Source organism: Equus quagga, chromosome 4 (assembly GCF_021613505.1).
Source record: "Equus quagga isolate Etosha38 chromosome 4, UCLA_HA_Equagga_1.0, whole genome shotgun sequence".
Taxonomy (NCBI): Eukaryota; Metazoa; Chordata; class Mammalia; order Perissodactyla; family Equidae; genus Equus; species Equus quagga.
In genome coordinates this window covers 28,446,606-28,518,694 of record NC_060270.1, presented here as the reverse complement: position 1 = coordinate 28,518,694, position 72,089 = coordinate 28,446,606, and the positions used below count along the sequence as shown (strand labels likewise).

The 72,089-nt window shown below is 45.2% G+C and overlaps 1 long non-coding RNA gene across 1 annotated transcript; it reads left to right on the top strand.

Annotated features, from left to right (window-relative positions):
- Positions 1 to 45,564: 45,564 nt before the first annotated feature.
- LOC124237786 (uncharacterized) lies at positions 45,565 to 67,964 on the top strand. The gene is made up of 3 exons (XR_006888127.1): positions 45,565 to 45,649; positions 47,298 to 47,421; positions 67,558 to 67,964. It is a non-coding gene; the product is annotated as an uncharacterized LOC124237786 (long non-coding RNA).
- Positions 67,965 to 72,089: the final 4,125 nt, after the last annotated feature.

Here is a 72,089-nt window from a genome sequence, read left to right as displayed (position 1 = left end):
GGCAGTGGAATGGGAAAAGTTGGGGACGAGATTAGAGCAATGGTTCTCTAGGGGCAATTGTGCCCTCAGGGGATGTTTGGCAATGTCTAGAGACACTTTGGGTTGTCACGATCAGGGAGCAGATGCTACTGGGATCTAGTGAATAGAGACCAAGGATGCTGCTAAACATCCTACAATATACAATACAGCATAGACGACAAAATGTTATCTGGTCTGAAATGTTAGTAGGACTGAGGTTGAGGGCCCCTGGATTAGAGGGAAAGAAAAGACTCCGTGATGGAGACAGAGATCTCTGCCAATGCCTTCAGTCTCGGTGTGCTGGGAGTCAGGAGATTGAGGTTCCACCCAGAGGATAATGTTTAAGATGATGGTGACAACAATAATGATGATTCCATTTGTCCACACTGTAGTTGATAATGGAGTCTCACACGCATTTCCTCCCATGACCTTTAGGCACTTCAGACCTCATTCTGGAGGAGGAGACTGCAACCCAGAGAACATAAGTGACTTCTTCAATATCTGCTTTAAGCTGTAGTGTTTGTTTCTTCTTTCTGTTTTTCCTCCTCTTCCTCCTGGAATGCCAGTGTCTGACTGCTCCCTTCCCCCAACTGCCTAAGTTGGGAGAATTCCCTAATGTATAAATATGGAAGCTAAAGAGAGCAGACACTTACTTTCCCAGTCCTCCTTGAGGATAGAGTGTGGACCAATCAGCCTCACCCATCTCAGACTTTGAATCAGGAGTCAGTGACCAATTAAGCAGGAACATGGGCAAATCCTTTCTTGAAGTGGCAGTGGTGGTGGTTGTGGTGATGGTGGTGGTGGTGGTGGTTGTGGTGATGGTGGTGGTGGTGGTGGTGGTGGTGGTGGTGGTGGTGGTGGTGGTGATGGTGATGGTGGTGGTGGTGGTGGTGGTTGTGGTGATGGTGGTGGTGGTGGTGGTGGTTTTGGTGGTGGTGGTGGTGGTGGTGGTGGTGGCAGTGGCATCCAGTGTCCAAGGCCAGTGATATTATGGGTGTCTGCTGAGCTGTCTGGGTTTGGCAGTGGAGAAGGCAGCAGCCTTCTCTCCAGGCTGGTTTTGTGCCTGTGGTTCTGGCGATGGTTCTGGCTGCATAATAACCTTTTGTTTCTCTGTTTCCCAGTCGTTCTGGCTGGGCACGCTGTGAGTTATGTGATATCCTTTCACAGCGTTCCCTCTCAGCTTCAATCAGCCAGAATCAGTTTCTGTTGCCTACAAGGAAGAATCCTGACTGATACACTCTGTGTATGACCTTGAGGAGGTCCAGAGGGCTTAGCTCTCCGTAAAGCTTGAACATGAATCTAACGGGACCTGTGCAGGCGCCAAATCAGAATCTCCACTACTGCTCAGAATGGCTCATCTCCTCCAACAACAGGGCTTTGCCACTCATTCACGCCCGGCATGCCCAGCACCTTCTTCTCTTAGGATGGGTGCTCTCATCAGGGGCTCCTCTTCCCAGGGCCTCTTAGCATCCCCTATCCTTAGCCTCTCCTTGGGCCACTGCTCCCCGGTTTGCCCGATGGACCCAGGTATGTATAAACTCCACCTTGAATTCTTTTCCCAGAATCCATGTTAGCCCCACACTACCTGTCGTTTCTAAAATTCTCCTTCTTGAGCCGAGACCCACTGTGATGTACGAATTTGCCGTTGAGGTCAGTGCAGTGTCCAGGCAGCCCATCCTAGACCACTGTTCACTAGGGGCCAGCAGCCTGTGGATAGAGAGGAGACCAGAGAGGGGGCTCGCTTGCTGCTGGGAGGGCTGGGGCTCCCTCTCACCCTCCCCTAGGAGAGTTAGCAAGGAAGGAATCTGCTGGCTCTGAGGAGCAGTGCACCATCCCTGGAGACTTCCAGCCACTTATCAGCGAGTCTGTGAGGCACGCGGCCAAGTTGTCCCCTAGAGCAGGTGGAATCATGTTTCTTGTGGGTACTGAGGCCTGGCACGCAGCCACGGGCTGTGAAGGTAGCGTGACACCAAATCCCTCCCTTGTGATACCGAGGCGGTGAAGACAGAACGGGAAAGACAAGCTCCTGCGGCTGCTGGGAGGGGCCCAAGGACACTGTCTAGATGGAGGAGAATCTCTTCATTCCTGTCAGACAGGAAGCCGTGAGCTCCAAGCCTCAGAAGGGCAAAGCAAACCCAGCAGGGGCTTTGTTCACTTCCTACGTGGTCACTTCAGCCTGGGCAGAGGGATAGGGTGGGGGGAGCAGCAGGGCCTTCAAATTCCTCCCTGGGGTGGAAAGGCAATGGGAGTCCTGGGCCTGGGTGGGGAGCCAAGGGTGTCTTAGCAGCTGCTCTCAGTGTCTCCTCCTTGAGAGCCCCCATTCCAGGGCCTCCTTCCCTTTGAAAGTTTCCCCTGAAGCTAGTTCTCTTCACTCCCTTAGGGAATGGGTTCCGCCATGTCACGTCGAGATCATTAGAAATCACTTTCCTATCCTTCCCAGAAACATCCAAGAAGGGAGCATACAACACCGGGTGTGAAATGACTTTGGTGTCTTTGGGATGTAGAATTTAAAAATGTTTATATAGTCAAATCTATGTGTCTCTTATTTTATTGTGACTGCCTTGAGGTCATGCTAAGAGAGGCTTTCCCTGTCTCTATATTACGTTAACAGTGTCAAATTTTCTTCTAGTAATTTCTTATATTTCTCTCTTGAAACTATTTGGAATTAATATTGGTCCAAAGCGTGAGGTGGGGATGGAACACGACTGTTTTCCTAAACAGTCTTTTGCCTCAGGCCTGCTGTGTGAATTTATCCTTTCTTCACTGATTCAAAATGTCACCTTTGTTCTTTTATGAACATTCTTATGTATTCTTGACTTTATAATTTACTTTCTTATTTTGCTCCATTAATCTGTTTTTTGGTTTTAGGATCATTTGGTTTGGGAAGATCCGTGAAGTCAAAGCGAGCAGAACCGATCTAGTTAATTGGGAGTCTTTGCAAGGCTTTACAAAGAAAAATCACCAGCTGTTGACAATGTGACTGGGGCACTGCTCAGGAGCCCTTCTCTGTCCCGTAACAGTTGGCTAGCAAGCTCGAAGAGCAATGACAAAAACATTGGGCAGAGAGTCAGAGGAGGCCATGGTTGGAAGGACATTGAGAAATCATCTTCTGGTCCAACCTCTCTACTTCCCAGTCATGGGAACTGGGGCCCAGAGAGGTTAAGCAAAGTCCTAAGTGTAGGGGACGGCAGGTCTTGGACGGGACTGCAGAGGGCTTGTCTATAAGCTGTTTGTCCTGGACATCTCTCTCTGGCCTTTCCTGCCTTCCTTGCCCACTGTCATCACTCTGATTCCTTCCTTTTTGTCTCTCACCTGGCCAAGGACTTTTGCATTAGCGTGGCTCCCTCCAGTCTCCATTTCCTCTGTCTGATTGACAGAGCTTCATTAGGTCGGGATCATGGCACGCCTCTGTTGAAAATCCTGGGTCAGTGCCTCCTCACTGAAGTTAAACAGCCTGATGTTTAAGGTTCCCCCACTCTGGCAGCCTTCTAAATCTGGGTTTTCTCTCACATAACGTATAAGCTCCAACCAGACAGGACTACTTGTCGCACCCTGTGTATATCCCCAGAACCCTAGACTGGCCTTTCTCTTCCCAGATCTCCCCCAAACCGCATCCGCTCTTCAAAGCCTGGTCCAAAGGTTAACAAAGTTGTCCAAATTCCAGGAAGTTTAAGTAAGTTGTCCAAATTCATCTTCTTCCGTGGTGCCCAACCCTGAAGACGTCTCTCCTTCCCCTGGGCGCCACGTTTCCTTGGAGGCACCGCTTCTCGGGTATGAAACCCTCTCTGCCTCACTGTCTGGCTATTTCCCAAAATGTGTGCTCCATGGGGACCAAGAAGGGGGCTTCACCTCTGTGTCTTCCTTGGTGGCTTGTGTAGGAGGTGCTAAATGATACACAATAGAATACATAGTAAGTGCTAAGTCATACAGGACAAGGGGATAAACGAAAGATGTCCCCTCCCTGCCTTTCCCAGATCCTTTTATTAGCTCCGTGAGTGAGGATGGACTGCATTCCTAGGTTACTGAATGACTCAATAAGCTCACTAAGGCACTGGAGATGGTTTTAGGGGGAATTATGAAAAGGAGCTGACATACAGAAATGGCAAATGCAGTCCTTTTTCAAAAAGACTGTGAAGATATACTCTGAAATCTATTGATATGAAAGTCTGAAGTCCATTTTGGACAATATTGGAGACTGTGTTATTAAAGGGATGGGTTATGGGCATTTAGCATAGGTTTATGAGGAATACATGATAATGCTAACATTTATTGAATGCTTGCAATGCTCTCATATTATCTCATTTCTCACAACAACTCTATGAAGCAGAGTTTGCACTATTGTTATACCCATTTTATAGATGAGAAAACTGAGATTCATAAGATTAAGTAATTTGCCCATAGTTGCACGACTAACAAGTAGGATTTGAATCCAGGACCTTCTCTTTCCAAAGCTGGTGCTCCTTCTGTTACATCACGCTACCTCCACACGGGCCTAACAAGAGGCTTGGTGCACGGAAAGTATTTCATTTTAGTCCTCCTCATTCTGTGTCAATAATGTGATAGGCCAAAATTAATTTGCCCATGGATGGTATCAACAGACGTGTTCTGCCTGGAGCAAGGAAGGAGGCAGTGTTCTTCCTGGACCACTGGGTTCAGAGGAGCCAGGCAGGCCAAGTTTGATTCCAATCCACTATCTTCTGCTGCCTCCCAGGCCGGCTGCCCTGGGCATCTTGCTTCTCCTATAAGACGTGGATAATGATAGGTACCTCATACTGGTGGTTATAGTGATTAAATGAGGTAATGTAGAGAAAGCAATCAGCACAGAGTCTGGCACTTAGGAACTGCTCACGAAATGCTGGTTTCCTTGCCTCTGGGCTCCAAACCTAGGAGGGACTTGCCCAAGTGGAACATGTTCAAACGAGGGCCTCAGGCTGAGAGAGGGCAACGCCTCAAAACACAGTACCTGAGGAGCATCACCTGGAGATGTTCAGCCTGGAAAGCGTTTAGAGCCCATCGTGCTGGAGCTGCGAAACACGCTCCTCCACGGCCCTGGAGTCTACAGCTCTTTCCAGAGCCACCCGGGACCCAAAGGTTTTCTGGAATCCCCTTTTCTCTTGAGCACTTGCATGGCTTTTTCTGGGCCATGCTTAGACAAAATCACAAAGATCTGGAAGCAAGTCATTTGTGATTACTGATTTAATAATATTAATAAAACTCTATTAACAAAAATTAATAAAATAAAATAATAAAAATATAATAAAATAAATTAATAAAAATTGGCTTTCAACCTGGAAGGTTCTCTCCTAATGTTTAAAAAGCATGCACTTCATGTACGTTGCTGCTTCTTGAGGGTTTTCCCTGAAGCATAGACATCTGGGGCTGGCTCGCCAGTGGTTGGCCCGGCAGGACGGAGAGGCCCTCTACCCCTTCTCCACTTGGACCCTTTACTCTATTCGCAGCCACAGAGAGCCCCACTGCCCCTCTAAGTCCCCTGGCAAGCACCCAAGTCACCAGAGGCCTGGGAGGAAAATGCAGGAGGATCACCCCCCAATCCACTCTCCATCTTGGTAAACCTACTCGAAGCATGTGACACCTTGCAGTACAAGTGGCGTATGTAAAACATCATGTGTGTCCTCCTTCTCCTGACACTACCACTTCCTGCTAATCCCCAGCCTGCAGAATGGAGTCCAATCCATTTCCTAGAGACACAGCCACTGCCCATTCAGTAAGCAGAGAATTCCAGCCCAAGAACTACATTTGGGGAGCCCCAGGGGCTGCCTAACTCAGCAGACACCAATCTCCATAATGTCGCAGGAGTCCTCCCCACCCTGTCCTTAATACGCACTCATGCGTACCCATTCCATTAACCTGCGGTTGGTGTTTCACAGATAGGGCTTCTCCCACTACACGGCTTAATGCTCTTACTGCCAAACTTTATTATCGCAGTAACTCAAGCTCACATTAAAAGCGAGATCTGCGTCCACTTTATCCTTATCATGAATTAGTAATCTTTCCCTCTGGAGATGCTTTCCCAGAAAATGCTCACTGAAGGTCTCTGCGTTGAATTCACTGTGTTCACACTAGGCTCCCACCTCTGTGAGTGTTGGGGCTTCTGTTTAGAGTGGATGAAATCATCCGCCTTCCTCCTTCCTTCCCTCTCTCCCCAGGTCAGGTTGGGTCCCTGGAGGGGGACGTAGTGTGTCCCACATAAGCACCTCCTGGAAATTAAGAGCTACAATAGGGGCAGGAGCATGGGACTTTGTAAAGAGTCAACTCCACCACTGACAGATGTGTGACCAGGGTAAGTCACAACCTCTCTGATCCTCAATTCTTCGTCTGTAAAATGGGGAGTCCTACCTACCCCATCAGGTAGCTATGGTCATCAAAAGAGGAGAAAAAGCCTTGAAAGTGCTTCAAACACTGTGAACTCTCATATAATGTTATTGATTTCTGTTGTGACCTCTGGATTATAAAGCAGGCTGTCTGGGAAGGCTGCCCAGGTGTTGGGAGCTACCAGGTTTCTACTTAAAACACTGAAAAAAAGTCCTATCCCTCAGCAACTCTGAGTCCTGGTACAGAAAAAATTCTATTAGCAAAATAAGAGTAAGGAAAATAACAATATTAATAACCATAATGATAATGATAAAGCTGATATTTATCGAGGGCTTCCTACGAGCAGGCATGGAGCATGTCCTATATGTTTAACTCGTTTATTCCCCTATTGTGCTCGGCTGGAGGGAGCTGGGACAGCCCTGGGAGAGTGATTGTTAAATATCGGGGAATTTTCTGAGCCACTGTTAAACCATTCATAAGTGAAAATTCACCATGGTGGGAGCATTTACACCAGAGAAATTGGCAAATGCTACAAATCAGGGCTATTGTTCCTTTCTTTATGTGTTGAGCCAGTTGACCAGGAATTATATATTCTCCATTTTTTACAGCTGGGAAACTGACATCCAGAGAGATTCGATGAAGATAATAATAATCCTTTGATGTTGAAATGTTCAACATGCATTGCCGTTTCTTCTCCTCCTTCTAATCTCCCATTTACTTTCCGTTTTCCTCCATAAATATTTCACTAACAATAACAACAGCAAAAATCCATTTCTCACATTTCCTGGGGGTCAGACGCTTGTGCTAGGAGCCTTGGATACCTGGTTTCAACAGTTAAATAGGAAGGAAAACATGTAAACATGGTTCTCAATCTGGCTGCACATCTGAATCACTTAGAGAACTTTTTAAAGATGCCGACATCCCTTACCCCTTACCAGCCCTTGATGGATCTGATTTAATTATCAGCATCTCTAAGGCCCAGAGAAGGGAGTGACTCATTCAGATTATCACTGAGTGAGGACTAGAATCCAGGGTTTTAAGATTTGCCTTCAGATTTCTTTCTACAACCCCCGCCAATCAGTCAGTCAATCAATGTTTGATGTGTTAGTGCCCTGCACACATTGAGTGCTCAAATCCACACATGCAAGAAGCAAATTTCATGCATTAATCTTGCAAAATTATTCATTCCTCAGGAAAAAAAAATCATTCCTCCCAAGGAGAACTCACTCAAGTCATGGAAAGGTCATGCACTGGCAGGAATGGTCAGGCCACATGGTTTGCTCAGTTTACAAGGCTTTCAAAATTACCTGTCAAAAAATTACCTGAGAAGCACTGGAAAGTTCTGTAAAAGCTGAAGCCCAGAGAGGCAATGACACACAGCAAATTAGTGCCAGAACCAAGGAGTGATTCCGGTGAAGGGCTCCTCCCACCGCACCCTGTGCCCCTCCTCCCACACAGCCCCGTGCTCCCAGGACGTCCCTCCTGAGCCCCAAGTACATCCAGCTTCCTCCCTTGGATGCGTTTTGCCCTTTTCTCTCTCCCTTCCCTCTTTCACTTCTCAGATAGAAAATGATTACAGAGCACAGATCCTGTCACCTAATTTGTGTTCAGCAAATACTTTGTCTGGATGGATAAATGAACCAATGACTGCATTCCTCACGGTTCTGGGCTCTGGGACTACAGGAACTCGTGAGACATGGTCTCACCCTCAAGATGCTCAGAGTCTAGTTGGAGGCCTGTGGGGTGGAGGATAAAGCGTGGGGTTGCACCGAGACAAATACACACCGGAAAACTGGCTCTGCATGGAATGTGGGCAAAGGGCTTGAGTAGTCTGAGCCCCAGCTTCCTCCTCTGTAAAAGGGAGATATTAACGCCCACATCATGTTGTGGTGAGATTTAAATCGTATGTATAGTCGTCTAGGAAGTTTCTCAGCACATAGTAGGGATGCAATATTATTATTCATGCCTTATTCATTCATTCAAGAGTTAGAAAGCACAAGAGCCAAGAAGATAGTGGTCTAAAGCTGAAACTTTGTGTCGAGGGGTTGCTTGCCTCAAGGAGAAATCTAAATCATTCCTTGGAACATCCTTTGTGGTGCTTTCTTCCTGCTCCACCACGTCTGCTCCCAGCCCAGGCGTGTCAGGGCCAGGCAGCCATAGGCACACTCACGGCTCTGCTGTTAGAAATGGCTTGGAGATGATCAGATGTTCCTAAACACACATAGACTCCTGGCCCAGACTTAGCTGGTAAATCTCTCCCCACGGCATTGCCTTGCCTGTCTCCTTGCTCAAAGTAGATTCTCAGCAAATGTTTGTTCAACCAAATTATCTTTCAAGTAAATGCACACACACCCCCTCATCACACTCATTTCCCTTCCAGGAATATACTCGAATAAAAATGCCCAATCTAATGCATAATAATTGCTGGTTTTCTTTTGGTAATTTTCAGCTGCTAGAGTGACTAAGTAAGATCTGCCAGTGGATTACCCCCCACCAACATATGCACAAGCACTATTCTTTATTACGATATTCTGGGTTTTTGTTGTTTTTTGCTCCCACAACTATAACACTAACCACAATTTGTAAATATGTATGTACATGTTTATACTGTGTTTTCTGCTAGTAGATCTTAAGCTTCCCAAGGGCAGTGGTCTCGTCGGTTTTATTCACCACGGAATCTGCAGAGCCGAGCACAGAGCCTGACACTCGGGAGCAGGCAGGAATGTGTGTTGAATCCTTTGTGGGTGATCCGTCTAGGCGGGCTCAGAGGGGACCACAGAGCATTTCCGGAGCATCGCTCTGAGCTGGTGGACGCCTGCTCTTCAGAGGCCCTCGTCTGCACAGGAGGGCCGGGGCGGCCGAACACACCAGGTCTGCGGGACTGGCCTCCAATGTGGCTGCTCACCCCGGGGTTGCGTGAGACGCTCTATTAGGGCACAAGAGGAAAATGGACTTCTATCTGCATTTATTTTCACCTGGATAAAAAGCAAGAAAGTCCAGGTTTTCTGACGTAGCCAGTTTACCCAGTAGACTTATCTCGATAGGGTACAAGCAGGAAACAGCTTCATTTTTCTCCCACCTCTGCCTTCAGACACACCTTTTTAGATCTCCTTTTCCCTTCCTTGATGACACCTCAGACAGATGCCTCAGCTTCTTGGTCACTTCCAGTTATACGAGTGGTCTCTTGTTCAGGTGTTAAAAAGCTCTGGCCCGTCTAAATCAAAACTTCAAACTCACATCCAATTAGATTCTCTTTCTCTCCCCTGTCTCAGGCCCAGCTCGTGGCTTGAGGCCCTGCAGTAAGAAGGGGAGAGAGGGCTGTCCTCTCCCTCTTGCTCCACACTCTTGCCTCTTACTGCCAGCCCCTCCAGGTTGGGGGCAGTGGAGGAGACATCAGAGGAGGAGGGGCAAGGTCTTTAATCTGGCTGTTGGTGCCTTCTGTTGAGGTAGCCATCCACCAAATCCTGCCATGTTTGTGTGCTATTTGGAGATGTCCCCCCGTCTCTTTCTCCCCCCGTGGAGACCCACACACGGCACTCACTGTCTCTGTTATTAGCACTGTGCCCTCTGAATGACCTCTTACAAAACCCCCATTCTTAGTTCCTGTAAGCTCCAGCTTTTTATCATTGGAATCTCATCAGCTCCAGAGGCCACCCTCTCGGGAATGTCCATCCAGGTGCCTCAGCCCCGAGAGTCCTCTGGCCCATCCCCTTGGCCCATGGGGACTCACGCCCTCGTCCAGCCAGTCTGTGTCAGTGCAGGCTGCTCCCACTTCGGCCTCTTTCCCGGTCCTGCGTGACAGGTGGCTCCAGCAGCCACCCATCGTCACACTTCCCTGGGTATGTGGTAGGCTCCAGTCCTTATGCACATCTTGGGATTCTCTTTGGTTTCGCGCAAGAAACTTTTCTCACAAGGTCCCCCACCCGCAGGAGCTCAGCAAGGCTCAGAACAGAGAGACACTTCTATACCTCCCTCTCTTACAGGCCCTTCTCATCTTTTTGAGTAGATCTCCTGAAGTCCCCTCACTTGGCTGAGAGTAAGGTAAGTGCCTCCTGTTCCCTCTCATGGGAGCAAAAGACCTCTCTCCTTTTATGAATTCCCTGACTTCAATAGCTTCTTTGAAATGTCTAGGCCTGATTTATCTAGGCCGGGGGTCTGACGAGCTCTGGACAAGTCTTGCTGTCTTAAGTGCCACCTGAACATGTTCAGCAGCTTTCTTTAGAATGTGTGGGTCCTTATTCCACATTCTCTTTGTGTATGTAATTGGTAAACAAATAAACAAATAAGTAAAACATGTTGGGAAGGGATATTCAAATTTTTTACTGATAGATGCTCATTTAAAGGAACTCAGGGGGCCGGCCCAGTGGCATAGTGGTTAAGTTCATGCACTCTGCTTTGGCAGCCTGAGGTTCACTGGTTTGGACCCTGGGCTAGGATACAGCACCACTCGTCAAGCCATGCTCTGGTGGCATCCCACACAGAACTATAAGGATGAAGAACTAGGATATACAACTATATACCGGGGTTTTGGGGAGGAAAAAAAAAGAGGAAGATTGACAACAGATGTTAGCTCAGGGCCAATCTTCCTCACCAAAAAGTAGACCTTAAAAAACTAAAACTTGGAAACTACTGGTCTTGAGAGCAATTGCAGAAAGACATTTTGTGACATGAAGAACCAGAATTGGCAAAAATATTTTTGAAAACATAAAATTTTATTTCATGACTTAACCAATGATTTAATGCCACAGACGCGTAACCAATATATGGCACAAGACTCTTTACAATTTTCTTTTTTTTTAAAGATTTTTATTTTTTTCCTTTTTCTCCCTAAAGCCCCCCATACATAGTTGTATATTCTTCGTTGTGGGTCCTTCTAGTTGCGGCATGTGGGACGCTGCCTCAGCATGATCTGATGAGCAGTGCCATGTCCACGCCCAGGATTCGAACCAACGAAACACTGGGTCGCCTGCAGCGGAGCGCGCGAACCTAACCACTTGGCCACGGGGCCAGCCCCAGACTCTTTACAATTTGAAATGCAAATGCAACTCCCTGAAATGAAAAGAGCAGAATGGACTGGCTTTGACATCTTACAAAAAGATCTCAATAAATGCTCACACTCAAAAGAGATATGATTTTGAAATATCCCCGAAGGCCAATCTAAAAGATGTTCAGACCTTGTTGCTGATTCCAGGTAACTAGACCAAGCAGACAGGACAGCACCAGCTTATACATACTTGACTTAGCTTAAAAATAAACGTAGGACTAAATAGATGTTCCCTGGTGGGAAGAAAAGTAGAAAACATCAATAATCAAGCCAAATTGAGAACCCTTACTCAGCGGGGACCTGCTGTGCAATTGTCACCCAGGGAGAGTGGCCTCAAAGGTGACAGACCAAGGCAAATGTCTTGATAAGTTGGAGTACAAGAACAGGCATGACATGAAAATGTTTAAAAACAACACTGACTTTTGTTCTGAAAATACCTGCCTACCTTATAAAATATTGGGAATTGAGTGTTGCATCTAAGTGAAAGGATTTTGAAAGGTAGCACATTTGTCTTTTTACCCCTGCCACTAGCAGAGGACCTGGCACAATATGGTACTTCATATATGTGGGTGGACTGAGTACAAGAACAATATCTCAAGGAGGTGCATGCCCCCGCTTGAACAGTGTCTTTCACACAGGTTGTAGGAGATCAGACCATTTCATTATATCTCCCCAGAAAAACACTTCACTTGATCTTGAAAACCACAAATGGTGACATTTGTAGGCTTCTTAAAACGCCAATAAACCGTTGACATTTCCATAAACAGAACCCAAACCCCAGGGAACTTATTTCCACTCCAGTCACTCCTGCTTCAGCAGGAGCATCAGCTCTGCTTGCTAAAGGGAAGTGTCAAAAAGACGTTTTTAATAAGCAAGGTCACATAACTAACCAGGTTGACGTGTGAAAGGTCTGATGTTCATTTTGTCTCTCTTTTGCATTGAGTTAAAACTTCACTGCCGAAGTTGGCTTCTTTCACAGCTGTTTCTCTACAATGCAATTTCACAAAGACAGGATGTTGTTTGAAAAAAGTGTCTTTTGGTTCTCTGCTGGACAGGCCAGCAGCTGGCTGGGTGTCACAAACAAACCAGAAAAGTATGTTCAGTGATGCCAGCTCACTAGGGAAGCTGGTTCTACGGCTTCAAAGGACAGAGCAGTGATGAATTGGGAAAGAAAGGTAGTAAATAATGCAGAGAGGCTGTCGATTTCATAGAGAGCCCAGGAAAGCAAAGGCTGGAGCTAGTAGGGATCCTAGAGCGGAGAGAGCCTGAGGATGGCTAGGGAACAGAGGAATGCAAAACCAGCTCGCATGGTCAGCCTGGTCTGCGTCAGGTCTCACAGAGGCTTGGAAACCGAACTGAGCACAGACAACAGATCTGTTTCCCAGATCAGAATAACCCCATTTGACAGAGCTGTGCTAACACCGTGAATATGGAAGCAGTCGTGGTGATAGTAACAGCAGACATTTATGGAGCGCTTACTCCCAGGCACTGTACTAGTGCTTTCCAGGCACTTCTCATTTGATGTCTGTAAGGCTCTGAGATGAGAAGTTTCATTCCTCTCAAATGCAGGTGTGGAGACTGAGACTCAGTCTTAGGAAGTAACTTACCCCAAGTCCATAGACTGGATATGAAAGCTGGGATGTGAATCTGGTTTGTCCAGCCCCAAAGCATATTCTCTAAACCATGACATTTGATCAATTCCCAAATTAAAAACAGCCTCCCTGCAGTGCAGTAGGGGAAAGGATGGCCTTTTCAATTAAATGGTTCCGGGTCAACTGGGTACTGGGTGTTCGAATAGGAAAAAAAGTATTTCAACACCTGCCTCTCATTAAACACATAAATCAATGCCAGTTGGGTTGCAGAGCAATAAAAGTTTTAGGACAAAATATAGGAGAACATCTTCATGACCTTGGAGTAGGTAACAATCCCTTACACAGGGCAAAAAAGTCACTAACCACAAATAATCAACTTGATAAATTGGATTAAAGTAAAATTAAGAACTTCTGTTCATCAAAAGACAGTATTGAGAAAGTAAAAAGATAACCCACAGCGTGGAAGAAGATATTTGTAATATACATAGGACCAATATCCAGAATACATAAAGAACTGTAAATCAATAAGGAAAAGACAGAAAATACAGCAGAAAAATGGGCAGAAGACTTGAACAGACACTTCGCAAAAGATAATATCCAAATGGCCGGTAAACATATGAAAAATGACTTAGGTTATTAGTCATCAGGCAAATGCAAATGAAAGCCAATATGAAATCTGCCTGCGTACCATCAGAATGACCAAATTTAAAAAGAATGAGAAATACCAAGTATCGGCAAGGATGTGGAGCAACTGGAACTCTCATAAGTTGTCAGTAGTTAAACTGATCCAATAACTTCGGAAAACTGCTTGGCCATATCTAGTAAAGTCGAATATATGCATATCCCGTGTATAATTTCACTCCTAGTGTAGCTTCAACAGAAATGTGTCTATAGGTTCACCAAAAGACACGTACAAGAATATTCACAGTAACGCTGTTCATAACAGTTGAAAACAAAAACAACCCAAATGCCTATAGCAATAGAATGGGAAAATAAGTTATAATATATTCACAAAATAACCATGAAAATACACGAACTGCAACCACATGCAACAATAGATGGATCGATCCTATAAATGTGATGTTGAGTGAAAGAAGCCAGACACAAATGAGTATATTCTGCATGTTTCTTTTACTTTGAGTAAGAAAACAGACAAAATTCTTCCATGCTGTTAGAAGTCAGGTTAGCGGTTACCTAGAGAAGGGTGGAGTAACTGGAATGGGGTGCTAGGCAAGTGGGACTTCTCAGGTCCAAACTCTCAAGTGTGGTGACATTCTGTTTAGTGATCTATGTGCTGGTTGCAAAAGTGTATTTAGTTGGTGAAAATTTATCAAGCAATGTACTTATTGTATCAGTTACTATTGCTGTAACAAACCACACCCAAACCCGGCTGCAGTCAGCAAGCGTGTATTTCCTGTGGACTGGTTTGTGGCTAGTTGGAGTTCTAGGCTGGGCTAGGCTGGCCTTGGCTCTAAGCCGCAGGATGCGTGCCGGGTTGCTCCACGTGTCTCTCATCCTCCTTTAACTGGCAGCTATCCAAGTCATGTTCTTTTAAGGCAAAAGGCAGGATCCCAAGGGGGTGAAAGGAAACACACACATCTCCTAAGGTCTTGGCTAGGAACCAGTGCCCTTTGCTGCCCACATTCCATTGGCCAAAGCAAGTCACATGGCCAAGCCCAACACCAGTGGGGAAATATACTTCTTTCAAGGAGGTCAGGGTGAGGCGGGAATATTTGGTGAGCAATAACCTAATCCAGGATATTTATGATAGGTGCAGTTTTCTGGTGTGCTTTTCATATTAAAAAAAAAAAAAATTAAGGAAACAGCAAACAAAGGTGTAGGAACAGCTGTGTTTCCCTGTCCTCACCTCCTACCCTTCCTGGCCCTTAATGGAGAAGGGATAATGCTTATGAAACTTTTCTACACAGGCACAGGGAAGAAAGGAAGGAAGAGCATACGCTTCCTAGCACACAATGCGCGTCCTGTCTGCTGGGCCAGAGAGAGATGTCTCCCTGGTCTGCCACCCCCGCCAGAGAAGCGACAGCGACAACTCAGCCCTTCTGGGAGGTGCAGCTCAGGGATGGCTCTCAAGGGCCACCCGTTTTTCCAGCCTCTGCTCCTTACCTTCAGCGGCTCCCTATTTTAGTCAAATTGCTTAAAAAGGTTGAACTTTTTTCAACGAGAAGGAAGGAACTGAATATTTAAAAGGCTCAAGATTTCTGCAAGACTGATTAAACCCTCTTCCCTATTAACCAACGGTTCTGAATCGATCTCTCTTATTCATAGCAGAGGCAGCAGGTTCCAAAAGCAGGCAGTGAATTACTATAAGGCAACACCCCCAGTTCCCTGGTCTGGTTCCCATTGCATTGAGAGCATGGGGGGAGTTTGAGGACAGGTGTTTCCCCTGACCCACCTGCAGGCCTGACCATCAACTCCCCCCTCCATCCTCCTAGCCACCCCCACCCTCCAGCACTAAAAACTAGAGCTTTTCAGTTTGCCTCCAAGAGAAGAAAAAGAGTGCAGGATTCCATTCCTTCTCTACGGGTAGATAACATCCTAATGGCCACAGTGACAATTCACCCCCATCACGGCTTCTTGCATATAAACTCCATCTCCACTGGCTGCTGTGTGGACGTTGGGTGCAGGCAGCATGCCGGTTAAGAATGGAAGTGAGGAGAGCAGTCAGGAGCTGATGCAAGAGTCCTGAGAGACACAGTGGTGGCAGCAGAGATGGGGAGAAGTAGACAGAGTCGAGCATCTCGTTGGGTAGAATCCCCAGGATGTGCTGATGGACCAGGGACAGGTGAGCATGGATGTGTGTGTGCTGGGGCGGGGGAGACGGGGGGTCTTCCTGAGCCAGTGAGTGGAAGTAGGTGCTGTTTTCTGATATGGAGGAGGACTGATGAAGAGAACAGTTTGGAAGATCAACATTTCTGATGGATTGTGTAAGTTTTGAGATATTGCTGAGACAGTCAAAAGAGGATGCAATGACTACAGCAGACTGGACTCAGAAGAGGTCTCATCTGGAGACCAACACACGGGAGCCAGCAACTTACAGGTAAGTGTGAGCTAACATACTGTCATAGACCGTGCGGGCTGCTATAACAAAAATACCATAGACCCAGTGGCTTAAGCAACACTTATTTCTCACAGTTCTGGATGCTGGCAAGTCCAAGATCAAGGCATCCATGGATTCAGTGTCGGTGAAGGCCCACTTCCTGATTCATAAGCAGTCAACTTCTCGCTGTGTCCTCATGCGGTAGAAGGGGCGAGGTTGCTCTCTCAGGTCTGTTTTATCAGGGCACTAATCCCATTCATGAGGGCTCCACCCTCATGACCTAATCTCTTCCCAAAGGCCCCACCTCCTGATACCATCACATTGGGAGTTAGGATTTCAACATATGAATTTGGGGAGAAGGAAACATTAGGCCATAACATCTATGCTGACAGCACTGTAGGAGAGAGGTGGCTTAGGGAGAGGGGGAGGGGAGGGTTGAGAGGGCTCAGCAATGGCGGAAGGTCACCAATGTGTAGAGTAGGGAAGGCAAAGATGGTCTAGCAAAGAGCCCTACCAAGGATGGCCAATAAGGTGAAAGGAAGGACAGGAGAGGAGGCTCACAGACAAGGGCTGTTTCAAGAGTTCAGGCTGACCGTCTGGGTCCAATGTTGCTGAGATGAGGATGAAAGCAAGATAAGTAAAAAGCAAGACGTGGAACCGTCTCTATAGTATTTGATGTTTGTGTTTTAGAAAGGGGTGTGTGTGTAGGGGGGAGAACATTCTAGCTGATTTGCAGGTTTACCTGTAGAATGGCTCTGGAAGGCTCTGTCAGAGCTGATAACCATGGTTACCCCCAGGGCGAGAACCTGGTGGTGGGAGATGGATGGGCTGGGCTGGGAAGGAAGCTTTTCACTGTGTGTCCACGTATCCTTTCGTCACCTTCACATTCTTGTGACCTGTAGGTTATATGACTCTTCAAAATTACGATTGAAAAGAAAGAAAAGCACCCTACTTTCTAGAGTTGCTGGGAGGACAATAATACATTCTTGACATGCTTGTCACGAGGATTAAATGAGATGATGCAGGGAAATGGAAACTGCTCAGCTCGGCCCCCAGCCCCGAGCTCCTGGAGAGTTGGTTGGGGGCCCCTCTGCCACTGCGGCTGCTGCAGGGAACAGCAGAAAGAGTGTGGCCTGTGTGTTAGGTTCCCAGAGCTGCCATGAGAAGCACTGCAAACTTGGGGGCTAAAAATAAAAATTTACTCTCTCCCAGTTCTGGAGGCCAGAAGTCTGAAATGTGTGTCGGCAGGGCCGCGCTCCCCCGAAGGCTCTGGGGAAGGCTCCTCCCTCGCCTGCTCTGGCTTCCGGTGGTGGCGTCAGTCTCCAGCTTTCCTTGGCTTGCAGCTGCACGGCTCCCATCTCCGCCTCCACCGTCACATCGCCACTTCTCCCTGCGTGTCTGCCTACACATGGCCTCCTTATAAGGGCATCGGTCACTGGATTTAGGGCCTAGGTTAATCCAGTACGACCCTAATTTAACCAATGACATCTGCAAAGACCCTTTTTCCAAATAAGGTCACATTCACAGGTACCAGGTGGACATGAATTTTGGGGGACACTATTCAACGCACTGTAACCTGGCAGGTCAGATTTTCACAACCACAAACTTATCTCTGACCCACCCCCAGCTCCCTGGGGCATCTGATTCCAGTCTGTAAAATGAAAGGGGGCCACTGGAGGTGCTCTGAGCTGCCTCCAGCTCCAAGATGCTGAGTTTCCTTAGAGTCTCCCAGAACACTCTCAAGTAGGTATGCTGGGCAGCAGGAAGAGGACTGAAGAGGCCAAGAGCTGTGTGCTTCCTGCTGCCCCATATGAGGGGCTGTCTGAGGCTGTCCCTGCAGACGCCCCTGGGATCCAAACCCTCAGGGAAGGTTTCTGGAGACATGGGCGGGGAGGTTCCAGACTTGGGCCTTAATGAGGCTTGAACTCTGGGTGAGTCACAGCTCAGAATAATAATAAGCCAACCCAGTCCTGCCCAGCGTCCTTTGTCACCTAATTCACGGGACATGTGCTAACTCACATTCTTGTGGAAAGAGGAGTGAGAACAAACTGGATTTGACATGGCAGATTCCAAGAGACGTCTGAGGTCATGAACTAAGAAAACGTGTGCTGCCGAGTCAACCCGCAGGAGCTGCCAGGTGAGGTGGGGATAAGATCCCAGGGAAAGATGCCTCGGGTGGGAGTCTGTGGGAGATCTGCTCCACAGTGTTTCCAGTGGCTGAACCAAGTTCCCTCTGGGTGCCTTGGTTACAATAAAAACAACAATGACGCTATCCTCCATTTACACAGAACTTTGCCCCTCACAAAAGGCTCTTACATCTGATATCCCATTTGATTTGATTCTCTAGAGTCGTGAGTGGGCAGGAACTTTGATCTCAGCTTTCCAGATGAGGAAATGGAAGCCCACAGTGGTGACGGACTTGCCCGAGACTAACCACTCAGGCACTTCGAGCTGTGCGTTTGGGCCCCACTACACACGGGGTCTCTCCCAGGGCTGCTTCCAGGGAGGGTCATCTGGGACGGTGGTCTTGAGAATCACCAGCGAAATCTCCAACCCCGCAAGTCACCCATAAAAATGTTCATGTTAAGATGACAATCTTCCATGTGGACAACTTGTTTCCTCATTCTTGTATGAAGTGTAAATACACACATCTTCATAGGATGTTGCTATTTTTTACTAATTTATGACATACAATATAAACAAAAGCAGAGAGCTAGCTATGTAAACATAGGTTCGAAACAAGCCTGGAAGACCCCTTCCAGCACCTAAGCCTCTCCAGATGGACCTCTTGGAGTGACCATGGGGCTGTCCTGATCCATGGGAGGGACACCATGGGAGTCAAGCCCTAATTCTGCCAGAAAGGCTGCCTATGAGAGAACGTGGGCTTCAGAAAGCAGCCTCACTCCTCTAAGATGAGCTTACGTGCAGGGTCCTGCTGAGGACACCGCCCTGGGAGAGACCCTGCCTTGGGCAGAGCAGGGAGCGGTTAGACTCCAAGCAGGGCTGGGGTCCATGGTGGAAGAAGCTAGTTCTGCTGCTGGCTGGTGGACAGTTTGGGGCTTCGGCCAATTAGGTAAATTAGGCCAACCGCATGGCCATTAGGCAAAGGTTTGGGGCTTGTTTTTGATTATGACTTTAAACAGAGAAAATGAATAAATTAGTCTTGGAGAAGTGCTATTTTATAGTTACAGGAGGAATGGGCACTGAGTCTGATCGTCCTTGGGCTGCAACTGAAATTGCACAGTCTAGCTTCTGTGGCTTTCAGACCTTGGCCAGCAGCTCAACCACAAGAAATCACAGGACAGAGAACACCTCGTGTCCGAGACAGGCGTGGAAGGAAGGAAACAGATCCAGAGCCATGGACTCGCCCAAGGTCACACAGCTGGTTATGGGGTGATTGAACTGTGTAGGGGTGGGAACCACGTCTATCCCCGACACCGTCTGTCCCCAGCACCTGTCAAAGTGCCTGGCAGACAGTGGGTGTCCCTGAGGTGAGTTGCCTGAGTGAAGGCAGGCAGGCAGGCAGAGTGGGAGGAGTGAGGGTCAGGGCGCCTGCACTGGGTGATCTGTGTCACCATTCTGAGCGTGACAAACAAGAAGAAGCAGGGAGAGAGAGGAAACAGAGAAGGGATATATATGAGGAGCTGGCAGGCCAAGACCAAGGCAACAGGTGTGAGCAGGAAGGGAGGACAAAGATGGAGCAAGTCTGAGAGGACGGGGACTCCAGAGTGGGGTCCGCGTTCCCGAGTCAGGGCGCTGGCCGGGCCTGGGCTGGCTGTTGGTGGTGGTGACTCAGCCAGTGGAAAAAAACGTAACCAGGAATGTTTTCCCAGTAATCCTGGCCCTGTATACCCTCGACATGGACTCTGAGTGCCAGGCCTCCCCGCCTTTGCTGTGGGAGCCCTGTGGGTGGAGTGAAGGCGACCTGGGAGGGAAGAGGGGGTAGGCACTCACTCTCCCAGAAGAAGGGAAACGGCAGCAACCTGCATGTCTGCTCAGCATGTTACCTGTCACATTCACATCCGCTGTCTCACTAGATCCTGAACCAGCCCTGTGAGGTCGCCATTCCACAGATGAGAAAATGGAGTCCTTCTGAGCTCTTCTCACATGTCATTTAGTTAGTTATGTGTTAAACATTGATAAACCAAACTAAGAAGGACTGTTAGTGTATTTTAATTTAAAAAGGAGTAATTCCTAATAGGCTTTGCTGATGCTGATTTTTGGTGGGGAAATATTTAAGGTCAGAGAAATCCCAGCAGCATCCACTTGGTCAACACCTTATTGAGCATTTACCATGCTGGGCCCTATCTCTTAACTTATATTGTCATATTTACTCCTCGCTCCCCTAAGAGGCAGAGACTATTATTATCTCGAGCTTACAGATGATCAAACCGAGGCACGGAGACATTAATTACCTTGTCCAAGGTCACCTGATAATAATTGGTGGCCTTGGAATACTTCTAATTGTATTTACTTGCCTATGCATGAGACTAGATTACGCCAAACATTGGATCTTTGGGGAACAAAAGGAGGGGACCTGGAGGTGGTATAATCCGCTAGTGGGGAGGGAGGAAGGAGCAGGAAGAATAGAGGAGAAGCAGGAAGGTTATTTTTTGGACAGTGGCCAGGGTAAATGAGAGTAACGGATTTAAAAAGCAAATTTAGACTTTAAAAATTCTGCATCTTGCATAATAACTACACAGAGAAGTTCACTTAAGAATATAAATAAAAATATGACTAGAGAAATATTTTAGGATGAGATTTGTCAACACTATAAAGATATTAATCGTCTTTGATGTATCTATACATTTAGTTAAGTTTAAATCAAAATTCCAAACGGAGTTGTAAATTTTTTATGGATTTTGGAAAAACGTTTTCTTCTGCAGAGCTTGAACTTGACAAAATGATTCTAAATTTAACAAAAATAAATAAGCACATAAGAAGGAAAGACAATGTTTAATTTATTTTGTTTTACTTATTTATTTGGTGAGGAAGATTGGCCCTGAGCTGACATCTGTTGCCAGTCCTCTTTTTGCTGAGTAAGATTGGCCCTGGGGCTGGGATCTGTGCCCATCTCCCTCTCTTTTATATGTGAAATGCCACCACAGCATGGCTTACAAGTGGTATGTAGGTCCACACTGGAGATTCAAATCTGTGAACCCTGGGCTTCCAAGTTGGAGCATGCGGATTTAACCACTGCACCACCAGCCAGGCCCTGAAAAGCCAATTTTTTTAATGACTAATAAAAGAAGACTCACCCTGCCACAGAATAGGTGTTCAACAATCATTCTCTATCTAAATGAGTTATTGAAAACTACGATAATCACAACAGTATGATACTAATTCTAGGAAACAACAGAAAAACTAATGGAATAGATTTGAGAGTGAAAAACAGATTCATTCCATAAAAGACGATTTAATATATAATAAATGTGCCATTTCAAATTAGCAGGAAAAGAATGATTCATTTACTATATTGTAAACAATTAATCTAAAGACTTAAGGAAAGGTAGATGTCTGCTTTATACCATATACAAATACATATTCCAGAAAGATTAAAGATACGCATAAAAAAACAAAACTGAGCAAGTACTCAAAGGAAATATAGGTGCACATTTTTATCATTTGGGGAGTGGAGAAAGCTTGTCAATGAATTCCAACAGAAAATTAAGTCATGGGATAAAAACAACCTGATGGATTTTGTCATGTAAAAATATTTAAAACGTATCCATAGCACATACATATAAACAAAGTAAAAAACAAACATGAAACTAAGAGGAAGAAATTTGAAAAGATTTATTTAAAGATCTTAAATCAATGTCCCAAAAGAAAAATGGGTGAATACTATCAATAATAAAAAAAAAGTTCTGCATTTTTTTTGTTATTTCTTAAGAACCGTATTTCACATTGTAAAACACCTGTATAGGTAGAGCTTTAGTTTAAGATGCGTTCTTTGGTTCATCAGGCGTGGGTAAATGAGGACTCATCAAGGAGACCATCCTGAAGACGATGACTTCTAGTGACACGGTATGTGAGGCCATGTCTTTGCGGAAAATAAGCTCCTCGATTTAACAAAGTCTGGGGCCAGGTTTTATTGTGTTTAGTGGAGAAAATGTTCTCACACTTTCTCTAGGCTCCTGTCTCTGGGGAATAACTCCCCTCCTGGTTCTCAGCAGGGCTGAGCTGGGCTGGGCGCTGCTTCATCTTTCCTTAGCTTGGAAAGGTCATTTGGTTCCAAAGAAATGGACCCCGTTTTGCAGCTGAGTCTCGAAAGGCCATCTGAATGGTCTTCCCTTAAAAGCTGTGGGTGTAAACGGTGGTAGAGAGAAAGTGTCACTAAGTACAGATTCATCTGGCCTCAAGGGTAGCACCGTCCTTTTCAGGAGAAGACCCCAGAGAACCCTTCTGATAGGGCACTCTCAGCCTCTGGATACACCATCACCACTGTGAGCTCCTTGAGGCAGGGTTTATAGCTTCATTACAGACCCAACAGCTTGAGATGAAGAAATTACAATGATTGTGATGTTCTTGTCTACTATTCACGGTGTTACCTATACCTAGAATCTGATATTTCTGGATTGATTAAAACCAATGGGCACGATGGGGAGAGATCAAAATCGGAGAAGCTGAGATGTGATCCCCAATTAGGTCCATAGTATGCTTCTTCAAGCACCTCCACCTCCAGGGTCTCACTCCATCCTTACTGGGTCACTCCGAGAGGCAGAGCAGGAATCATCAGGTCCACTTTACAGGTAAGGAACACGAGCCCCATTGGAGGTCCCCAGATGAGCGGTGGCAGAGCCAGGCCCAGAATCCTTACCTCCTCTTGCTCTGTCCTCCAGCCCCTCTCCCCTCTGACTTACCCTTCACCCACCAGGCTGTGACATGGGACCCTAGAACACGGGCTTGAAACATGCTTTCAAACGTCCTGAAACCCTTTCAACCGAACTCAAGGCCCTGAGCATCGGTGCCATCCACGGACACAGTAATGTGGGAGCTGCAGGCAAAGGTGGTGAAGATGGAAGCCCATGGGGCAAAAGTGCCATTATTGATCAAGACTGCCTGGCAGCCCTCACTCAGGGCAGGAAAATGCCAGAGGATATTCAACACACTGACCTGGAAACCTGAGAATCATCACAGCCATTTGGGGCAGAAAGAACACAGCAGTGATCGAATTCAAACTCCAGAGGCTGAAATCCACCGCCCTGTCAATTCCTCCCAGATCTGAGTTTTAATCCCTGCACCGCACGAACATATCTAACTATGTGGCAGAAATGTGGCAACAAACAGGCTGGGCCCAACGATCTGAAGCTCAGGATTTGTTCCCTTATTGCCTGAGCTTCCACAATGTGCACAGGCACCAAGACCCAGAGCTAAGCTCGACACAATTCTTGTTGAGAGAAAATGGAAAGCTCCCTAGCATAGAACTGACAAATGCGCTCACCATCCAGGCACCCTCCACGAAGGCCTGTAGAAGGCATGGGTGCACGATATATGAATGCAGTGTTTCATATCTTACATCTTTCTGTAAGGCTACTGTGTTTTTGGTAGCAGAGCAGGGCATGCTGTGAAAATCCCAGTGTCATATTGATCTGCTGCCTCAGTCCTATTCCTGGGCTCTAGGGAAATGGGAAATCCTCAGGTTTTGGCTGTCCAGGGAGGGGTACAGATGAGATGTTCCGGAGTGTAAGGACGCTGGGATTGGAGCAGCCTCAGCCGCTCATGCTGGTGAGAGGGCTGCCTCCCCTCTGCTTCCGGGCGCTGTGGGAGGGTCACCAAGAAAGTGCTGACACAGTGCGCAGAGCTCTTGGAGAGATGGGTCTCACTCGTCCCTGAATGCCCAGGGCCTGGGACACAGGATACATCTGGTCATGCCAGTCAGGACCTGTTTTCTTCCTCCTATCTTTTTAAACATTCTCGGAGTAAAGTCAATTTTAGAGGAAAACTCTGAAGTAACCAGAGGCAAGTGGGCCTGCCCCGGTCCTTGGCCTCTTACCACCACTGGCTGGCCCCCATGAGAGGCAGCATCCCAATGCCCTTCCACTGCCCCCTCCATCACCCCATCACCACACCACACCACATCCCCCCCACCGGGGAAGCCAGATTAAAGGAGTCACCTCCAGAGGTCTGTTTCCAGCCGCGGATGCTAAGGCCAGGACAAGGGAGTTGGCATTGCCAGGACCCTGGCTTTCTCCTGCGCCCCACAAGCCCCATCCCAGTGTAAAGCTTTCCACCTCACCAGCCCCACCATGGCCCAGACGGGCTCAGCAGATCAGAGAGTGAGGATGAGCTGGTCTAGGGCCACCACAGCCATGCAGGACCAGCTGTTTCCACGACTTCCTGGCTCCTTCCTGACTGACTGGACTGTGAGAGGCGGGAGGGTGAGGGGCGCTGGGCGGGGAAAGAAGCCTCTCTCTGATCCCTCTGTCTGGCTCACTTACTTATTAACTCAAAGAACGAAAGGGCTTTTACAGCTGCTGAAAACATTTCTCACCTTGACAGAACCCAGATAACCCAAATCCACCCAAGAAAAATGCAAGTAATCAGCGATAGAGCCGGCATCTGCCTCTCTGTTTCCATTGTCCACAAGTCAGAGAGGAGCAAAAAATCTTCCCAAAAGTCAAAAGTTAAAACATGCCTTTGAGGAGGTTCCATGTCACGTCCTTGCTTTTGCCTACTGACCACCTGCTCCCCGTCGGTTTTCCTCGTCTCCTAAGTAGTATTTTCCTACAGTCCCAAGTGGCCATGTTAAAACTCTTGGAAAAAACCAGTAAACTAATTGCTTCTCTTTGCTGTGTGCACGTGTGTTTATGTGCGCATGCATGTATGTGTGTGTGTGTGTGTGTGAATACTCATAAGCGGCTTGGCGGAAGACAGACACTTGGTAAGAGACACAAGCACTTTCCAGAGAAGCCCTGAAGGGGATGATGAAAGTGCCAGAGAGAGGGGCCCAGGCTCCCTCTCCTCCCAAGGCCTCCGTTTTCTCCTCTGAAGGCCATCCCCAACCCCCCCACACACACTTTGCTGGGGGTGTGTGAGGCTGAGGGCTTCCACCTCCATCCTGCCTGCAACGGGGCCAGGGATTTGCAAACAGGACTTGGGTAGGGGCACCGAGGCCCGGAACCACGCAGACCAAACTCTCTAGCAGGGCACGCAAGGTACTTCATAATTGGGTGGACCCCTCCCGACTCTGTCTCACACCCCGCCCCTCCCTCCTTCCCCCACTCCCTATGCCCTGGCTATATCTACCTATTCGCCAAACCCTTTGCCCTGCCATCCTGTCTCTGCCTAACCAACTCCTACTGTGCATTCAGGGTCCAGCTCCCATCCAGTTCCTCAGGAAAGCTTCTCCAGACCTCCTTTCCTCTGCAGGTGAAGTCAGTGAACACCCCATTCTGGGGGCTCCCCCAGCCTTCGGCACACATCTTCATCACGAAACTCAGTGCCTGGCATTCTAACTGCATGCTACATGCCTCTCTCTGCCTACTGGTCTTTGAGTTCTCTTGACGCACAGTCACAGTCTGTTGAAACTCTCCAACAAGTTTATTTTCTTGATCAAACAACCCACTGAGAGTATATCAAAGGGAGTCAGAATGGATGCAGCGAGGCATTTTCGAATCCACAGATCAAATTGATTTTTCTGAGAACTTCATCAAATTTCGCACAAAAGGTAGAATTCTTAACTTGATTTTTAAATTATGAAGCAGCTTTAAAAACTATTGTCACGCTGCCTTCCAATTACATTAGCATTTGCAGCTCAAAAATCATTGTAATCAATAAGCCTGTGAAACTTGGAAAGTTTCCTATGATATCGGCTTGTTGGCTGAAGCTGGGAGGGGCTGCCGGAGATCCCCGGCTAAAGATTCTGTGCTATTGCTGAGCGCCACTGGTCACGTGGCGACCAGAAGGGACACTCCAGGAAGATGGAAAACACTTCTACTGTGATGTTTGTTTTTACTTTCTGTTTGTCTATATTTTCTGTACTATACAAGTATCACTTTTATAATAAGAAAAAGCAATAAATCTTTGAAAGTGCAAAATGGCAAGCAACGAGATTGATTAAAACTATGAAAGCTCAATGAAGAGGGGAGGGAACAAGGAATGCTCTTTACCAAGGATGTTTCTGCCCCTCAGACCTGTGGGCTGAGCTCTGAGCAAGAAGCCTGATTGCTGTCAGGCTAAATCATAAGGCCAGAACTTCCGGGATAGGGAGAGAGGAACGACACGTGGGGAACTGCAGGAGCCCTTCCTCCGCCCAGCCATCACACGCTCCTGTGCTCGCGGCTTAGACAGGCCACAGACGTCCCCACGGGAGTGCTGGGAAATCACACCATATGGGTTTTAGACCCAGCTTCGGCACTCACAGCTGTAGGACCTTAGACAAGTGGCTAGTCTGGTTTCTTCATCTCTTAAGGGGAGCACATGTCTGCCTCCTGGGAATGTCTGTGACATGGATTATAAACTGTAGAGTGGTACCTATAAGACAGGGGTTATTATAATCATTGTTGGTTCTGGAGGAAGGTGGGACTGACAGGCCTGTATGAGTAGAATTCACATCACCTTTTACAGGTTCACAGACATTGCATGAGCTGAAATATACTCCAATCTCTACAACTGTGTAGGTGGGTACTATGATTATTCACAATTTACCAAGGATGAAACTGAGGCACCATAAAGTTAAGCAAATTGCTCAACTTGCCACACAGGAGCGGAAGAGCTAGAATCTGAACCCGGCAGTGCATAGCAGAGCCTGTGTTAGTAATCTAGGGCTTGTGCTCACTCACACACACACAAACACACACTCACACACTCCCCCTTCGCATCTCAAACTCACTACCCAGAGTCTAGCTGCATTCTTCAATTTCGATCCTGAATTTTGTTTCTTTAAAATCTAACGGCCCCAAGAATCTGCTAACAGCTCACCTCTGGGGAGTGGGAATGTGGCGTCAGGGCCAGCGAGGGGGTCTTTACTTCTCATTTTACAGTTTTGTGTTATTTTGATTCCTCCTCATGTGCGTGTATTATATTTATAAGAGTTAATAAAAAGCCATCTTGCTCCTCATTGGGAGGATTGTGCTTGAAAACGAAAGTTTTAAAGTTTAATGGAATGAAAACTCCTTGGCCGCTTGTGGGTTTTGGAGCCTTATTTATCTAATGCCCCGGCTGTTGGGGATGTTTCCAATTCAGGCTGGAATCAAGCCTGGGTTTCCTGATTTCCCCACCTCCAGCTCTCAGCCTCAGTGGCCAAGCCAACCCAGCCCCTTCCTGTGGTTTTCAGCTCAGCCCGTTGGGTGGAGGGAGGAGGGAGGGGAAAGGGAGGGGGAAGGGAGAGGTGAGAGAGGAGGGACAGAGGGGAAAAGAGGGAGGTGGGGGGACGAGGCAGGAGGATGCCAGTGTTGGGCCCCATCAAGGGAAGCCAGGCCTGGGCCCGTCCAGGAGGGCCCTCCATGCTTGGTGAAAATAGGGTCTGGTCACAGTCCAGGCCCTCCAAACCTAGCGATGGAGGGCCCTAGGGAAAGGTGAAAACACACGGGGAGATTTGGATCCGAGGGGAGGCAGGCTCAGAAAAAGGAAAGCAAGGTCCGGATCACCCTGTTGGGACGAACAGGGGCACTAGCTGAAGGGCAGGGCTAGAACCCCACATCTCCGGCCTCAGTGCCCCCAGCGGCGTCTCCTCTGCTTTCCTTCCAGGGTCCAGAGCAGTCTGAGGGGCAGGAGTCCACCGGGCAGTGGACCTAGCAGGGGCCCAGGAGCCTGCCCTTGCCAGGCCTGAATCTGGGCACAGGCTGGCTCCATCTTGCAGCCAGCTCTAATTAAGTTTCTGGAGGAACACAAACACGCTCTCATGCATTATTCCCTCAGAGCAGGGACTGTCAGGCAGAAGCAGGAGAGAGAGGAGGCTGGCTCCCTCCTGTTATGTGCACCCACTTAGCAATGTCACCTTAATTTCTCAAAAACATTCGTTGACAGACCCATGTGTGCCCTGCTCAGGGTGCCTAGCCCGGCTAATAGGCCAGCTGGGGGGCAGCTGGAACCTGTCTGCCCGACTTCCTGGGGGACAATTCATTAAGCAGCCATCAGCTTTTCTGGCTCCAGAGACCTCAGTGCTGGGACCGTCTGGGTACAGTGTGTTGAGTGCACAGAAAAATCCCTGTGGTACTATCATGAACCAAAGCATCCCTCTGATACTGAGAGCCCACAGCGCGGGTGGGACGTTTCCTTTGCTACTTCTGCCACGAACAGGCAGTGGGAGAGCGTGGCTTTCTTCTCTGGCTGCCTTTAGGGCATCATCAGGGCTCGGCTCGGCCATGCTGCTGTCAGTGTTTGCTGGGCTGGAGAACGCTCACTCATATTAACCAGGAAGCAGCGAATGAGAAGCCCTTCTGCCCTCTTATTAGATGCTGTACAAGCATAAAGCAGGCTCGGAAATGTTATCTGTTCAAAACCCTCGGATGTCTAAATATTTACCGAGTGTGATTGACATTCCCTCATTCAGTACAGCCAGTGTCCATGGAGTGTTGGAAACAGGAATGGGACCCAGGAGGCCCCGAGGGGCGGGGGGAGGACCCCTCCCTAACCCCAGCTATCCAATGGAAGTGCCAGCTCCCTGCAATCTTAGACCTTCCATCACCTTGTCCTTGCAGTGCTTTTGGGACGGCCTCTCCAGCTACACAGCCCACATGGAGCCCTAGGCTCTGCTGCATGAGACTTCTCAGAGTTCTCCAAACACACGGGCTCTTTCCTGTGATTAGGGTTTATACTGATTGCTCCACCTGGCATGCTCTTTCCAGAAGGCCCCTCTTGGCAGCATAGGCACAGTGGCAGGTCAAGGATGGCGAAAAGACTTTTCTGGGACTCCAAGTATGATTGACTCATGGAAGCTTTGTAATGACCACATCCAAGCTGTGAAGCGACTTCTCAGGGGTATACGCCCCGCCTACTGGGGACATCAAGTCACGTGTTTCATGGTTTCATCATTGGTCTACTCAATTGAAAACGCCACGTCCTCCACAACATCCTCAAGACTCCTACTCTCCAAATTAAATGTGAGCTCTTCCTCTCTGCATTCCCTGGGCACCCAAGTCATTTTTCATTTTCCACCTTGTATGACAATGATGTGAATCATTTATTCCCCTTCTCCTGCTAGCGGCTGGGTTCCTTAGGGTAGTGACTATGCCTGACTCATCTCTGCATCCTCCTTAGAAGATATCATTCCCTGCTTGGAGTTGGTGCTGTCAAGGTGGCTGAACTGAAGTTCTTTCCTGGGGACAGCTAGCTGAGAGCAGACTCATCTCCAACACTCCCCACAATGAGCGTATTTGAAAGGGGGCTGGCCGAATCTGCACCCCTCCCCTGCGGGAGGTGCTGCCTCCGAGCAGGTGTCAGGGCTACTGAGGGCACGAAGCAGCTTGCTGGAGTGGGACTGGGGGTGGTAGTGTTGCCAGATAAATTACAAACACCTAAGTAGGTTGAATATAAGTATAAGCGTATCCTAAATATTTCATGGGGCATACTTATGCTGAAAAATTATTTATTGTTTATCTGAAATTCATTGTTAACTAGGTTTCCTGGATTTTTATTGGCTAAATTTGGCAACTCTTGATGGGGGTACCAGGGAGAAGGTACTGGAGATTGTCTCCACAGATGTCCTAGGATCAGTTCTATCCACTAACCCATGTCTTCGTGGAGGAACAGCCTGGGGAGGCAGAGGCGATGGACAGAGCCAAGCGGGCCCCCTGTTGTGGCTGTCCACACTCCCAGGTCTCCTCGTGCTTCCAGATGATGCTCTCTGATGTTCCCCCACTAGGTCCCTCACGGGTCTGGCTTCCTGTGAAAGCCAGCTCCAGGGAGACCCAGGCAGGGCAGCTGTGCAGAGAAACGTCAAGAAGCCCTCAGAAAGCTCTTTAGTGTGTTCAGCTGTAAGCTTCATTAGCTGGGACCAAGTCCGTCTTGTTCATCCTCAGATCCCCAGGGCCTTTCACAGTCCTTGGCATAAAGTAGGTGCTCAATAAATATTTACTAAATAAATAAAGAGCTTGGTGCTACGGGGCGTTCTCCACCCATGATTGGACTTGCCTCATCCACAGTGGTAAAAATGTGCAAAACCAGGAGTTGGCGTGAAGCCTTTCCTTTACCGAAGTCGTCACTGATTTCCATTACCCAGCAAAGTGTCCAAGTGCATTAGGCTGATTTGGATTTAAAATCAATTAATGCATCCTCAGGGAACTTGGCTGCTGTAAAAGAAAGATAAAACTGCATCTTCTTAAGTTAATTTATTTCCATTTGAAGGGTAATTAATACTTTTCATTGATGTGAATTTAGAAAACAAGGAAAAGCACCATGAAGGGGAGAAGCCTGTGCTGGCTCAGGACCTCAGGCAGACTGAGTTATTGTGGTGACTCTGAGTTATACCTGTGTTTGATGGCGCCTGCCTTCTCACTTCCCTCTCCACTTAGAGGTGTGGAACTCCTTTCTCTTCTCCTGTGTTCTCTTTTCCTCCTCTGCCAAAAACCCTGATAAAGGATGCATCGTGATCCTGGATTCTGAGATTTGATCAGAAATAGGTGCTCGTGGTTAAGGAGAGCCCAGAGGCCAGAGGAACCATCAACAGGGGGACAACAGGAATGGGCAAAGGTAATGAGGGGCTGGCTTGGGGGTGGCAGTGGGGCCATAGAGGTGACATGGTGGGGCAGGAGGAGTGGACCTCAGTGACCAGGAGTGTGTGAACCATAAAGGGACAGCCAGGAAGGATATCTAGCTTCCCAACTTGGTGACTAAGGAAATGGTGAGGGTACCAGCCAGGGCTTAGTTGCAAACAGCAGAAACTGATTCTGGATCTCTAAGAAGAAATGGAATTTATTTATGTATATGTATTAGAGCTCAGCGAATCAGTGTGAAGCCTGGAGAACCAAACTCAGGAAATAGACAAGACCAAGAGAGGCTAGAACCTGGGTCATACACAAGAGCAGCCTGGTCAGGTCACGGCCAAACCATCCCAACCCCTGGACACTTGCTGAACCTGCCCCCCTCCACTGCTGCTGTGAATAATTGCCAGCCTTGCATCACTCTCAAGAACTAAAATCCCTTTTTCATGGTCTGAATGGCCATGTCTAAGTCATATGCACATACTCCGTCACTAGGGGAGAGGTGGGGGAATGTCTGGCCCCCTTCAGACTCAAACTTATTGGCATTTCCTCCAACTAGGATAGAGACTAGATGATAGGAAAGCCAAAAAGAAAAAAAAAAAGAAGAGACAGCAAGTGATCCATATGGTGGCATAAAGTGGGGAGAACAGGGGGAAGAGCAGGTCTGTATGGGGTAGGACAATGAGTTCAGTTTTGAGCTTATTGAGTTTGAGACACGCACAGGTATCCAGGCAGAGCTGTGGAGAGAGGTTGACAGTGGAGATGCTGATCTGGGAGCTGTCTTCAAAGAAGTGACAAGCCGTCCTGCCCTGTGTCCCTGTGGCTCCTCCAGCTATCCTTGCATTCCACATCTTCAATAACTGATGTCTTCTGAGAAGCCCAGGACTGAAGGCAAGGGCCCTTCAGGGCATGAAGGTTTGGCTGGGCCCTCCTTTTCCAGAAGTCCCAATTCCTGGCTTGAGTTTACAATCATGAAAAATGGCTAGCAAATAAAGGAAGTTAAGCCGGCTGGGGCCAGGACATATGAGCAGCTGTTCTTTGTCTACAGCTTGTGAGAAATAAGCTGGAGGAATTACCCCTCCTTTTAGGGCTCCAGAGCCTTAATTTCCAGAAAAATCTCAAGGGTAGCAGGGGAGCTCTGGAATGTTTGGAGCCCTGGAGCCTGTGAACTGCCAGGAGACTTAAGGATCATTTAATCCAGCTCCTTATATCATACACAAGGGCCTGAGGCTCAAAGGATCTCATAAACTGCAGCATCCTTTCAAGTTCTCTAATTGTGAAAAAGTGACACTACCTTTCACCCACACCTCTGCCCCATCCTGCTGACCCTGCCACCCACCTGAGAGGAAGGGAGGCCTCGTGTAGGATGCAGCTGGGTGGAACTCCTCCTCTTCCCCTGGAGGCAGTGACGTCCATCACTCCTAGGAGACGATTAAAATGCTGCTATTGTTACATTTTGGCGAGTAGATTCTGGATTATTCTCCCATGGGGCTGGTCATGAGTCACTATGGCACATCCTCAGGAAGAGGCTGGCTGGGCTCCCAAAATGACCAGATCCTGCAGTGAACTTGGAAGCAAGTGAATTTGAACTGTGAACTGGAGTTTCTTGTGGCTTCTCCCATCATGAGTGGGGGGCTTAACATCAGGAGAGACTAGAAACCCACTTCCGGTGTGGGCATCACAGACTGCTCAGTCAATAAAGTGCGATAGCCTGAGTGAGGTCCTCTGTGATGCTGGAGGGTAAATAAGGGGGCGTGGAGGGAAGGCCCAGCAGGTGCCTGCACAGAGAGCCTATTCAATAGAAGCCCACTTCCTGTTTTTCTTCTTATAGGAGGTGTCCCATAAGCTGGCCCTTGGAGATGACAAGTCTCCTTCTCACTCCAAATAGGCAGTAAGGAGACAGGAACAGCCCTGGGGGAAGGGATATTCTTAGATTCTGGAATTTCAGTCAAGTTCTTTATTTTTGGCGATTAACCTACAGACTGTGGGTAGCTGTACAAGAGGGACATTCACCCCAAGTGGAGAAAGGAGGCATGAACTACAGCAATCCTGGGTTAAATAAAGAAGTTAAATGGCTCTATGCCATGGAAAGAGAGATTAGAATGAAAAAATGAAGGAATGAATGAATGACCCTAAGCTGGTATGGCCATGGTACTCGTTGGCTGTGCCATCTTCTGGAAAGGAAAGGACGTTGTGGCTTTGTTCATGCTCTCCCCTCCCATTCCTACATCTCTACCGCTGCATATCCAATCTCCCCAACTTCCATGTGACTCAAATGTCGCATCCTCTAGTTAGGATGCCTTTCTTGATTCACCAACTCAGAAATTCTCTCTTTCCTCTGTCCTCTCAAAGGCTCCACCTCCACTCTTGCAAGGCCCTTATTTCTAGGCCAAATGTTGGTTATTGGTGTGTGTGTCTTACGTCTGTGTGCCCACCAGTGCCCAGGGCCCACAGTAGCCTCTTGCACAGTGTGTTGAAGATTTCTCGGCCCTCCAAGGACTCCCGACCCCCCTGCCCCTTTGTCCAGGATTGTTTGAGTGACTTTGGCACAAAACAAGTCTGACTAGACATGGAGTAGAGATGAGTCTCTTGAAATGAGCAGGGAGTGGGCTCCGAGTGGAAGGAGTCCTGGGAGGGGAGCTGTGTCCTGGGCAGAGAAAGGACGAAACGGATCCAAACTGAAGTGAGTGAAAAACCCTGTCTCAGGCCCAGGGCGAGGCCCAAGGGGCAAGGTGGAGATGACCATGGCTATGGGCGGGGAGAATGAGAAAGGCAGGGGTGAGGAAGCCTTGAGGTGCGGGGAGGGTGACGTGGTCAGCACAAGGTGGGGCTTTAAAGCCAGCTCTCTCCAACTCTCTCTTTGACCTAACCAGCTGGCTGCCCATGACCCCGACACAGGGGAGAGCTCACATGGGGGCTCAGTAAATGTGGACTAGAATGATCCTGATGATGATGATGATGATGATAACAGCCAACTTTTCTTGAATAGTTGCTATGTGTCAGGCATTGTTCTGGGTCTTCTTTTTTAACTTGTGTTTCTTCATTTAATCTTCTCATCAACCCTGTGAGGTAGGTATTATTGTTACCCTCATTTTACAGATGATGAATTGGAGGCACAGAGAGGTTAAGTAGCTTATCCACAGCCACATAGCTAGTAAATGCTAAAGCCGGGAGTTGAACCCACTCTCTTGACTCTCAAAGCCTGTGCTCTTAGCCGTTATGCAATAGGGCATGGCACTGATAATAAAACATTTCCTCACATAATTTTTGCCCTAACCTATATCATCCTCTCTCAAGATATTTTCTGCTAAACCTGCTTGTTTTAAGAAATAAAATTTCTATTTTAGGGGATAATTCATAGCCTTGAAGCTCAAATAATAACTTTCGGAGTAATCTACAGAAAAAGTCCTCTTCAAAGAAGAACCTCAAAAGGACTGATAAAAGCAACTAGAAATAATGTAATCATCTATTCCACTTACTTATGAAGGTTCATTTCACTACAATTCGTTTTCTACTTTATTTTATATTTACTAGGACCCAAGTAAGTAGGGGAGAAAAAACCAGGTTTTTGTTTGATACAAAGGAAGACTCAGAACAGTGAAATAAATGCTGTTCAGAAAGTAACCTTCAGGCCCCTGAATGCTAAGTTACATGTTTATTCATATCTGTACAGATATTAAACTCACTCTTCCTGAATCCATTTTCATGATCTAAACAGAGACTATACATCAACTTTTCTACATGATTTTTGAGGAATAAATGCTTTCCTGCCTAGGAATATGGCTTGTATAGTGGCAGCGTACAGAGTTAGAATGCTTTTCAGCTGCAGATAACGGAAGTCCCAAACCCACACTGGCTTAAGGAATAAGGAAGGGGTCATTTCCCAGAACCAGAAGTACAGACAAAGCGAAGGCCCCAGCTTGGATCGATCAGCAGCTCCATGAGGTCATCAAGGACTCAGTTTGTTTTTCCTTCTTCCACTCTGCTGTCCTCATTTCAGTTGGAGCCTAAGACGGCCTGCTAGAAGGCTGTGGCAGTCCCAGGTGCAACACCCAGAAATGAAAACATCCAGAGGAATGACAGAAGCTGTCTCTTTCTTGGGTCTCTTTTTTTGGAAGCAAGTAAACCTCTCCCAAAAGACTCCCTGCAGACTTCCCATCAACTCTTTTGTTGGCCTTGGGTCACAGGCCTATTCCTAAAGCGATTGCTGGCTTTCACCAGTCCTGCTGGGAAGCCAGCAATCATGACCACCGCAAAGAGACACCAGTCATTTTCCAAGCTGCTCTTCTGAAATAAATACCGTTTCTTTATCCAGATACCAAACTTTTACAAGCCCGTGGAATCAAAATCTTAAAAAGGATAAAAACTTGAAATTTCATAAAAATGGGCCTGCATTTTCTCCTGGCTGATGATTAATCGTTGCTATCACCACAGCCAGTCACCTTGCTTTCCATAAAAATAACAGTTTCTGAAGATTGTGGAATATGGATTTGCTAACCAAATATTATCTTAAATGCAACAGAGCAACTTGCTATTTAGGAGAACTGTTTGGTGAAATTTTTTTTAACGATAAATGACCAGATCTTCAGGTTAAGATGAAGTTGAATGATGAGTTGAATGGACACATTAATCTCCTCTCCATCACTAAACATCACTTTAAAAAATAATAACATATTAAACAGAAAGCATAATCTCATAAGGACAAAGAGAGTGGGAAAGAAGTCATCAGCGACAACACTTCAGAGTTGGAAAGCAGATGGATGAGTGGTATCTGCCTTAGCAGAGCTGAGAAAGCCAAATTCTAAGCCAGCCATATGGAAAGCCAAGAAATAGTCCGATTTTATATTGTAGAAGTCTCAAAGAGCTCAAGAATTGGTGGCACCAGGTACCTTTGGAAGTAGGGGTAGCAGAGGGCTAAAATGTGAGAATTAGTTAAAAATCTGTAGTGGAAATGGTTGGAGTTTTGGTTCCCTTCCTATATTCAACATGGCAGGGACTTCCCTCTGCAGGAGACTGAAGGCTGATTCTCAATAAACAATAAAAGATAGACTCCGCATTGAAGGCACATAGTGAGACCGAGGGGAGGTGTATCATACAAAAAACAAGGCAATTAAATGAAAGCTTGTGTACTATCTGTTGAGATCCCAGCTTTCATCTCCCATCCAGCACCCTAAATACTGGAAATCAGGTTATACTGTTCAGGCAGGAGATGGAACAATATTATTCTCCAGGGCAGCTGTATAGCCCAAGAAAAAAAGATAAAAAGATGTTGATATGAGGGGTCCCTAGCCAGGTCACTCTGCGGAGAAAACCACAGTTGATGAACCTCCACCCTCCCCTCCCGCCAAGCTTCCAATCTGTTAAAGCCCACCTTTAAATATATATGAAGAGCAAGGAAGCACCAGACGGTGGTGGAAAGTCTCTAACATAAAAGACGCCATCACAAACAAACAGAAGAAAAAAAGTAACTCGGATGGAAGGAACGATGCAAAGAGAGTAAAACTTAAAAAAACAAGCAAACTATCAGTAATAGCCTTTCAGAGTTAAGACAGTGCCTTCTATAAAACAGAAACAGGATACTTTAAGAACAGGAAAAGGGGCCGGCCCAGTGGCACAGTGGTTAAGTTCCCACATTCACTTCGGTGGCCCAGGGTTCGCCAGTTCGGATCCCGGGTGTGGACATGGCACCACTTGGCAAGCTATGCTGTGGCAGGCATCCCCCACATAAAGTAGAGGAAGATGGGCCCGGATGTTAGCTCAGAGCCAGTCTTCCTCAGCAAAAAGAGGAGGATTGGCAGCAGATGTTAGCTCAGGGCTAATCTTCCTCAAAAAAAAAATAAAATAAAATAAGTAAAATAAAGCCTATTAAAAAAAAAGAACAGGAAAAAACCCTTGCAAATTAAAAATATGAAAGCATAAACGAAAAACTGAAGGGAAGGAGTAGCAAATTAAGGTGAAGAAATATCCCAAAAATAGAGCCAAAAACAGTGTGGGAAATAAGGAAAAAAAACATATGTTTTTTAAAAAATAGAGGACACAGTTGTGATCTGATATCCAAATAATAGGAGTTCCAGAAAGAAAACAGAGAAGAAGAAATCAAAAAAAGTCTGAGACTTCTGTAGAATTGAAAGACATAAATTTCTAAACCAAAAGTGTCCACTAAATGCGCAGTAAAATGGATAGAATTAGACTCAGGGCAGGCGCATCACTGTGAACTTTCAGCGCGATGGGGACAAGAGAAGAGCCTACAAGCTTCAGGAGGTAAGCAGGGGATTGACTTCATTCCGAGGAAGAAGAATCAGAATCTGAATGCATGAGTTTCACAACAGCTAAACTGGAAACAACGTAACAACAGAGCTGTGCCTTCAAAATCCAGAGACGACATTTTCTCACCTAAAATTATACATCAACTAAGTATGAGGAAAAAAACTAGAAATTTCTTCAAAAGGACCAGGAAAAAAAAAGAAATTATTGCCATGCACTCTTTCTTAGAAAACTAGAGGATGCGCTCCACCAAAATGATGGAGTGAACTGAGAGAGAAGAGAATACAGGATTCAAAACAGAGAGGATCGAATTCCAGCGAGAGGTAAAGGGACTCATGGTGATGAGGAAGGAAGATCTCAGCTTGGATCAGATCCACAAGCGACTTTGTCAAGAAAATAAAATTGACGGAATACTTATTGTGCTTAAATATATCGAGAGAAAATGTACACACTCAGGAGAGAGATTAAATTGATGTTGAGTACATAAAAAACTTAGCAAATGAGAAAAAGGCAGTGTTAACTCCAGGGTAAACAGAAAGTAGGGGACGAAAGGAAGAGGAACCATAGTATGCAACAGGGTTCAGCTAGAAATAGTGTTTACAAAGTCAGAATAAAGTAAACAAGGAATGTGGTTCAAACTTCCAGTCCTGTATAACTACATTAGTAGAGTGGGAGAGCAGGAATGTGTGTCTGCATGGAGGTGTGTCTACGTGGTGGTGGTCAAGGGGTAGAGAAAGGTGTTACAGCCTGATCTTCCGCAGCTGGAAGTCAATAGATGACGCCAAAACTATGAGTAAAAATATCCCCATCTAAGTAAGGAAACACCAAAAGAATCAGCTGAAAGAGCTAAAATTGGTTGCCTCAGAATAGTGAGAAATGAGGTCAGAATAGAGAACTGCTTTTTTTTCAGTGGCAAGTAGAACTCTTTGACTCTTTAAACTACGTATGTGTGAAATGGATAAAATTTTTAAAATGTTAAAAATATACCTCAATTATGTGTTATTAATTCAGATTTCTTTTGGAATTTGGAACTTATTGAAATGGCTCACATTTGGGGACATGGCTTTGCATTTCGGAGTGTAATGGAGGATGATTTATTCTCATGGAGAAGGTCTGACCTAATCTCCTACAGTGCAATTGAATAGCAAGGCTTGATGACAGCAGACAAAAAAGCCTTGGTAGCCAATCCTCCTGTGGGAGTTTTCATAAATATTTTTATTTTTCCCAAAAAAAGAAGAACAAGTTATTTTCTGATATTCAGTTGAGCTCACACGGAGCCCTGGCTTGTGCTCTGAGAGAACATGGAGGAGTCACTTGACTCCTGCCTGGTGCTGGTCAGATTATGAAATGTTGCCGACTGCGTATTTGTCATCTGATCATTTAGTCAACAAATACATAGGGAGCACCTTGCATAGGTCAAGTGGATGGATGGAGACAGGGACAGATACAGCACAGTCCCTGCCTTCACAATGCTCGCAGTCTAGCATCTTGAAGTCTAGCTCAGGAGCTTACACATCGTGCTCTCTCTTGCCCCAGGGCTCTTCCTCATGTTTCCCCTCTCCCTAGAGCGGCTTCCTCCCAATCTCCTCCTCTTTTCTCCTCTCCGACTAGTTACCTCCAATTTATTATTTAAGATTCAGCCAAGGGATCATCTCCTCCAGGAATTCTTCCCTGACTCTTCTGCTACCCTGGGTGGATTAGGGGACACTCCTCTGGGCTTCCATCCTTTCTGTTGGGGACAGACCCCACCTACTTGGTCTCAAGAATAGGCACATGATACATACTGGACCATTCAAATCATCCCGTCTCCCCCTCCTTGTGATTGGCGCAGGGATGGGGATGTGGTCCAAGCAAGCCAATCAGAATCCTTCCTGGAATTTCTCTAACTGGAGCTGGTAGAGAAGAGTCCTTTATTTCCCTAGAGCGAGTTTCCAGTGGCCAGGTTCTCACACAAATGGAGTAATTTTGTTTGAAAGAAGGAAATCAAGATCAAGAGAGAAGCAGAAATAAAAGATGGAGACAAAGCCAGAGAATAGCATTTGCAATTTGCTGCGGTAGGGCAAAACAAAAAAGTTGTTTGTTGCGCAAAACATTTGTAAGGATAATAAAGTAGACATGAATAAGCCAGATTTTCAGCAAATATGTACTGAATTTGATAAGAAGCTCCCTGTCAGCAATCAAAAAAGTAACATAAAATTAATCGCCTGAAACCAGAATTAAATATTCAACAAAAAAAATTAAACTATTTTTAACAGTATCTGAGCTAGTAACTTTAGCCAGTTATAAAATGATTTGGATTTTTGCAAACACACAGACAAAAATTTTAGGTAAATGATGATAAAATTTTTTCTTTTTAATATTTAATTGTGAAAATTGTGTTAGAACATTATGAAGAAAAAAATGCATTTTACTAATTGTGAGAGATCTTCAATTAAGCTACCAAACAATTGCTCATAGAATTTAGGACCTTTTTATAACACCAAAAATCAATTGATTCAACATTTTAAAAATTGCAAGTACTTTTCTTTAGCTTTACATGAGTCATGCAATATAAAAGATTCTGCTCAATTAGTATTTTGTGTACATTTTGTCTCAAAAGACTTCCAAATTTATGAAGAAATGTTGTCAATTTGTGGCCAACAAAACCAAACTCGTGGCATAGATATTTTTGAATCTTTTATATCTGTTAAATAAGAATTTCAGCAAGATATAAAAGATTAATCTCTCTCATGATGGATGGTGTGCCAGCTATATTAGATTTTTAAATCCAGATTTATTGGAATTCTAAACTATGAAAGTATTTTTTGTCAGCTTTTGAAGAAGAGTTATATAAAGTGTCATATATAGAGTTGTTCTAATCTTTCAGTACACACATGCAAATGTGTAAATTATTGCCAGTTTATGGAAATGTTGAAGAAAAAGGGACAATAAATTTAATGATCTTGGGTTCTCTGCCAACGCTTGTTGGTTCAATGATAGGCAATTTTTTTACAAAGATTTGCTGCACTAGCTCCAATTCAAGATTTTCTTGAAACAAAAGGAATGCTCGCCAAATATTAAAAACTCATAACAAAATATGGCAATATCACACTGCACGTGAATGAGTTAAATTTGAAGTTCCCAGGAAAGGAGAATCTTTTTTGTGACCTGGCTAGACAGGTATGAGAAGTTAGCCTGAAATAAAACTATTTATAATAAAAACCAATAGTGATGCTTTTGTACATTTTCTAAGATGAATCAATCTGCAGAAGATTTTAATTGTATGTAATAGCATACAATTAAAACTGCAAGAAAATTTGAAGAATGCTTTGCAGATATTAGCAAGTTTAGAGTTGCCTTTCAATTTATGCAAAATGTCCTTGAATTCTATGCTAATACTACTGAGTTGACTCAAAAGTTAGTCAGTTTACTGAATTTGAACAGAAGTAGTTTTGAAACTAGGATGCTTTTTTCTTCAAAGTTAAATTGATTCTGCTGAAAAAAGACGAAGCAGCTTTGTTGACGTGGATGTGAATATCAAAGAAAAATTATTTTTTTAACTCTATTCAGTTACCGGAAAACGTTTAAGTATGTTTGAAACAACTTGAGCATGTGAATGTACTTTTTCCACTGTAAGTTTTATGACATCTAAATACAGATACAATTTTTCCAGTGAAAATTTAATGCACAAATTAAGACATGCTGTAAGTATAAAATACACACTGGATTTTGATGACTTGGCAAATAAAAAGAAGAATGCAAACTATCTCGTTAATAATTTTTTATATTGAGTTCGTGCTGACATGATAGTATTTTGGATATATTGAGTTAAATTTATTATTAAAATTAATTTCATCTGTTTATTTTTACTTTCCTTAATGTGGCTACGAGAAAATTTAAACTTACAACTGAGTTTCATATTCTATTTTTCTGGGACAGCACTGGTCTAGAGCATATGTTCTTTCATCAGGATTTGTGTCTTAATAGCTACAGTAGGATATATTACTACATGTTGTGTGCCAGAGATTGTGTTAAAGGCTCTACAAACACATTTAACTTCAAAATGACTGTATGAGGTGAGTTTACTGATTAGGAAACTGAGGCTCAGAGATGTTAAGTAATTTGCCCAAGATCACACAGCTAGTAAGTAGTGTAACCAGACTTTATACTCAGGGTCAGTCACATCCCCAAACCTGAGTCCTTAATGACAACTGAGGTACCTACCACATGCCTAACATCAGTGTTTCCATGCAAGAATTCCTTTCCTGCATTTCTCGGGACATTTATGTTTTCCAAATCCTGAATACCAAGAAAAATCAATCAAGAAATTGGGAACATGGGAACAAGCATTATAATTCCTCCCTAAAAATTAAAGATTAATAGAACATACAGACATTACTAGTCAAAGACATCCACTGATGTCAAGTCAAAAGCAAGCACAGGAAACACTGAAGCGTGGAGCTGGGGGCTAAGGTTGACATTTCTGGGGCCTGGGTCACAGTCTCACTGGTCAGCCTTGCTTGCGGCTATTGCCTTACTATAAAAGTGTGTTCCTGGACCTGTCTGCTGCTAACGGTGAGTCATTGCTCCAAAGGCAATAAATATTAATACATTTACACATACAATAGACATTAACACAAATTCCATGAATGGTATTCCAAGAAAGAACAAGTTTTGGAAGCCAAAGTAAGTCCTTCAATTGGCAATTTCCACACATGATTCTGTGAGATGCCGTTATCCTTGCTAGGAGATCCAGATGTTACATCATTCAAATACTACCCAATGACGTTCCCTGGAGTTTTTCAGTGTTTGAACATTTGCTATCATTTACAGTTCTTTACAAATACTGCCAAAGTATAAGTGCTTGATAAATATTATCAAGTACAAATATTTTACAAAGTCTACCAAACTTAAAATTTCTTATTTGCTAAATAAAAATTTTTAGATATCCATAATGATGACTAAAGAGTATGACGAACATTGGAAAGCATTTTTTTTTTTTTAAAGATTTTATTTTTTCCTTTTTCTCCCCAAAGCCCCCCGGTACATAGTTGTATGTTCTTCGTTGTGGGTTCTTCTAGTTGTGGCATGTGGGACGCTGCCTCAGCGTGGTTTGATGAGCAGTGCCATGTCCGCGCCCAGGATTCGAACTAACGAAACACTGGGCTGCCTGCAGTGGAGCGCGCGAACTCAACCACTCAGCCACGGGGCCAGCCCCCATTGGAAAGCATTTTTGAAGTAACTTATGATTTCGTTAGTTCCAGAGCATTCCTAGAAATTCCAGTTTTTTATTCCCAGTTCCTAAAGATTAATGTCTGGTAGGAATTTGGAAATAGTACCCGGCATCTTAGGCCTTTAAGAACGTTTGTTCAAAGAAAGATAAAAGGAAGTGATGTTAGGGTCCAGAACACTCAGATCCTTCTCTCATGGAAGCAGGGGGAAGAAGGAAAGAATTGGGTGCTAAGGTAACTAAATCTGTAGCTGTGGAAATAAGTCAGACAGAGAAAGACAAATACTGCCTGGCGTCATTTACACGTGAAATCTAGAGAAAAGTCAAACTCACAGAAACAGAGAGTGGGAAAGTGGTTTCCCGGGGCTGGGGGTGGGGACACAGAGAGGCTTAGTAAAAGGGTACAGACTTTCAGCGATGAGATAATTGAGGTCTGAGCATCTAATGTACAACATGGTGACTATAGTTGACAACATGTGTCGTATAATTGAAATTTGCTGAGAGGGTAGAACTTACATGTTCTCACAAAAAAAAAAAAAAAAAGATAAATATGTGAGATCATGAATGTGTTAACAAACTCCATGGGAGGAATCCTTCCACGATGTAAACATCTATCAAATCACAATTGTACACTTTAAATATCTCTACCTTCTTTTTTTGTCGATTGTACCTCAAGAAAGCCGAAAAACATGTTTATTCAGTAGTCAAACTGTATTCCTTCTCTTCTAAAAGGAAATTCTGTGGCTGTGGGGAAGAGGTTTCGACGTTTCCGTGGAGCGGCCTCTGTTCTCTAAGGAAGTAAAGTGGGGGTCATTGGTTGAGAGCAAGGCAGGCAGTGGCCAGCAGAGGGTTCTTAGGGGACCTGTAAAGGTTTGAAATTGCCCTTGTAGGGGATGAGACAGAGTCGCCTTGGGGATACCTAGGTTTTGGGGACACTTCTGAGCTCTCAGCTGATGTCCCAAGCATGTGCTAAAGAAAGGAAGTGCATAACAGGCTCCCAATGCTCCAGAACCCTGTAGAGTTTCTCTGTAGACACAGGGGTGCCCACATGCACACACACAAGCACACCCAAGCACACACTCTCATACACCCACCTGGAACAATACGTGAGCTGATAAACTGCTATCAAGGTCCCCACCGCCCATGGTGTGAGCTGTCAGTGTTACCACGAACCCCAGGAGAGACGTCACTGCCGACAGTATATGACCAGGGGTGGGGAGATGAAGACATTCTCTAGCAAACATGGCATTTTGTAGCAGCCAGGATCCAAGGCCAGAAATGACTGCTTTTGCTGCTGCTCGGCTGACTCCACATTTTACTGCTTCCCTACGAAACCACGCCTGCGAGCTTGTGGAGGAATCCAAATTTGGCCACTTCTTCTCACTGAGCTAAGAGTCAGGTGAGCTGTTTTCCAGCCTCAGATGCACCACTAGTCCAGTGAGCGGCCCTGGGTTTCTCTGGGATGCAGTTTCTTGTGTGTATGATGCGCTGGTGAGTGGGGCTTGGGGGCGGGGTCATTGCTTTGCTTGTCTTTGGTGCTAGGTTGGTTTCTTGTTGCAAGGAACAGAGACCCACACAGGTTATTTTGAGTGATGAGGGTTGTTGTAGGAACACAGGAGCAATGAGGAAGGCAAGAATCACAGCTGAGCCCAGACCCTGTGGAGCCTGGCACGTAGTTCTGCACTTAGACGGACATTCAGAGTCCAAGCCCTCTGTGGGCTAACTGTCCACCTGCGGCAGCTCTAGTGCTCCACTCTTGCCTTAGCTAGGCTCGCTCTCTGCTTCTCCCTGCATGTCTGCTTGCTTCTGCCCCTCATGGACCATTCAGACAAAAGCTGTTTGGCTCAGTTAATCACTCATGTCTCTGGTGTGGACTAACCTTTTGGGCTAAGCTACCTCACAGAACATTTGCTCAGCTTACAGATCTGCTGCCCTTGGGTCAGGTGCCCACCCCAATCCTCTCAGCTACGTCCAGAGGAGGAACAGTCATGTAACAGACTGCGGCCACCCTGCGCTAAGGATGCTCCCTCGCAGGGTTCCTGAGATGGCAGGCACCCTGTTCCCCAGGACTCCCACCTTCCAGCTCTGCCACTTCGGGAGATTAACCTCCTGCAATCCCATCCTCCACCCCCTGATAGCATTCATTGTTGCCTGCTGGTGCCAGGCTTGGGGTGGGCTGGTTCGCACTACCCCGTGGAACTCTCTCAACAGTTCTCAAAGTTAGACATCCCCTCTTTACAGAAACGGAAACTGAAACCCAGTAAGTAAAGGTCACCTGGATGATGGGCAGCAGAACCAGGATTGGAACACACATAAATCTACATAACTCTTAAGACTTATTTCTTTCTATTCTGTTATACTTATTTGGCCTTGCAATCTTTACAACCAGTTTCTCCCATGGACCCTGCATCCCAAAGGAGAGTCATTTATCAAGAGGCCAATCAAGGCAGGATTCTAAGAGTAGCATCCATGTCTACTCCTTCCCCATGTGCAAGGGGCTCTCAGGCCAACCCCTCCTTCCGGGAGAGCTGGGCCCAGCAGCCACAGCAGCGACCACACAGCACGTGCACTCGGCTTGTCCTCAGACCAGCTAAGGTGGCAGAGGAACAGTCTGGAAATAAATTAAAACAGACCAATTTTTCTCTGGGTGTAGTTTAAACCATATCAGAAAAATTGCCTATAAATAAAATTGGATAGCAGCCCTGGCAAACGAGTGCAAGTAATTATATCAACTTGATGGTGGTAATTATTTTTCATAAAACTTGGTTACTTCCCACTTCCAATAAATCTACCCCATGATAATTCTGTAATATATATTCATTGTACATAAAACCAGGAGTCATCACCAAGTGCGCTGTGAATATGCACTGAGTTTCGGGCCTTCTCCTAAGACCTTGAACAGTCATTCATGCAACCTATGGGCCAGCACCCAGGTCCCACAAGATGGCTCTTTGGCTGGGACCTGAGGGTTGTGGCATAGGATAGTGTCAAGCTTTTCACACTTCTGGTTTTTTCTAAGAAACTGATAGTGTCAGGGGAAGACACCCTAATAAGGTGGTGGCAGAGAGGACAATGGAGACTCCATTAGGAGAGTTGAACAAATCGAGCGTTCTCTTGCTTCCCCCGGCCCTCTAAGCCGGGTTTCCTTGCTCGGGGCCTGAAGGAGACACACAGCAACAGACACAGAGCAGTCCCTCTCCTCGGAGAGCATTGGGTGGAGGCGGGATGCTGCATCCTAGTCCAGTCTTGCCAATCAGTGTGCTGTGTGGACTTGTCGAGCCTCACCTCTTCTTTGTATCTGATTCCTGGCCCCTAAAGATAAGGATTACATCATTTTACTTTTGCATGAATTGTTTTGGTTCAATAAAACTTCCTCAAGTGCCTCTTCCGTGCCAGGCACCGTGTTTAGTGAGAAGGACACAGCAGCGCTTGAGACACTCCTTGTCTTCTTGATGTTTATGGTCCAGTAAGGAACACATCGAACAGGTAATGAGAGGTCTGCTAACTATCATGATGGAGAAATAGAAGGTGGGAAGGAGTATTTAACAGGAGATCTAATCCAGCTTGTTGGGGCAGAGTGGAGTATTAGGGAAGGCTTCCTGGACCTAGTGACGCTTAAGCTAAAGGAGGTACCTCAAGGAGAGGGTGGAGAAAGTCTCTGGTAGAGGAAAGGTGCTGATGGCTAAGAACAGAGAGCTGGCTTCATCCAGAGCCTGGCATTCCTTGAGGGAAGGAATCCTGTCTTGGTCTTCTTCATATGCCCTGGCTGGAGCATAGCGGACCTTGAATAAGTGTTTGCTGGCTGGCTGGCCATGTGTTATTTCACAACACCTTGTAAAGCTGCTCTCATGACCCAGCCCGGACAGAAAAGAACCCAGCCCAGGTCCCACAGCCTGCTCTTGGTGGAGCAACATCTGCTGACTTCCAGACCAGCGCTCTGTCCAGATGTGAGGGTCAGATGAGGTCCCAGAGGCAACAAGCGTTTGAGACCTAAGAGCTGCTGACCACATGAGAAAGGCTGATTATTTCTGTAGCTTTCTCCCATTTTTCCCTCTCCAAATGGCAACCACTGGGCCTGTTGCTCCTAGAACACTGCCCAGCCACCGCATTTTCTGCTTGGATGTCATTTCAGAGTGTGGATGTTACTCTCATGCTTCCCTTTTCCATCTGTGCCTGCATCGGTGATTCAAAGGAGCAGTCCTCCCTCCTGCCTGGAGGCCAGAAAGATGCCTTCTCCGCAGGCCCTGGGGAGCCCTGCTGCTCCCCTGGGGTCAGGTCGGGACTGGAGGGCTCTCCATAGCCCACTATCAGACCCCACCAGAGATGCTGGGGAATCACACCATGCCTGCCTGGGAGGGCGGAGTGTGCATTCCCATGTTAATTGGTTATTTAGCACCCATTAAAAAGATTGACAAGTCCCAAACCCAGACTCATTATATTGACTCCCTAAACAAAGGGAGCCGCCGTCTCTCTGTTCAGGTGTGAGTCAGCGCTGTCAGCTGTGCCAAAGGGTCTTGAGGCCACTTCTACCTTGACTTGAATGCTCATTATTTCAGAGGACGTTCCCCTGGATTTTGTAAGTCTCATTCCAAATCAATCTCTTATCACTAAAGACCCTCACTACCACCTCCCCCTCTCCTGGATCAGGAGAACAGAGCAAGATTTGAGATAAGATCTAGGGAGTCTGTTTTTCCCCACACAACACAGATTCTGGACAGGCTGTGGCTGTGGTCACCCCCACAATGTCCCATTTGCCTTTCTCTACCCCACTGGGTGAGTTCCAGGCCCTACCTCCTTCAGAAAGAAATGCACACCGCAGTACCCAGGAACAGCTCTTCCCGCTGCTCTCCATTTAATTGGCCCAATTATAGGATTATTACAGGCTTAGATGTGAGAATAAAAGAAAAAATATTGAAGTAAGGGCAGAATAATTGAAGGTGGTAGGGGATTAGATAATTATGATTGAAAACCAGAGTTAGGAGAACCTACTGCAATTGTGTATGAAACAAGAAAGTAATAGAGTGCAGCTTATTCAATAAAAAGCACACAAGATGGTCAGGGGAGATAAATATCACTTGAGACAGGGTTCACTGAAGTGTTCAGAATTTGATTTGTTGGCTTTCCGTGTGCTCAGAGGACAGAGGACATGGATTGCTGGGCTGTCCCATCAAAACTGGAGAACACCCTGCTTCTTCTCTCACCTGGTGGCAGCACCTCAAGGATCGACCATGGCTCTTGGCTGGACTTTTCAAGCCAGGGTAAGAATTAGAGTTCGTTCGAAGTCTCACCTTTGAGGAAATGATAGTAAGGCTATTCTACACAGGAAGAGATGTGAGATTAGATCCAGGTACCTTCCCTCAGGACTCAGTGATCGGGAAGGGGTCCTGAGCCCACCCATTGGCCTGTCACTGGCCAAGAGAATGTGCTCTGGAGGTAGTCACATGGAAGAAGGATGGACGCATAGATCAAATTGGGACTCTGCCAGCAAACACTCCTTCTCCAACCTCTCCACCAAGCAGAGCTTAGACCACTAGCATGAGGGGTGGGAGGGGAAGGGATAGGGTGAATGGCTGAGATGGGAGGAAGCGCCAAGCACATGGATGACCAGGCACCATCACAATAGACCTTAGAAGGGTGAGGGGCATGCTCCAAGTATTCACAGATTCCCTTAACATGTTGTAGACATAAAACTCCTTCTTGATCTCTCTAAGTGCCACCTCTCAGAGTAACAAACTCAAAAACTTTCCTCCTCCCTGGGTGAAGTAGCCGTTCATTTTACTTGTCCTAAGGTGTCTCCTTTAACAGACATTCCTTGTTGGCTCTTCTGGGATTTGGTCAAGATTCTGTATTTCCGCCTCTCATACCCTTTTTATCTCTATATACTTTAGAGAGTCCTTCTTTTCACCACATTCCTAGGTTTTTAGGCTACCCTGCCTTCTTAGATCTCCAGCCCACCAGATCATCCTAAGGATATAGGGAGTGAACTGGCACAAAGAAACCTCTCGCAGGCTGTGGCTTACTTTATTATTTTCTTGATGTGTCTGTCAAAGAACAAAAGTTTGTAATTTTGAGGAAGTCCAGTTCTTCGAATTCATTTTTTTCTCTATAAAATGTGCTTTCCCGGTTCCAAGAAATCTTTGCCTCCTCCCAATGTTGCAAATATTTTCCCCTATATTTTCTTCTGGAAATCTTACAGTTTTAAGTTTTACGTCTAGGTCTATGATTCATGTCTTGTTAATTATTCTGTATGGCATGCTATCAGGGCTAAGGTCCACTTTTTTCCAAGGAGACAGCCATTTAACCAAACACTACTTATCAGAAAGCCTTTCTTTCTCCCACTGAACTGCCTTGGCTCCTTTGTAGAAAATCAAGTGACCACAGGTGTGTGGTTCTATTTCTGAATTCTCTATTTTTTCCCATTGATTTCCATGTCTATCTTTTCACTGATGTGACGCTGTCTTCATTACTGTGGTTTTACACTTAGTTGTAAAATTGGATAGTGTAAAACACTCCTCCAATTTCATTCTTGAGAGAAGATGGCTTTGGTTTTTCTAGATCCTTTGTATATCCAAATAAATTCTAGTGTCAGCTTGCCGATTTGTATTTTTTCACTTGAATTTTGATTGAGATTGTGAGAAATCTATAGGTCATTTTGGGGAGAATTGCCATCTTAACAATAATGAGTCTTCCAATTCTTGAACATAGTGTATCTCTCCATTTATTTTGTTCTTTAATTTCTCTCATCAATTTTTAATTTTCAATGCTTAGGTCTGGAACATATTTTGTTAGATAAAAACCTAAGTGATTTATGTTTTGGGGGAGACGCTATCAAAATCATCTACACTCAGTTTCTCAATTCTATCTTTCATCAGAATTGTCTATTTGTCCCTTTAATTCTGTCAATTTCTGCTTCTTATATTTTGAAGATCTGTTATTGGGTGCATGCACATTTATGATTGCTATATCTTCTTGCAGAATTGCTCCTTTTGTCTTTTATAAAATGTTTCTTTATTTATGGTAATACTCTTTACCTTAAAGTTTACTTTATCTGATATTAATATAGCCACTCTGACTTTTTGTGCTTTATATATGTGTTGTTTTTCTATCCTTTTATATTGGATCTATCTGTGTCACTATATTTAAAGCACATCACTTCTAGACATCATATAATTGGGTCTTGCTTTGTTTTTTGTTTTTAATTCATTCTGATAATCTCTTCCTCTTAACTGGGGTATTTAGTTCATTTCTGTTCAGTGTCATTATTGACATGCTTGGATTTAGGTCTAGCACTTGGCTCTTTGTCTCCTGTTTGTGTCACCTGGACTTCATTCTTCTTTCTTTTCTGACTTCTTTTGGATTAATTGAACATTCGCTAGAATTCCATTTTTTTTAATTGGCTTTTTAGCTATACCACTTTGCATTGTTTTTAAGTGGTTGCTCCAGATATTTCAACATATATACTTAGTTTTTCACTTAGAGTCTGCTTAGAGTTAATGTTATACCACTTCATTCAAAGTATAAGAAGCTTCTAACTCCATACTCATTTTCACCCCCACCTTTTTTCTTTAATTTTTATTGTGATTATGATAGTTTACAACCTTGTGAAATTTCAATTGTACATTATTATTTGTCAGTCATATTATAGGTGCACCACTTCACCCTTTGTGCCCACCCCCAACCCCCCTTACCCCTGGTAGCCACTAATCTGTTCTCTTTGTCTACATGTTTAACTTCCCTCTATGAGTGGAGTCATACAGAGACTGTCTTTCTCTATCTGGCTTATTTCACTTAACATAATACCCTCAAGGTCCATCCATGCTGTTGTGAATGGGACGATTTTATTCTTTTCTATGGCTGAGTAGTATTCCATTGTATATATATACCATATCTTCCTTATCCAATCATCAGTTGATGGGCACTTAGGTAGCTTCCACATCTTGGCTATTGTAAATAATGCTGCAGTGAACATAGGGGTGCATGGGACTTTTGGGATTTCTGATTTCAAGCTCTTTGGATAGATACCCAGTAGTGGGATGGCTGGGTCATATGGTATTTCTATTTTTAATTTTTTGAGGAATCTCCATACTGTTTTCCATAGCAGCTGCACCAGTTTGCATTCCCACCAGCAGTGTATGAGGGATCCTTTTTCTCCACAACCTCTCCAACATTTGTTACTTTTTCTTTTGGTTATTTTTGCCATTCTAATGGGTGTAAGGTGATATCTTAGTGTAGTTTTCATTTGCATTTCTCTGATGATCAGTAATGATGAACATCTTTTCATGTGCCTATTGGCCATCTGTATATCTTCTTTGGAGAAATGTCTGTTCATGTTTCCTGCCCAGTTTTTGATCGGGTTGTTTGATTTTTTGTTGTTGAGTTGTGTGAGTTCTTTATATATAATGGAGAGTAACCCTTTGTCGGATATATGACTTGCAAATATTTTTTCCCAATTAGTGGCTGTTTTTTTGTTTCAATCCTGTTTTCCGGTGCCTTGAAGAAGCTCTTTAGTCTGATGAAGTCCCATTTGTTTATTCTTTCTATTGTTTCCCTTGTCTGAGAAGACATGGTGTCCGAAAAGATCCTTTTAATACTGATGTCAAAGAGTGTGCTACCTACGTTTTCTTCTAGAAGCCTTATGGTTTCAGGTCTTACCTTTAGGTCTTTGTTCACCCCCATCTTATATGCTACAGTTCTGACAAGCATTACATTTACATACTCTATAAACCCTACAACACAATACTAGAACTTTTGCTTTAAAGAAATCAAGAGAAAAAAGATAGTTTTAAAAACTATATCCACACAGTTTTTATCTTTTTATCTCTTCCTGAAGATCTGATCTTCCATCTGGCCCTATTTTCCTTTAGTATTGCTCGGAGTTCAGGGCTGCTGCTAATGAATTATCCTGGTTTTCCTTTGTCTGAAAATGACTTCATTTTTTCTTTATTCTTCAAGGATTATTTTTTGCTGGATATAGAATTCCAAGTTGACAATTTTTCCTTTCAACATTCTACTTTTTATTTTATTTTAGAACAATTTTTTATTTACAGGAAAATTTCAAAAGATAGTACAGAGTTCCCATACATCCCACATCCAGTTTCCCCTATTATGTTATTAGTATTGTATACTTGATACAATTAATGAATTAATATTCTCTGGACAAGATGGTAGAGAATTGGTATAATTTTTTTCTTACATGTTTGGTAGAATTCACCAGTAAAATCATATGGTGCTAGTGCTTTCTTTGTTGGAAGATTATTAGTTTTTGATTCAATTTCCTTAATAGATATAGGCCTATATAGATCATCTGTTTCTCCTTGTGTGAGTTTTGGTAGTTTGTGTCTTTCAAGGAATTGGTCCATTTCATCTAAGTTATTAAATTTGTGGGCATAGAGCTGTTCATAGTACTCCTTTATTTTCCTTTAATGTCCATGGGGTCAGTAGATGAGCCCTCTTTTTTTTCTGATATTGGCAATTTGTGTCTTTTTCTTTTTTCCTGATTAGTCTGCCTAGATATTTATCAGTTTTATTGATCTTTTGCAAATACTACCTTTCAATTTTGTTGATTTTTTTCTATTGTTTTCCTGTTTTCAATTGTGTTAATTTCTGCTCTAAATTTTATTATTTCTTTTTCTCTTCTTGCCTTAGTCTGAAATTTCTCTTCTTTCTCTGGTTTCTTCAAGTAGAAACTTAGATTATCAATTTTAAATCTTTCTTCCTTTCTAATATATGCATTCAATGCTATAAATTTCCTTGTAAACAGTGCTTTTACTGCATCTCACAAATTTTGATAAATTGTATTTTTTTTTTCTTTAGTTAAAGGTATTTCTCTTGAGACTTCTCCTTTGACCCATGTATTCTTCCCAAGTGTACTATTATTTAATTTCCAAATATTTGGAGATTTTCCAGCTGTCTTTCTGTTATCGATTTTTAGTTTAATTCCACTGTGGTCTGAGAATACAGTTTGCATGATTTCTATTCGCTTAAATTTGTTCAGATGTATTTTATGGCCCAGGATATGCTCTATCTCCATGAATGTTCCACGTAAGCTTGAGGAGAATGTACATTCTGCTGTTTTTTGGATGGAGTATTTTAGAAATGTCAATAAGATCAAATTGATTGATAATGCCATTTAGGTCAACTACATCCTTACTGATTTTCTGTCTGCTTGATTTATCAATTCCCAAAAGAGATGTGTTGAAGTCTCCAACTACAATAGTGGATTTTGTCTATTTCTCCTTGAATTATATAAGTTGTTTACTCACATGTTTTTGATGTGCTGTTGTTAGATGCATACACATTTAGGATTATTATGTTTTCTTGGAGCATTGATCCCTTGATCATTATGTAATGCCCCTCTTTATCCCTGGTAATTTTCTGTATTCTGAAGTGTGCTTTGTCTGAAATAAATGTTGTCATTCCAGCTTTCTTTTAATTAGTGTTAGCATGACATATCCGTCTCCATCTCCTCAAGGTTAATGTATCTGAGTCTTTATATTAAAGTGAGTTTCTTGTAGTAACGTATAGTTGAGTCTTCTTTTTTGACTCAGTCTGACAGTCTGTCTTTTAACTGGTACCTTTAGACCATTCACATTTAAAGCAATTACTGATATAGTTGGATTAAGATGTACCATGTTTGTAACTCTTTTCTATTCATTATATCTGTTCTTTGTTTCATTTTTTCCTCTTCTTTTCTGCCTTTTCTGGTTGTAAATAAACATTTTACATGTTTATTTTATCTCCATATTCATTTTATCTCCTCTCTTAGCATATTATATACATTTTATTAAATTTTTTAGAAGTTCCCCTAGAGTTTGCAACATACATTTTTAAACTAATCTAGGAATATCTTTAAATAACACTATACTACTTTACATGTAGTGCAGGCACCTTATAACAAAGTATTCTCAATTCTTCTCTCCCAAATTTACAACACTGCTGTCATTCATGTGACTTATCCATAAGCTGTATTTACCCAATACGTTGTTACTATTACTACTTAAACAAATAGTTATCTTTTATATCAATTAAGAATAAGAAAAATTAAAGATTTTATTTTGCCCTCATTTATTTCTTTTCAAATAGTCTTCTTTCCTTACTGTAGCAAAAACCAACTTAAAAGGAGCTCATCCTGTGCCATCTCTTTCTTCTAAATGTCAGTTCCCCTCTAGTTTCTATGTGCTCTTAAGTGCCTTCAGCTAGTCATTTTTTATATTTTCTTCAGACTTTATCATCGTTGGCTTGAGGAGAGTTGGTTCAATACAAGCTACTCCATTACTGTCAGTGGAGCCCCTTGGTTTGGGCTATTACAGCCATTTTCATAAGAGGTATTGGTTTGTAATTTTCCTTCCTTGATCACTTTTGTCAATCAAGGTTATGCAGACTTCAAAAGAAGAGTTTAACCATTATTTCCAAATATAGATTTGGACTCTTTTCTTACCCTAACTAGATTTCCTTTTATGTATCCTCATTCAGTCATTCATTCCATCAGGATTTATTCAGATTCTTCTACATGCTACTGTGGGCTAAGCACTGGAAATTCAAAGATGAGTAAACTCTACTCCCCACCCCCAAGGAGCTCCAAGCCTAGTGGCAGGGACACAACCATATCTAACATTTATATAACCCAAAGCCTTGTCACACATGACATCATGCTCGATCCCCACAAAAAACCTGTGAAATTCACATAACAGGTGTTGTAATACCTGCAAGAACAGGTATTGAATTTCTAGCCTCCCCACTGCTGTTTGGAGAAGTTTTAGCCATTATTTTTTATTATTTTTTTGAGGAAGTTTCGCCCTGAGCTAACATCTGTTGTCAACCTTCCTCTTTTTTATTCCTTTTTGTATGTGAGCCGCTGTCACAGTATGGCCACTGATAGACCAGTGGTGTAGGTCCGTGCCCAGGAACTGAACCCAGGCCGCTGGAGCGCAGCGCGCCAAACTTAACCACTGGGCCACTGGGGCTGGCCATTAACCATTATTAAATCAATGTCTCACTGCTGCTACGGACCTGGAGCATACTGTATAGACTTGGTCATATGAAAAGCAGCTGAGCTACAGATTAGCAATTGGAGCTCATATTTGACTGATTAATTTATTTATGGTGACTTAACATGTTGAAAAAATATTTCCACATAGGTGGCCCCAAAAGCCTATCAATGAACTTTGCTTCAGCTGCTTTCAAGGTTGAGTTCTGCAATAGCTCTTATTGCTGATGACTAAACATTTCTCTGCCCCTCCCTATAAAGCTTTTCCTGCCGGAGGAGGAGACTTCCCTCCCAGACTGGTGTCAGGCATGATCAATGATTTACTTTGGCCAATGAAAAGCTCTAACACCAGGATGTGGTTTGCCGTGTCTCTGTTCCTTCTTCCATAAGCCCAGCAATGTCCCAGACAAAGGCTTCACCATCAGCCAGGGTGACAGAGTGAAGGCAGGGTGAAGCCGGCCCACAGCAAGCCTATTATGGACATACAACATGAGAAAGAAATTTGGGTTGTGTTAAGTCTCTGAGATTTCAGAATAACTTGTAACCAAAGCACAACCAGGGCTATCCTGACTGGTCCAAGGACTTAGCTCTTTGAGGTGTCTCTCAGGGCCACCCAAAGCTAATGTTATTTCATACCCTAAATAGCCATCCAATTTCAGTGAAAATTCATCTGGTTTCTTTTGTTTGATGCATTAACAGACAGACATAAATATGGTTTTATTCCTGGAGATAATAACCCTGAAATTCAGAGAGGTGAAATGAGTTGCCTAAAATCACACAGTTTATAAACTGAAGAGTTGGGACTTGAACCAGGTCTCCTAACTCGCAATCCAGTCTTTCTACATCATAATCTCCCTTGTTTTGAAATTTCTCTGTCTTTCATTGTGTTTCAGTTATGTTTAATGTTGTGTTTTGTTTAAGAGATTAGTTGGGAAGATGAGCTGTGGTTTTGATCCACTCGTTTGTATTCTCTGAGGGGGGAAAATAAATACATGCATGACTGTTTACAAAAAGGCCGCAGCAGCGGATCGGTTCCTGCCAGAGAGAGACAGGCGAAGTCAGCAGAGGCTCCAGAGCACATCTTTAAACCAATGAGAGTAATGAGGACCTTTCCATCCAGTGGGAGTTGGTGTGGACAAGCAACCAGCCAGTTATCAACATTGGACAGCTGTGTAAACGGACGGGTGCATTTCTGCCAGAGCAGTGCTGTGGATGACCATGAAGTCTTGTAAGGACACTGAGGGAACAGAAGAGAGAAAGTGGACCATTGGATTAGCAAGTAGCTGAAAGCAGGTTTTTAGTTATTTTTGTTTAGAATGTCATCTCAATAGACTCTTTCCAATTGACATGTACGGTAGTCGTGGAGGAGAAATCTGATTGGCGTTACTTTAACTGAATGATCAAACTTGAACATCCCCTATAATGGAACAAATGGACGTCTTGTGCTGCCCCTCTCATGAAATGCAACAGAAGTAAACAATATCATCCACGTACTATTCCTGTCAAGAATGTTTAACATAAAACAAATCACTGGGAAACAACCAGAAACATTCAAATTCTGCAAAACAACTTACCTAGATTCCTCAAAAATGTCAGCATAGGGCCGGCCCAGTGGCATAGTGGTTAAGTTTGCACACTCTGCTTCAGTGGCCCAGGGTTTGCCGGTTTGGATCCCGGGCATGGACCTACACACTGCTCATCAAGCCATGCTGTGGCAGCATCCCACATGCAAAATAGAGGAAGATGGGCAAGGATGTTAGCTCAAGGACAACATTCCTCAAGCAAAAGGAGGAAGATTGGCCACAAATGGTAGCTCAGGGCCAATCTTCCTCACCAAAAAAAAAAAAAAAAAAACAGTGTCATGAAAAATTAAAAAAAATTGGGTGGACTATTCTAAATGAAAAGAGACTAAAGGGGCACAGCAACTAAATACACTGTGTGATCCTTGATTGTATCCTAGATATTTAAAAAATCCAGCTATGACATACATTGGGAATACTTGAATATAGACGATGTCTGATAGTAATTTTGTATCAATGTTGTTTCCTCAAAGTGATTGTGGTTGTGTAGGACAATGTCCTCCTTGTAGACACATAGTATAAAGGGTGAAGAATCGTGATATCTGCAATATACTCTCACATCATAAACAAAATTAAATGTATATACATATGTACATATATACACATTTATATATATAAATCTATGTGTTTGTGTGTGCAGACAGGGACAGTTAAGGCAAATATGGCAAAACATTAAAACTGGTGACTCTAGCTGAAGGATATTTGGGGGTTCCTTGTACTAGTCTTAAGTTTTTTTTTTTTTGAAGTATTACAGAAAACTGTGCAGATCAGGAGTGTATAGCATTGTACTGTTCTTGAAACTTTTCTGCAGGATTGAAAATTTTCAAATAAAATTTGGGGGGGAAAGTAGCAATCACAGTAGATTATATGCACTAAACAAAAAAGTAGTTATATACGCTATAAAAAAAAAGTTGGTCACATACACTGAGTTAGTCGCCCAGGCCTGAGTGGGCAGACCCCGAAACGAGCGTTACCGCTACCAGGTGGCTCCTCTACTTGGGCAGATACCTGAGGTGGAGGTCAATTTCTTAGGAATAAATTTGGAGACTTATTAGCATTTGCCACAAGACTCAAACTCTCTAGTAAGTGACACAGTAAAATGTCACAGTTCCCCTCGTATCTTGTGAGATCTTCCCATCACGGACATAGAATTCTATTTGGGAGCCGGTAGGGGTTAAACCTAGAATTATTCACAGACCTGGAGATTTTCCAAACCACGTGTAAGTGTGTCCCTCTTCCACCCCACTGCCCTGCTCTGGAAAGGGGCTGGTAAATTTGCAGAGGTCAAGGGGCCTCCTGTAAGGAAGAGCCCAGAAGCAACCCTGACTCCTTCCTTTTGAAGATGCACAGCATTAGAAGCTTGGCCTGAGATGATTGGGTCAGGGGCCAGCTGCCAGGAAAGGACGCCAAGTAGATCTATTCCCCCCCCGCCGCCCCCCCCCCCCCCCACCTGCCATGGGCCAGGGTAAGCTTGGGTGTAGAGTTGGGAAAACAAAAGAACCATAGCCCTCCCCCAAGGGTGGAGCCCCCTCCTGCCTCCCGCCCCCCCAGCAAGGGCTCCTCAGGCAGAGAACCCTGTGGGTTTGTTCTTCCTTCCCCTCTTCAGCCGGTGCCAGGGCCCTTCAGGCTGAGAGCACCTGAGAATTCCCAGACATAGAGGTGAGGAGTCCTGGGAGGGGCAGGACTTCCTGTGAATTTGGCTGTGGGGGCGGCTAAAGTGATTCGTTTGAACATTACAAGCAGATGTAGTCATATTCGTCTTCCAAGCTGGTAAACAAGTTTTTGTGCAGCACGGGTCAAAGTCATTTTCAAAGTCAAAGAAATGTTATCAACCTATCCCTCTACTGTAAAACACTCAAAGACGTCTGTTGGTATGTTCCCATTCTCACTTCCCCTTGTCCCTGTCTGCCCAGTGCCTCCACACTCCCCTCCCCGCAGGTGGAGGGGCAGGCGGGCGGGAAGTGCTGAGGGTGAGCCGGTGCAGAGACAAGAAAGCGAGGCTCCTCCTGTAGTCACCTGAGGCCTCTCTACCACGGTGCCCTCTCTTGCCTTTATTCCCCTCAGTGAAGTGATACTAGGGCTCAACACTGCACAGGAAGCTTTGGTCTAAAAAACATCTCTTTTCTGGCTTCAAAGAAGCCTGAACTCTTTTATAAAGTGGTTCAAGAGTAAGGAATATTCATTTCCCTGAACTGACTGGGGTTCGAACCAGGTCTCTGAGCCAGGACACATGTTTTAAGTGAAATCGCACAAACCCAAAGTGTGTTTGTGTAGCCCAGTTTCATCTGGAAAAACCAATAACTGTGACACAAGGATTTTTTAAAAATTCCAAAGTAGTGAAGTATTTGGAGCTCAGTAGCCCAGGGATGTGAATGATGCTCTCAACACTGTTGTTTTAATTGTTTATCTTATCTTTATTGTGATAAAGATAAACCTGTTTCAACAAAGAGGATCTGACAGTCCATCCTCGACAAAGAAGATCATGGAGTTTGACTCCTGGCAACAGTCTCTTGCCATGAATTCTCTTGCTACTGACTAGAGAGAGTTTGGTGTTTATCGTGGGAAGACTATCAACCAAAAGTAAAACGTGCCTGAAACTTTAACCACTGGCGTTACAGTCACAAGCACAAGAGGCGCTCGCCTCTCCGGCGGCTAACATCATGGTTTTGCTTTAAGACCAGGCGCGGCATCCAGAAATAAATGTCAACGCCCTGCTTGATGTTTTGCTGTGGTGTGGCTTGGCACCGAAATTGCCGATTAGATCCGAAGGCAGGCCCCTTTCCTGACAACACTGCCTACATTTCAACAGCCTGTCTCGCTGGACTGCACCTGTGGAGATGAGAGCCGCAGCCAAAATCTCTCTGTGGCAGAGAAAAGTACCAGGAGTTTGTTGTGTCGAAATCAGGAAGGCTTTCTAGTGTGAACAAGACTCATTTGCAGATAGACCCGCAACGAACACTACATCCTTTTTCTAGAGGGACGTGAAAAATAGCTCCATTAAAATACTGTATTTCACATTCTCTAAATAATTGAGCTTCCTGACGGGCATTCTTCTCGGAGCTGGAGAGGAAGCTTGACTCAGCTCGGCTTTGTGGACACACGAAGTCCTGAGGGACACGCCAAAGGCTGGATGGACTCGTGCAGGAGAGCGGGGGGGGGGGGGGCAGTCCTGGCCCCTCCACAGCTCGGGGCACGAGAGGGCGGGGGGCAGAGAGGAAGAGAGTGGGAAAAGTGGGACAAGGACTGACTGACAGCCAAGGTCGTTGCTCTGATTCACTCATTCCTTCCTGGAAAGAGAGCGTTGTTGTGCTTAACCTCTCGGCCTCAGATTTCCAGGATGTTGCTGGCTCTCGGGATCTCTCTGGGGCTTGCTTATTTACCCGGCTTCTAGGCCCAGGGACAGAAGGATGTGAGAGGAAATTGCTCAAGTGGGACACAAAGAGAAACCCTGGGCAAAGCAAAAGCCTTTTAAAATGTTGTTCGCACAGATCTTTCCATGGAAATTATAATCAATTAAACAGATGCTATGTTTTTATTGCTTACTACAACTTAAAAGTGTATTTCCTGAAGTTTCTGACTATTTCTTTTTTCCCAAAAAGAACATCATTTGGAGAATGGTCAAAATGATAAAGCAAACAAAGGAAAGCAAACTGAAAACTTCTGGAACACTTAATTTAACCTGTTGCAAGCCCATCTCTGAATACGCCCCCATGTATGCAAGATCTTTCTTAAAGTTACCAAGAGGGAGAGGACAAAGCCTCTGCAAGGAATCTCCCACAGTCCTCTCCTACCCAGTGTTGGATTACCAGATCCAGTCAGGCTGAGTTTAACCCTGTGCTTTGTTATCATTCTATCATGGTCAGGGATCTGTGAATGGACGCCTATGAGGACAGCAATGGGCAAGCGACTTTGGGAGCACGGAGCTGGGGGACGTCCACGGTGTACTTGATAAAACTGGAGACGGGTGGGTCTCTGAGAAAGAAGGTATTGTCTGGTGAGAGGCCTTTCTGGAGAGAAGATCCTGTCAATCTCGGATGATCTCCCCAGTGGACAAAGGGGCAGATTTGTATTGTGTGGCCCAGAGGACCAAGGTAGGACCAAAAGTGAAATAGGGTTTGGTTCTTTCTATCAGGTGCCTCAGAGGCGTGAACCCCCGACCTTGGCCTATCTTTAGCAAACACTAGATGGCTTTGCTGGAAAGCTATGGAAGGGGCTCTTGTATTGTGTAGATGCCAGAACCAGATCAAAGGGCCTACAGTAATTATTGACTCAGAGAAAGGCAGGGTAATAAAAGGATATTTCCCCAAGGAAGGAGGTTTTCTGGTATCAGCATTTCGAGTTCCCAAGCAAAGGCTCAATCTGAAAAGGTCAGCGCACATAAGCACTGTAACTTCCTGAGGGTAGGGATTTACCTTGTTTGCTCTTGTGCTCCTCTATAGAGAGTGGCACATGTTGAATGAATGAATGAATGAATGAATATTGATCTGCTCCGTAGGGAAGATGATGGGATGCTATGTAACCTAAGCACAGGGGACCAGCAGAAGGGGACAGGGAGAAGGCTAGGTAAGTATATCAGGGCAAGATTATGAAGGCTCTTAAGTGCCAGATAGAAGAATTTGCACTTAGTATGGGGCAAACTAGCACCCACGCTAGCCCAAGCGCAGGAAATGATCAGCTCATACGCCCAAATGTCCCCAGCTCATTCCTCAAGTATCTTCCTGCTCCCACCCCAGGTCTTCCCCACTTCACACTCTAAATCTCCAAAGGTCACACTCCAAACAGGCTCTGACTCAGGATGGTTGTGAAGTATTTGTGTAGAGTCTTTTCAAGACTTAATCCTTGCTGGAACCAACGGATCAACATCATTGTCCACCCAATCTCTCCAAGACTGTGGCAGAGACAGCTAACATCACCAAAGACTGATGTTCCCTTCTAGGGTGTCGAGTTGTCACTACAAAGCAGTTTCTCTGTTAGAGACTGGATTTCTCAGCCTCTCTTGCATCTAGGAAGGGAGTATGTGACTAATTTTCACCAATACGATAATAATACAATCAACATATTTCACGTCTGTGCTGTTATGATTAAGAAGTAGGCATCTTCTCCACGGTCTCTTGAATCATCCACCAGCTGAATGGAGAGGCCCCAGCAGAGGGGAGAGTTCAAGATGGAAAAGGCCTGGATCATGGAAGGCTGCCTATGAACGCCTGCATTGGATTGTACCATGAATGAGAAATAAATGCCTATTGTGTTAAGACACTGAAATTTTGAGGTTGTTTATCACAGGCGTTAGATCACCCCAACTCATATAGAGACCTAGATGGAATCATTTAGAGCCCCAAGAGTGGACTCAGGATCAAGAGGCACCTAAAATTGCCTGGCATGAAGAAGGCACTCAATAAACACTTGATGGATAAATAAATCAGAATTCTCTGGGTCCCCAACACTTTGGAAGAACCTCCGAGTACAAGTCATCCATTCCCCTCTGAGATCTGATCTTAAATTAGATCCTACCTTTAGAGAAGGGCATGATGAGGGACAGTGAATGTAAATGGGCCCCTCAGAGAGGGAGAAGGGCACAGATAAAAGATTCTGAGGCATAAAAGTCTCCAACCGCAATTTTACAATGGATTTTTTGTCCTTCCTGGAGCACCTTCCCTTTGCCAACAGCTCTAACTGCCTCATTGACCACATGGCTGCCAGCCACAGAGCCCATTTCATTCCACAAACATTTAGCGATACCCACTTTCTGTCAAGTTCCGAGGGTACGTCAACAACCAAGACACGGTGCCTGCCCCAAAGAACATGCAGATGAGAGGGGTGCAGGAGCACGAAGCTCTAGAGGGGCTGAGTCCTGTGGAGTTGTGCCAAGGAACTGGAAAGAGTATTGCTGCTACTCTAAGAACAACAAGCAGCTGGCTAAACTGCAAAAGTATAACTTTTCTTGAATCCTGAGCTTTCAGGACAACCAAGTAGCCTGACATCTAAGAAAGACAGGGCCTTCAGAGAATAGACAGTATGTGAGCACTGGCTCATCTGTGGCAGAGCAGATGGCAGATGGGAGTTGCAGACACAAGAGAAACTGCGGACAAAGTGGAGTTCGCATATATTCATAGACTCTTCTCTAAGAACCTCCACCAGGAGTTCTCAAGAAAGATGGGGGCAGGTGGGCCAAAGGGCGAAAGGTCCCTCAGTGGCGGAGTCATGGAGGCAGGAATAGCTGATGCTACATGAAAAAATATAGAGCCCTGTCCAGAACCTTCTCCCCTGTGGCCTGAAGCCATTAGGGGAAGGGCAAATCCTGTCACCCAAGGGAACCCATTGTAAGTAGGGGAAGGGCACAAGATGAAAACCTCTGAGGAGGGGCAGGAAACCATCGAAAGTACAGATGATTAGAGGCCTTCTGCCCTGACCAGGGGGGTGGAGGAACTCTCTAGCACAAACCCAGCCTAAAATATGTGGCAGAGATCACCTGCCACAGGAAGAAGGGGCAGGAACACTGAGAAAGTTCAAATCTCAAAGTCAAGGGACACATAGGGCCTGCCTAAGATTGATCAGGACGGCAGAAAACACCCCTGCCCCCGGCCTGTTATTCAAGCTGAGAGGCACTGGAACACCAACAACAGCCTCTACTGCCAAGGGAGGGGCAAGAGCAGAGGAGAGACACTCTCTGGGGTGCACAGGGAAGGCTGAAAGCTGAGGATGCAGCAGGGACGTTAAGCGAAAAGCCTACCCTGAACACAGAGTAAAGCTGGAGGAATTTGAAGCCAGTGGTGCACGAAAGGTAACCATGGCAACAAGACCCCAAACCAGTTCAGCTGCTGACTAGATTAACTCAAACCCCTAAACTTAAAGCCTAGCAGAAAAGAGATGTGCCCATTTCCAGGAATAAATATTATTTACCTTCATCTTTACTGTCCTGCAGAGGATGTCCAGCATTTAATCAAAGATTATGAAACCCATGAAAAAAGCAAGAAAAAAGAACAAACTGTCAAGAAACGAGGCAATCAACAGAACTAGACTCAGAGATTATTTAGATGTTGGACCTAACAGACAAGGAATTTAAAGTAATTATGATTAATAAATTAGAGACTCTAATGGAAACAGTGAACAGTATGCATGAACAAATAGGGAATTTCAGCAGAGAGATGGAAATCTAAGAAAGAATCAATCGGAAATGATATAAATAAAAAATACTGCAGCAGAGATAAAGAATGCCTTTAAAAGTTCATTCATAGACTGGACACAACCTAGGAAACAATCAGTGAACTTGAACATAGGTTAATAGAAATTACCCAGACTGAAACAGAAATAGAAAAAAAGAAGGAAAAAATTAGAGCCAGCCTTGATGTCTAGTGGTTAAAGTTTGGTGCTTTCACTGCTTTCGTGGTCCAGGTTTGTTTCCCAATCACGAAAACACACCACCCATCTGTCAGTTGCCATGCTGTGGCGGTGGCTCACATAGAAGAATTAGAAGGACTTGTAACTAGGATACAACCATGCACTTGGGGGCTTTGGGGCAAAAAAAAAAAAAAAAAAAAAAGGAAGATTGGCAACAGGTGTTAGCTTAGGGCCAATCCTTTCCTGGGGGAAAAGAAAAGGCACCTATTTCTCTTTAAAAGGGAAAAAATTAGAACAAAGTATCCAAGAGCTGTGGGACAACATCAAATGGTGTCTTACATGTGTAATTGGAATCTCAGAAGAAGGATGACAGAACAAGGTAGAAGAAATATTTGAGGGGATAACAGCCAGAAAATTTCCAAAAATAGTGAAATACATCAAACCACAGATCCAAGAATCCTAGAGAACCTCAAGCAGTGTAAATACAAGCCCCCAAAAGTATACTGATTTACTTTTTATCACAAGAATAGCCTAAAATACATGGCAAAGATTGCCTACCACAGAGAGAACCAGCAGAAATACTGAGAGTGTTCCTCTCGGTAACTTTATGCTGTCTTATAATGCAGGTCTGCTGGTAATGAATTCTCTCAGCTTTTGCTTGTATGAAAAAGTCTTTATTTCTACATTTTGAAAGATTTTTTTCCAGTGGGTATAGAATTCCGAGTAGACAGTTTTTGTTTTCAGCATTTTCAAGAGGACCCTCCATTGTCTTCTGGCTTACATAGTGTCCGGTGAGTGACCTGCTGTCGTTCTTATCCATAGTCTTCCATATTTCATGTATGTCTTTTTTCATGGCTTTCTTCAATATTTTCTCTTTATCTTTGGTTTTCAATAGCCAGGAGTAGGGATGAAGAATACAGTGAATTTCTCTCTTAACCGTCTTACCTTACAAATACTATGAATTCACATAATACCATCCACAAAACAACAAAGAAGTTGACAGTTGAGACATGGATGGATTCAATGATGCATTCACAGGCACACAATAAACAGTGAGAATCAGGCATGTGTGTATGAAACCCAGATATGTCAATTCTCAGTCAGCTACTGAAAACTCCTGCTTTAAAAAGATAGGTGATCAAATCAAAGGATATATTTGTCTTCATCAGTTAAATATGGTTAGGAGGGTGATAAGACGATCACAATGCATTGAGATATTTACTGGGTTGAGAAGTCAATACGGGGTCCTCCCACTGGTATTGTTGGACACCTGGGGTGGCTATGCAAATGTAAATAAACATTAGAGAGATTTTCAGCTAGCTGTGGGTCACATGTCTTATTTATGGTCTGTTTTGCTGAGGACATAGGAGAGCATGTGGTATTGGATATTAAACCCAGGGAGCAGCTAAGGTGCTACAAAGCAAGGTTGCTTCTAAGGTGACACTTTTTTTTTGGCCAGCCCAAGTAGCTGAAGAACAGGAATGATTTCTCCAAGCTGGATCAGGTTGATAAAAGGAAAGGGTTTTAAATATGGGTCACACTCTTATCATAACAGATTGGACTCAGGATGGCTTAGTTTCAGAGCTTCTCACATTCTTCTTTTAAGCTGTCCATCTCCTGATGGCTTGTTTCCTTTAGAACCAGAGATTATCAGGAACACCGAATTCTCCTGGTTATAGAAATTTAAGCCTCAAAGGCAGTGTGTGGATAGGAGACACCAAAGAGGACCCCTCTGCCTTTTTAATTTCAGGCCAGTAGACATCATATGTGTCATGGTGAGATGAATTGGGAGGAGGACATTGATATTAACATATTAAATTTTAACACACCAGGTGCATAGGTCAGTGGTTCTCACAATTCAATAAAAACAGACAAGAAACTGGGCAAAGGACATGAACAAAAGTCCACAGAAAAATAAAAACAAATGACCAATAAATACATGAAAAGATTTTCAACCTCACTCCTAACTAAAGAAACACAAGTTTAAACAACCCAACACCATTTTTCACCTTTCTGATTGGCAAAGATGAAAAAGTCCTATATTACCCAGTGTTGACAAACGTAGGGGAAAACAGACCCTAGAGTCAGAGACCCGTGGTGGAAGTTTAAACTGATGCAGGCTTTTGAGATAGCAATGTGATGGATATCACAATTATTAAAACAAATTACCATTTGAATTCTCAATTTAACTCTTACGTAGTTATCCAATAAATATACATTTGTATAGTCCAAAGGTTCATGGAAATAGCTATAAATATTCATGAATACATATAATGTGGATATTCACTGCACACACCAACCTGTTGAATTTCTGTTTCCAAATTGCCAGAAAGGCATTAAAATGAGTTCCCAGCACTTGGCTAGAGCCACTCTGCCCTAGTCCAACAGCACCAATCCTGCGTGCAAAGTGACATGGAGCTTTGGAGAAAGGTCCACTCCAAGATGGGCAGAGAAGGCAAAAGGGAGATTCTGCTTCTGCGTCCTGGAGGTTCTCTCTTCTCAAAGGCAGCCCCGTGGGAGCACAGCAGAAAAATCGGCACCAAAGGGCAATCTGACCTCAAGGTGATGGGAAGAAATATTTACCCAAATGGCCTCCAGGCTAATAAGAAATCCCGCCTTCCAACTCCTTAGATTTGGTTTGAGAAACCAAATGGGAATGCAGAAGCTTCGCCAGCTTCCCCTCCTGCCTTTTCTGGGAGGGGACAGGAGAGGACACAGAAGCTTTGACAAATGCTTTGAGATGCTCTAAAACTTAATTAGCACGAGACAACTCAAGTACCCACGGGCTGTCCCTCCACGATAGAGCACTTCTCACATCTAATCTCAAGTTGTAGCTGTGATTTCACAGAAGTTTTAACCCTAGGGAAAATTAATTTTAAGTAATTGCTAAAAAATTCTTTCCATTGTTTCAAATAAGATCATGTTAACTTCTTTTCCAGCTAAACAGTCATTTCTCACTCCAATTTTTTTTTTCTCACTCCAATTTTTTAAAATAGCCTTGTGGGAGCTCTGTGCTTGTAAACTAAATATTAGGCATCGCCAGCTTCTCATGATCTCACCTGGAGATCATGTGAGTCAGGAAATGAAACCAATTAGTCTCCTGATGAGAATAACAGGTACGCTACGGGCCTTCAGACTGTTTCCGCACAAAACCAGCCAGGGAGGAACTGGCCAGATGTGTAGACAAGCAGCAAATGATCCATCAAACCAGATTTCTATCATTTGATGATATATTTTCCCCTAATTTTCTTATTTGCGTAGACCCAACCTCAGCATTTTACATGGACTCAGAGCCTACCACGAATCCTTAAATCCCTAATAATAAGTTCCAATTGTGATTTCTTCCATGGAAGAAAGTCCAATGCTCTTAATTGCCCTGAAGCTGGGGGTAGCACTTACAGCCCAGCAGAGTAGCTGCGAATATGGGCTTTGAATTCAGGAGGCCTGGGTTCAAGTGCTGGCTCTGCCATTAATTTGCTGCTGTGGCTTTGGACTAATTATTTCACTTCTTTGAATCTCAGTTACTTCATGTGTTAAAAGAATAATACCCATCTTACAAGTGCCCTACAGCAGCTTGAATTAAATGAAGTCGTGTAGCATCAAGCATTTATCAAAGTTCCTGGAGTGTAATAAGGGCCCAAATGATGTTAGCTGTCGTCGTAATTAGAGGAAGACCCTGGCACTGATGACCCAGTGCTGGAGAGTTGCTTCCATCTCTATAAAATCAGGCAGTCAGACCAGGTCATCTGCAAGGGCCCCTCAGAGCTGACATCTAAGGAGCCTCTGGCTCAGGATTAGCTAAACAAATGGTCCTAGTTCCCTAGTTCTGGTTTCCATAGCAGTGAGTTTCTGCTGGAGCAATTAAAGTCTGGCTGTGAAAATACTGAAGAGCTGCCCTCTGCATCTGAGCTGGCCTGGAGACATAGTGAGTTCTCCATCATTGGAGAAGCATCCAAGAATCCTGACAACAACTTGCTGGGAATAGGATAGAAAATATTCACACGTCAACAGGCGTCAAACTATATGAAGTTTGGGGTCACTTCTGACCCAAAGCTCCCATAATTACAAAAAAAAAAACAGAAAGTCACAGGCTCTACACTCCTTGGGAATCAGTCTTTGCTGTTAGAACCAAGTGGTCCTTGAAAAGCTGTGAGTCAGCCTGTATCTATTTATCCATCCAAGCTAAGGAAACATTTCTACAAACCAAAACCAAATCTAAGCCTTAATGCAGGAAGAGGTGAAGGACCAGGTCAGATACTTTTCCAAATGAACCACTGCCTGTTGCTGGTGCACCTGGCTGCCTCGCCCAGGAATTCAAAATGGAATTCGAGGCCTGGGCCTGGGAGAGTGGAAAAAAGAGCCAGCAGCCAAGTTTGGTAGTGAGAAGCCGAGTAAAACAGTGAGACGCTGGGAGTTTCACCCACAAGAGTGATTCCCTCTCTTTGGAAGTGCTAATGAAATCTGGGTTTCCTTATTTTTTGCCTGAATAGGTTTCTCATAAGGAATTGGACACCGAGTCCTGGGAGACAAGGAGGAAGACTCAGTGACATCGTCAGTTGGAACAAGCCTAGGCTTCATTTGTCAATGTGCCAGCACTGAGGCCCCGGCTCTGGCAACAGCCCTGCCACCAAATTTCACTTTATTGATATGGCCCTCGGGAAAATCTCTGTACCTATGGTCTCTGGTGCCTGCCCCTGCCCACGCTGCTTCTATGCAGATGTTTTCGGGCTCTCACTCCTCCTGGGCCTCCAAGCACTTTGTGAAATGTCCTTAATGAATTCTTACTCGATTGCTTGTCAATATCACCTCCTTTCTACTGATGAGGAAGCAGGACCCAGAGGGGGAGTTGACTTCTTCTGGGTTACACATCTGTTTTCCCAGCTGATGTCAGTGGAGTTTTGAATACTGGGCAGAAACAGCAGAATAACTACTGCCGTTGGAATTGACCATCCTGGGTTCAAATCCTACATATCTGTGTGATCTTAGACAAATTACTGAACCTCTCTGTGCTTCACATTCCCTGATTATTAAATGCTTATTAAATGGCTGAAAATAGAAACCAAGTCACAATATTGCGACTCATTAAAATGAGTTAATGGTGTGCAGAGCCTGGAATAGAGCTTGAGCATGGTAGGTGTTGGACAATAGTAGCTGTTACTATTGTGGGTGCCCACATCACTCAGATGCCCCAGGTATTGGCAGGGAAAAGAGTGGCTTTATGAGTGGAAAGGAAAAGAGCCTGCCCTGCAAAGACATGTGGCTCAAAGACTAACTTTGTGCCTCACCCTCCTGTGGGCTCCCCATTGTCTAGGCTGGCTGTTCCTCCATCCTCAGTGCTGCTCCCCACTCCCCTCTCAGGGTGATTTGAGGTCCAGCATTGGCCCAGATGGAGACATTTCCAGGTGAAAGGGAAAGCAAGAGAAGCTGAAGGTGGGAGCTTAGAGCTGTTGGTCCTCTGGGAGAAGCGGCCATAAAAAGGCTTCCTTCACTGCCTCCCGTCCTGACAAATGCCCCTGGCTTCTCAGGCTACTGCCTCTGCCAAGAGCCAGCCTTGGGCTGGGAGATACATTTCCCCCCTCAAAAATGACCTCAGCACAGCCTTTCCAGGGATTAATAATGATTGCTCGGGAGGGTGGACAGTCCAGCAAACCTCGTGCGCCATCCCAGGCTCTGCCTTCTCCGGGAGATGGGCAGGACTTCAAGACTGCAGGGGCAGTGCTTCTGTAACTGTCCTATGCAGACTTCCTGAATGCTGACGGGCTCACTGGGCCAGCCGGGCCCCCAGTGCTGAGCCCTCAGTGCTCACCCCAATGTCAACTGGTGGTCAGCATGGCCCAGACCCTGTGCTGGTACAGTGTGCAGGGGAGGTGGAGGGGAGAGGTGAGACGGGTGGTGGGACAGGCTCTCTGTTCTCAGAGATCAGCCCAGAGGGGCTGATCAGACAAGGGCACGAGGAGCCATGAAGCAGGCTGGGGTGTGAGAAATGCCACTCAGGAGCTGAGAAGGGGGCAGAATCATCTCTAATCTCAGAGATCCCAAAAGTTCTTGCAGAGAAGGTGGAATTTGAGCTGGGCAGAGTTGGAATGTGCTGGGATGGAGTGGAAGGGTTCTCCCAGCTGCACAGGCAAAGGGGCAGGAATTTGCTGGGAGGAAGGGCACGGTCCAGCTTGGCTGGAGTGTCGGCCTGAAGGGAGTTTGTGGGAGATGGTGGTGCTCAGTCAATAGTGGAGCCCGAATGCCAGGCTGAACCACGGGGGTCTCCAGTAGGTAATAGGGAGAGGCCAGAAGGTTGGGGTGGCCCCGGACTGGAGGAGTGCAGGCCATCTGTTGGGTCTTGGTGAATTCAGATACCATCCCCTCGTTTTGATGACAGTCCTGGGGTACTGGGTGCTGGTCAGGTGACATTGGCAGAGCACATGATATCAGTGGGAGACAACAGGCCCACGGGACCCTGGAGTTGTGGCATGAGCTCCAGGGTATGTACTCCTTCCCCCATCCCATCACCATACCTTCCCCACCCCTCCATTGGGAGGGGGGCTCTGCATACCCCAGATCTAGCCCAAGCTCCACATACGTTAGGGACAGCTGTGCCTGCTAGTGTCCCTAGAGGGCCCAGAACAGGAAGAGCCAGCTCAGATCTGCTCCCTTCCTTCCATGGTCAAGGGAAATGTAAGCAGTGCTCTTTCATGCGGCGCTGCTAGACTGATCGGCCTGTGCAGGCCTCCACGGCAGACAGAGGCCTTGTGTTCTCAGCTACCAGACCCAAGTGTTTAGGATTGGGAGGGTTCTCATTTGCAGCAGGGCTAGACCAACTCTGGCACCTCTCCAGCATCTCTGGGACTCTGGCGCTCTGTCTCTGATCCAGGATGAGGCACGCACCTGTCAGGGGCTGGAGGATCTGCTCACAGCAGAAGCTGCTCTGTGCTTCGTTAGGCAAAGGCTTTTCCCAGATGGCATCCTTTGGTCACTGTCTGCAAGGGGAGCATCTAGAAAGCTGGCCACTCCCGTCACTGCTCCATCTCCGCCTGCAGCACCCCTGGCAAACACGATGCCAGTGTGCAGACAGACAATACTCACTGCTGGCCAGAGGGCTGACGCTGTACATACCAATTGGAAATCTAACATGGCTTGCGTTGGTGGCGGTCATTGAAAGTTCCCTGTGCCCTGGGCCCAAGCCCTGTTCTGGGATCAGCAGTGGCCTGAATGTGAGGGTGCGTCTAACTAGGGGGTGGGGATTCTGTTTACCTCAATTTAATTCAACTTAAGGATTTATTCAGCACCTGTAAGAACTGGGCCCTGGGCTGAGCTTAGAGAAAATCAGAAGCAGATCCTGCCTCCAAAAGGTCACAGCTAATAGTTCAAGGGTAAGGCAGGAGCATAGAGAGTGATGACACGTGGCTTTTGTGCACACTGTTGCCTCTATCTGGAATGCCCTGCCCTCACCTCTTCACCTAATTCGCTCGTCCTGCTCTTCCTTCAGCTTTCAGCACCATGTGGTTTCCTTGGGGAAGTCTTCCGCCTTCCACCACTCGGGCAAATCCCCCATCACATTCGCACATTGCCCCGCGTTCTGCTCCTCAGCAGCACTCATCACTGTTGAAACTACTTATCTCTGTGATTATTTTATTAACATGGTCTCCCCCAGGGAGGCTTATGGAAAGCTCCCTGAGGGCAGGAACAAGGTCCATTTCTGTCCCCACTCTATGCTGAGTGCCTAGCACGGTGCCTGGCATAGTAAGAACCCAGTAAATACCTGTTGGGTAAACACCCAGATAAACAAATGAATACAAGACAAGGTCCCTGGCAGAATGTTGAAGATGGAAAACTGAGAGAGTTTAAAGGGCTGGGACTTCAGCTGGGATTGAGGGATAGGAAAGCTGTCCTGCAGGAGCTGGCAGGTAAGGAGAAGCTTGGCAACTTGATGGGCATTTGACAGGTGGGATGGGGGCGAGGCACTCCAGGAGGGGACAAACGGGAGCAGAGCCTTAGCAGTAAGGAAGCATGGGCTGTGTTTGGTAACTAGCAGGAGTTGGGTTTGTCTGGAGCACAAGGAGGAAAAGCATGGTAAGAAATGACGTGAGAAGGCAGGTGACATGGGGTGAAGGGCCTTGGATGCCAGGCTAAGAGCTGGGATTGTTAGGGTGGCTGTGGGGCACCGTCACTGGAGGGCACCGTCACTCTCTCTCTCTCTCAAGAGGACCAATTAGGAGGCTGTAGGAGCAGCCCAGGTAGGAACTCATGAGATATGGCCTGCAGAGCTGGTGGCGAGAACCAGGAGAGAGAGGTCATGGGCATTTAGCTGAGGAAACAGCTTCAGTTCATCCCTCAGCGAGAATAAGACAGGGAGCAGACCCAGGAGCCTGCCCCCACCCAGCTGTGTGGCCCTGGTGGGGCTTAGACTGGACTAGATGGCCACTGCCTGGCTATGATGTTCTGGGACTGTGAAATCTTGCCCAGCTGAGCTGCAGTGAACTCCTTTCTCCTCCTCTGGCCTGTGGGAAGAAAGATGAAGGTGACCCTAAACAACAGGTGCATCTGATGCCGGAGTGTGCTGGGCATCCTTCATTTGCCCCTCCGGACCCACTCTCTACTCTTCACCGCCCTGTTCTGGGCTTGGGAGGCAAATCCTTGGACTGCGTCAACCTGGTTGACTTGCCCTCTGGTTCCAATTGGGTTTAGCTACATGGTTCAATAAAAAAAGATGTTTGGTCTTTGTCCCCAGTTCCTGGCACAGAGCTCATAAACATCTGGAATTTCCTGAGTGATAGGAATGTCTTTTCTTATTAATAACGAGCTCCTTTTGACCACACCTGAGTTCATGCTAATGATGTCACTCAGGGTGTGGCCCCTACATAGCTTCAGGATGGGACTGGTCACCTGAAAAGACCAAACTGGAGATCAGAGGGTGGGAACTTGGAGCTCTAACTCCTGACTTCCACGGAAGGGAGGGGGCTGGAGACGGGGTTGTGAAAATTCTTGAGCAATGAGATTTGGGGAGCTTCCGGGTTGGTGAACACATTGA